The sequence below is a fragment of the Danio aesculapii genome, chromosome 16 (assembly GCF_903798145.1).
Source record: "Danio aesculapii chromosome 16, fDanAes4.1, whole genome shotgun sequence".
Lineage (NCBI taxonomy): Eukaryota > Metazoa > Chordata > Actinopteri > Cypriniformes > Danionidae > Danio > Danio aesculapii.
The window spans coordinates 13,394,434-13,450,861 of record NC_079450.1 but is presented as its reverse complement, the minus strand read 5'-3'; the positions used below and the strand labels follow the sequence as shown (position 1 = coordinate 13,450,861).

General features: G+C 35.8%; 5 protein-coding genes and 1 pseudogene across 5 annotated transcripts; 2 read left to right on the top strand and 4 right to left on the bottom strand.

The window, feature by feature from the left end:
* Window positions 1-3,886: 3,886 nt before the first annotated feature.
* On the bottom strand, window positions 3,887-10,822 carry LOC130242782 (zinc fingers and homeoboxes protein 1-like). Its single transcript, XM_056474692.1, is given in 4 exon segments — window positions 3,887-6,847; window positions 6,849-7,930; window positions 8,518-8,782; window positions 10,538-10,822. Coding segments are annotated over 3 exon segments (2,481 nt in total). The 5' UTR covers window positions 8,678-8,782; window positions 10,538-10,822; the 3' UTR covers window positions 3,887-5,608.
* A 457-nt stretch (window positions 10,823-11,279) lies between these two features.
* Window positions 11,280-30,498, bottom strand: LOC130243052 (ATPase family AAA domain-containing protein 2-like; annotated as a pseudogene).
* A 536-nt stretch (window positions 30,499-31,034) lies between these two features.
* psma2a (proteasome 20S subunit alpha 2a) lies at window positions 31,035-36,809 on the bottom strand. Its single transcript, XM_056474705.1, has 8 exons — window positions 36,745-36,809; window positions 35,915-35,991; window positions 35,490-35,622; window positions 34,986-35,108; window positions 33,587-33,668; window positions 32,934-33,007; window positions 32,788-32,845; window positions 31,035-31,323 (listed from the first exon to the last, which is right to left on the bottom strand). Exons 1-8 carry the CDS (start codon window positions 36,783-36,785, stop codon window positions 31,207-31,209), a joined length of 705 nt encoding a protein of 234 aa, XP_056330680.1. The 5' UTR covers window positions 36,786-36,809; the 3' UTR covers window positions 31,035-31,206.
* A 287-nt stretch (window positions 36,810-37,096) lies between these two features.
* On the top strand, window positions 37,097-39,923 carry mrpl32 (mitochondrial ribosomal protein L32). Its single transcript, XM_056474707.1, has 3 exons — window positions 37,097-37,259; window positions 38,796-38,977; window positions 39,630-39,923. Exons 1-3 carry the CDS (start codon window positions 37,169-37,171, stop codon window positions 39,879-39,881), a joined length of 525 nt encoding a protein of 174 aa, XP_056330682.1. The 5' UTR covers window positions 37,097-37,168; the 3' UTR covers window positions 39,882-39,923.
* Window positions 39,924-42,130: 2,207 nt separating this feature from the next.
* Window positions 42,131-45,858, top strand: ccdc127a (coiled-coil domain containing 127a). The gene is made up of 3 exons (XM_056474704.1): window positions 42,131-42,217; window positions 42,533-42,656; window positions 44,495-45,858. Exons 2-3 carry the CDS (start codon window positions 42,542-42,544, stop codon window positions 45,187-45,189), a joined length of 810 nt encoding a protein of 269 aa, XP_056330679.1. The 5' UTR covers window positions 42,131-42,217; window positions 42,533-42,541; the 3' UTR covers window positions 45,190-45,858.
* Window positions 45,859-51,987, bottom strand: zmp:0000000930 (telethonin). Its single transcript, XM_056474706.1, has 3 exons — window positions 51,466-51,987; window positions 49,676-50,131; window positions 45,859-46,002 (listed from the first exon to the last, which is right to left on the bottom strand). The coding sequence occupies exons 1-2, from the start codon at window positions 51,600-51,602 to the stop codon at window positions 49,729-49,731; spliced, it is 540 nt and encodes a 179-aa protein (XP_056330681.1). The 5' UTR covers window positions 51,603-51,987; the 3' UTR covers window positions 45,859-46,002; window positions 49,676-49,728.
* Window positions 51,988-56,428: the final 4,441 nt, after the last annotated feature.

The window sequence follows — 56,428 nt, the reverse complement described above, 5'->3', positions numbered from 1 at the left end:
TACTTTTAAAGAAATTATTTTTGGTTATTATGAATCTGCATCTACTCAGAGAAAGGCTTGTTTTGTTATAAATTTAATTTATTTTCTTTGTAAATTCCCTATCCACAAATGCAAATTTACTAATACCAAACCATATTTTCCTGTTTTTTTTTTTGCAAGAATTTAGTCATTATTTACATTTAATTTCTGAAAATAAGAAAGCAAACAGAACTATTTCATTTTGTAATGACTTTAATTTATGTACTGTAATTGATTCTTAAATGTCTTACCCCTTAAGTTTATATCATCCTTTTTATTGTTTTGTCGTTCTTTCTTTCTTCTTTTCTTTCTTTCTTTCTTTCTTTCTTTCTTTCTTTCTTTCTTTCTCATTCTTGTATCTTTTTTCATTGACAATGTAATTATGTTTACATATTGTAAACAAACTTGTCAACTGTTTTTTTGTTGTTGTATAAATAAATAAAAGAATAAGAACATAGAATAAGGTCATACATGTGCTTTATAAATACTATTAAGTAGCCAATATCTCACTAACATGCATGCTAATAAGCAACTATAGTATGAATTGGTCCCTAAAGTGTTATCGAATGTATTAATTTTGATCGACTGGGATGATTCTGTAGGTGTGTGAGTCATGCATAACGTAATAAAAAACCACAAGCATGGATAAATGCAACAAAGCAAAAATAATATTGAAATATGCAGTGCATACATTGTAGTTTTGTAATTGTAAATGTAAAAATTACACTGCAAAGTCAACTCATGCGCATACTCGCAATGTGACTTTGCACACATTGCGATATCGATGTTGAAATGATAAATTGTACAGCCCTAATTTAAATATATTTGCATCATAATCTAAGAGTAAATGTATTATGTGATTTTTTTTGTCATAAAATAACAAAAAAGGTGTCCTTTTTAAACAAGTTTATATTTAGACAACATAATTATCAACATTTTAACACTATGAATCAATATTTCATATAAAACCAGTCTTTTATATTAAAATTTTTAAACATCTGTAGTCAAATGTGATACTAATTGATGAATTACTTCATATTTATATACATTATGAAGAAAAAATTTAGCTATTAGTTGCTATTTACAGTATATTAAACATTAATAGTTTAATCCACAAAATACTAAGTTTCTGCATAACAATAATACCAATAACACCAATAACAATAATGTGTGTGTGTGTATAATATATATATATATATATATATATATATATATATATATATATATATATATATATATACACATATACATATACATATATATATATACACACACACACATACACGCACATAAATACAATGAATACATAAGACAATAAAGGAAATAAAATGACTATCCAGTAGACATAAAACATGACTATATAGATTATATAGAGGATAAAATGACTAGCCAGTACTATATAGACATAAACAAAATTACTGTGTAGACTATATAGAGTATAAAATAATTATCCAGTACTACATATACATAAACAAAATTAATATATAGACTATAAAATAATTATTCAGTACTATGTGGACATTAACAAAACGACTATAGAGTATAAAATGACTATCCAGTATATAGACATAAACAAAATTACTATTTAGACTATATAGAGTATAAAATGCTTACTCAGTACTATACAGATATTAACAAAATGACTATATAGAGTATAAAATGACTATCCAGTACTATATAGACTATATAGAGTATAAAATGCTTACTCAGTACTATACAGATATTAACAAAATGACTATATAGAGTATAAAATGACTATCCAGTACTATATAGACTATATAGAGTATAAAATGCTTACTCGGTACTATATAGACACTGACAAAATGATTATTTTACTATATAGAGTATAAAATGATTATCAAGTACTGTATAGACAAACAAAATTACTATATAAACTATATAGAGTATAACATGATTATCCAGTACTTAATACTGTAGACATTAACAAAATTACTATATAGGGCATAAAATGACTATCCGGTACTAGTTAGACATGAACAAAATTACTATTTAGACTATATAGAGTATAAAATGCTTAATCAGTACTATATACACATAAAAAAATGACTATATAGAGTATAAAATGACTATCCAGTACTATATAGAGTATAAAATGATTATCAAGTATAGACATAAACAAAATTAATATATAAACTATATAGAGTATAACATGATTATCCAATACTAAATACTGTAGACATTAACAAAATTACTATATAGGGCATAAAATGACTGACTATCCGGTACTATATAGAGTATAAAATTACTATCCAGTACTATATAGACTATTCAGTACTATATAGACCAGTGGTCACCAAACTTGTTCCTGGAGGGCCGGTGTCCTGCAGATTTTAGCTCCAACCCTAATCAAACACACCTGAACAAGCTAATCAAGGTCTTACTAAGTATACTTGAAACACCCAGGCAGGCGTCTTGAGGCAAGTTGGAGCTAAATCCTGCAGGGACACCGGCCCTCCAGGACCGAGATTGGTGACCCCTGATATAGACTATAGAGTATAAAATGACTGTCTAGTACTATACAGAGTACAAAATGATTATTCAGTATATAGATGATTATTCAGACTATATAGAGTATAAAATGGCTATCCGCTACTATATAGACGTAAACAAAATGACTATATAGAGTATAAAATGACTATCCAGTATATATAGACATAAAATGACTTTTCAGGACTATAAAGACTACAAAGAGTATAAAATATAACTTTATTTAACATCTATAGTCAAATATATATATAAAATAGCAGTAATTAATGGGATTTAAAGTTTAAAAGAACAATGTTGAACAATCATGAAACACAACCTTAAGTGAGGGGGAAAAAAAGCAGCCAACATTTTTTTTTTTCATCCAAATTTATTATTGTCCTCAAACAAGTAGAAAATATATATTTAGTCTAAATCAAGCAAAAGCCTATTAAAAGAGTTCAATTAAATTAACAGCATTGCACAAGGCCTATGGCTCTGGGAAATAAAGCTTTCTGCCACCACAGCAGCTTCTACAGATTTTGAGGATTGTTGTTTCAAATCACAATCCATGATGGTTCCAGATCCACATTATTATTTGTGCATGTAAAAATCAGAGCCTAGAAACAGACAATCTAATATGATAACCATTTTAGAAACACTATTTTATAATGCATGACAGCTGAAGGAAGCACGATATACAACTGTGGTTTAATTCTGAACTAAAATGCATTCAAAGCAAAATCCCAGACAAGGTTTTCATACTCTAAAAGCAAAAAAGGATCAGCGGTTAACAGTGGAGAGGACGTATTTTGCTAAGGTTAAATGTGCTATCTTGTCCAAAACAGTACTTACCATGTTCACAGAGGCCCTCTGACCTCTTATAATACACTACAGTATTCACAGGAAATTGATGGTTGCAAGTCAAATGTTCACCAGAAGAAAAAAACAAAAACAACATTAAAAAAAGCAAAATTTAACTTCTGTCTCATATCACAAAAGAATTATTTAAATGATCACCAAACAAGCACTCGTGTAGAGCTTAAATTCATCATCACTATAAATACAAACATAGAAAATGCCTTAAACTACAGGTAAAGCGGTTTATGTACAAACTTAACACTTTCCCCCATCATTCTACCAAATGTCAAATACATGCGGCTATAATGAAGCTAGCGAATGTCTTACGCAGGGATTTGATTTGAAAAGTACCAATAATAGTGCAGTTTTCATGCACAATTCTACAAAAAAAAATAATTATTTACACACGCGCGGTAACCGTTCATCAACGGTTCATTTAGAAAAACTAGAATTAATGAAAAACAAAACCATGAACTCCTTAAAAATTGATTAGCAATGGAAAACACCGCATTAGAGCATTACATCTTGTAACATGATCACTATAATTGTGTCAAGCAAATCAAAGTCCGCTCAAATCTGAGGGAGATCTTGCTTTAAAAAGATGAAAAACAACAGCCAGAAAACAGGAATATCCCATGTTCCCATTGATATCTAATAAAAATACTTGAAAACAGTCCAGTTAAAGAGCTGTTAAATAGTTTTTCCCCTGTTGATTATGACCACTGACCATTTTCACAAAATAACTTTCCGTAAGATAAGCAAGTAGCTGTAATAGTTTAAAGGTGATCCCTATTAAGAGACTCAGATGGTCTACATCAGGGGTTCTCAATCTCAGTCCTGGAGCTCTGATGTCCTGCAGATTTTAGCTCCAACCTCAATAAGACACCCCTGGGCTGGCTAATCAAAGTCTTACTAGGCTAGGGGTGTCCAAACTTGATCCTGGAGGGCTGGTGTCCTGGAGAGCTTAGCTCCAACCCTAATCAAACACACCTGAAGCAGCTAATCAAGCTCTTATACTAGATATACTAGAACAGGGGTGACCAAAATTATTCCTGGGGGGCCGGTGTCCTGCATAGTTTAAATCCAACTCCAATCAGACACACCTGGAGTAGTTAATCATGCTCTCAGTAGGCTTGCTAGAAATGTCCTGGTAGGTGTGTAGAGGCAAGTTGAAGCTAAACTCTGCAGGACACCGACCCTCCAGGACCAACTTTGGGCACCCTTGTACTAGAAACAGGACACTGTCCCTCCAGGATCGAGTTTGGCTTTCTAGAAACATCCTTGCAGGTGTGTTGAGGCAAGTCAGAGCTAAAATCTGCAGGACAGCGGACCTCCAGGACCGAGTTTGAGAAGCCCTGGTCTATGTGAACACCTGCAAACTCCCTTTGGGATTTACTGTGCTGTATATCAGATATAAAGGCCTGTATGCAGCTGATAAAACACTTACCAATGAATTTGGAAATTTGTTTGGTCTTGCCCTACACAAATAAGGTGGCTGGTTGCATTTTAACAAACCCCATACAACAGGGTGGTTGACAAAGTGCCTCATGCATCCAATTGACACAATGTATTCATTCATATTCCCTCATTGTGTTCATTGTAAAGAGAATAATAACATTCAACACAACACCTTTGGCACTAAGCATTCTCCATGACTCCAAATGAGAAAGGACCATTTAAAAAGACCCGACAAAGAGGCCTAGAATGTCTTTGAATGTTTTGGGGATAAGGTGCATCATCAATTCTGGTAGGCATAAATTCATGTTTAATATATGACATTGTCAAGATTATTTAAGGCGTAGGTCCCAAACTCGATTCCTGGAAGGTCACAGTTCTGCACAGTTTTGCTCAAACCCTAATCAAATACAGCTAATGCAACTAATCAAGGTGTTCAAGACTCTTTTGAACATTTCGATTAGTTGGATCAGCTGTGTTTGATTAGGGGTGGAGCAAAACTGTACAGAGCTGCAGCCCTCCAAGGAATCGAGTTTGAGACCTATGATTTAAGGGCTTTGCAATTCAGAGCTGTAGAGGAAAAACCTATGCTCATGTGCATGATGTCTAGGTTTTTTAAGTTAAAACATTCAAAATCCGTTCTCAACGTTTATGCTAGAAAGAATGTGTCAAATTTTAAGAGAAACTACATTAGAAAATTACAATATTAGCAGAATTGGTGCAGTGGTAGTGGGCATGGGGTCGATACCCAGTACAGTCATGGGCCACCATTCAGAGAGATTCACACAGATCACTGAGCTTCAGACATGGACAATGTTTTTCGAACACTCTGTGGAGGCTCCCAGGTATCGCTGTCATCAGTGTCTTCTTCATCTTCATCTCCCAGGACAGAAGGTCCTTGCTCCTCAGTTGCAGTCTCATTTTCACCCTGTGATTCGTCCTCCTCCTCTTCTTGCTCCTCATTCACAATTTTATCTTCAAATGGGTTTGTTCCCATTTCCTCCTTTCGATGAATCTCTGCAAACCACTCTCTCACCTGCTCGTAGCTCATGTTAGACTTGGCAACAAGCTCATCCAAGTCCTGTTCGTTCAGAAACTTGTGCTTCAAGTAGTACTCCTTCAAAATATCTCGACCAGACTTGAACCTGATCGGTAAACTCTTCTCCGATTCTATCGGTTTCTTCACTTTTCTACTACGGGTTCTCCCCCAACCACGATTTCGAATCCTCCGCTTTCGGTTTTTGCTGCCATTCGTTCCTCCAACATTTCCACTTTGATAGTAAAAATACCATTTCAAGTTGCCATTTTTCCAGGAGTAGCGCGTGTCTCCAAACCAGTTGACGATGTAAGAGCGAGGTAGTCCACTTTCCTCAGCAAGCTGGTCGTATTCCTCCGACGAGGGCCACTGGGTGCGAACAAATGCAGCCTTCAAGACATGCAGCTGCTCCGGGGTTTTCTTTGTCACCTTCTCCTTGCTCAGCCTCTTACCTCCGGGTGGAGTCTGGCTCCCCTTCTTTTGAGATGTTTCACCATCTGCTTTTGACTCAGAGGACTCCAGCACAGGGGCTTTTCTCTTTTCTGTGAACCAGGCGTCAATCTCTCGTCTGGTAAGCTTGGTTTCAGCCCTCAGACGGCTAAGCTCTTCATCAGTCGGTGTGTCACACTTCTGAAAGCTTTCATCCAGGACTACCAACTGCTCTGGTGTCTTTTCTTTGAACTTTTGCAGCGTAAAGTCTGGGAAAGGGTTCCAGGTCTTGGTGCGTGTTTCCTTTTCTTTAATTGGTGATGGCATCGGAGACTGTGGGGTTTCATCACTGGAGTCAATAATAATGGTGGTGCTACTGCTACCCCTGGGATTGTCGTTCGCGAGAAAGGCATGGCTGTTCTTAGAGTTGCGCTGGTTGTATCGGGTGTCACTGAACCACTTTTTAATCTCACCTTTGGTAAGGTTGGTCAGCTTCATTAGCCTAGCTATCTCAGCGTCAGAGGCAAACTGATTCTTCAGATAACTTGCTTTCAATTCAGCTAAGCTGCTCCTTGGATTTCTTAGGTCGCAGGCCAAAGTGATCGGCACTGAGTGCAGAGTTCTCCTGAGGGGTCAGCGACGGGGGTTGAACTGTAGTTGCTCTTTTGGTTTCACTGAGCGCAGGACTTGTTTGATTGGTTGCAATTTTGGGCGTCTGGCTTTGACTGGGCATTCCTGCTACAGTCAGCGTTATTGGGGTGCTCACTGGGAGGCTGTTGGCTGTGCCAACCTGTGTCAAAACCAGACCTGATTGCCCCACGATCTGACAGGTCTGAAGAATTGACTGCAGGCCATTTGTGGCAGAAAGATGGTGGGCTGGGATGACTGTGATGGTCTGGGGAACGGTGTGAACCGTGCCATTAAATTGCTTTCTCCTGGCCTCCTCAACCTCTTCCGGAGTCCAGCTAACACCATGCTTCAAACGCTGAGCTGAAAACCAGATCTTTATCTGCTCCTCACTGAACTTGGTCTGGGCTGCAAGTCCCATGATCTCAGACACTGATGGATAGGGAAACTTTTTATAGGTGTTAATCAGGACTGCGTTGGAGTCCATGGCAGCATTATACGTGGGAATACTGCTAACTGGAATTAGCAGTTGAGCTTGAGCACTCTGCTGTGCCTGCAATGCAGAAAGCACCTGAGCCAAGCCGGCTGGAAGAACCGTTGCAGGGTTCATAATCAACTTCTTCTGATCTGTTATCATAGGGTTTGAAATATTAACAAGAACACTGGGTTTTACAGACTCTGTGAGAATTGGGCTAATAAGTTCTGCACCTACAGCAGTGCCCATTACTGATGCTTCCAGTGGCTCCAATTCCATCTCACTTTCTGCCACTGTTTCGCTTTCACTGTTGCCTTTCAGTGACATTGCTATTCTCTTGGGTTCAGACTTGCTTTTCATTTTCATTATGGGAGTCTTGCTGAGAGGGATTCCAGTAACTGAGGGGTCATCACTATCCTCCATGTCTGGCTGCACAAAACCACCCTCAGTGGTCAAATCAGAGACGGGCTGCTCCTGTGATGTTTGACTTGAGCGTTTTCCTGAAGAACGACAGTCCTCATTTGAGAAATGGCTTCCCTCATATTCTGTAAAGACAGCCAGAGGAAAATTCAGTCAGTATTTGGGGGAAAATGGTTAAATAAACATGTTTAGCAGATAAGTATAAAAGTAGTTGATTTAAATAAGCATTTTGTCCTGACCAAGAGTCAACAAGATAGATCTTTTGTTGCAAATGCTTAACATTTTTAGAAAAAACGTTATCTAAACATAATTTTTTACACTGCTACTTATTTCTTCATATTTGCCAGCGACACAAAAAATTGTGTTTATTCATTTTAGTTATATACAGATTTTTGTTATTTTCACTTGTTTTATTAAACATTATCATGTATTTTTTACTTCTAATTCTAATACTTTTGGACTGGAGTATATTTTATGCTTTTCTCTATGCTTTTACTAAAGTGCTTGATTTGTGCACTTTGTCCACGTCTGCCAAGATCTCGATGAACATCACAATAAACATTGAAAAAGGATCTGAATTTGCAGCATTCATTATGAACAGAGCATTACTTGCCACTAATAACCTGTCGCTCAGGGTGAGGACAGAGAGCTATTCTGACCAGGACAAAATAAATAAATAAACAAATAAATGGCCTTGAGAAGTGAACTTCACCTGTCTCTGTTTCCATGGGAACCACTGCTCCCTCTGTAGGACCGTCTGGCATACTCTCGGCTCCTTCATTTCCTTCCAGGGCCTCCATATCTGGATCTTGCTCTACGACATCTGATGGAAGCACCATGCAGGGTGTCGTGGACTTCCTTCTGCTTGACATTGTGCTTGTGAGTGTGAACAATAAAATATAAGCTGGCCAGAACCTCAGTGAGGTTGAATTTACATGCTAAACATTTGTCCCATTACAAGATCTGAGCTCGACATCCTGAAATAAAAGCACATGCAAGAAAATGATTTTAATATAAACAACACAGCTGATATATAAATATCAATGTTTACAGGCCTATTTAAATACAGAATGGGTAATAATACTGGACAAGTGATGTAATAAAGTAAATTACAAATACTCACATTACTGTATTGAGTAGTTTTTCTCAGAAATTGTAATTTACTAAGTAGTTTTAAAAATGTGTTACTTTCCCTTGAGTACATTTTACTGCAGTATCAGTACTTTTACTCAACTATTTTCCTTCTACCTGCAGTCACTACTTTATTTTGTCTTGTCTATGGGGATTAGAAAAATCAGTCCTGTGATTCCCGTCCAATCTAATCACATATAGAAGGTAAATCGCTTCATAATGAACAACCTCAAGACATGGGCGAATTATAATTGCAGCTAACAGTTTGGAAGCATTAAAAGTGTCCAAGAAGATGTCCAAAATCTTTACATGCATTGATCCAGAGACTGTTTAGATGCATGTCACTGATGAGAAGATGAAAGATGTTTACTGTATTTGTACCCCAATGTCGTGGAGACGTTACAGTTTGTTTGAAAATTAAAATTTGGTTGACATCAGAACCCAACGTCAGGCCGACCTCAATGTCCAACATCCAACCTAAAATCAACAAAATATCAACGTCTAATGATGTTACAGCTTGATGTTGTATGGACGTTACCACGATGATGTCTATCAGACGTTGGATTTTGGCTGCCATACCTGATGAACAAATGTCAATATTTGACGTCAATATGACGTTGGTTTAAGATGTTGGCTTGACGTTGGATTTTGGTGACTTTCCAACAGAACCTAAAATCAACATCATTTGACATCGTTATTAGACATAAAAATAATGTTGTCCTTAGATCCTGGCTAGACACTGAATTTTGATCACAACCTAAATCTAACCTAATAATAACGTCTTATGATGTTGTGTGCCTGCAGGGCAATAACTAAATACAGTACAGAATGTTACATTTACACACATGCACAAATTAGATGTAAATGCATCAGCTTTACAGTGTAACACTCACTACTCTTGAGTACTTTTGAAAGGTAATTTTATAAAATTAATATTTACAAAATATTTGGGCAAGTAATGGTAATTTTACTTCAGTATGAATTTTTAGTCCTTATTCCACCACTGACTGTTCATTTCTCACACTGAATCTTGTTTAATGTATAACACATTTTTAAAGTTAAAAGCTACATGTTAACATTAGCTAAATCATTAAACACTATCATAATGCTAAAAGTGATTTATCAATACATTAAGGACTGTTAATATAATGTATTCAGTCTGTAATGTGTCTTTCCTGAACAGTATTTCAGTTGCAGCCTGAAAAATAATAATAGTTTATACAAGTTTGTTCCCTTACAAATACAACGACTATACAATGGTTATTAAAAAGTTACAGTTGATAATACCATGACAAGAAATTATTACTATATTCAGTACGTTTTTGCATGGCACATGTCAAATTCTAACGGTGCTAGGGTACCATACTGACCAAATCACCTGTGTACCATATTAATGTCATGTTACATAAATTAAAGTACCATGATATGCATCAAAGTATTAAAGAAACATTTTGTTATCATCACTGTAACATAACACATTACATGGTACCCCATGCTTCTAAAATTTTACTATAGTTTAACCATATCACCAAGTACAAAAACAAGGTACTTTCTGGTACTTTTTATAAGTGCGTAAGCTTAAAGGATGCGAAGAAACTCACCGGCCGCGGATTCACAGTAAGGTCGCGGCTCTCAGTACGAAAATCCCCCGATTCAGCAGCAGGAAGAGGGGAGGCGAGACGGACCGAGACCCGCCGCACGTACAGGGGGGAAAACCCTGGATGGACCGGACAGATGCCACGCCGATCGGATGCTCCTCTCCCTGATGTCTCTGCTTGTGTATTAATTGGCCGGGCACACTACACGAGTGTTTTATAGGTCTCTCGATAAACACAATAGTCATCTGCGCTCAATTTTAATGGCAGTTTTTAATGATCATCAGGCGTCACCGCTGTCAGTTTTACGTCGTGACATCATCGCCAGGCGACTCCCCGTCGTCACGTAAAACCGGCGATATAACAATACTTTTGGACGATATGTGGGTCAAAACACTCACATAGGACTTTGTTTAAGTGCGATGAATATACTTAATAACTTTAAACGTGACTTTACACTAGTAAATTAGCGCACGGACTATAAAAACGCAGAACCTGCGAAGTACGAAGCTGCCCAATCAGAGCGAGCGTGCGGTCATGTGACCAACATGCATCTCTTCAGCAGAATCAAGTGGAATTTTCCTAATGTTTCCTACTAGGATAATTTACATTTATCTGAAGCAGAACAGGATAAACCACAAGTGATCTCAGCACCCAACTTCTTGCAGTACTTCATGCACAGCACATTAGATGTTTATTGCAAAAGCAAATCTATTTGTTTAGCATGAAAACCATGAGACAATGAGAATTGTGATAAAGGCTTTAATATGCACTCAGTATGCACAACACTCAAAGACATAACTAAAGAATTGGCAAAATATAATTTATGGACCAGTTTAAGAAATATAATGTATAGTTTATTAAAAAAGGTAAACTAGGAAAACTCTGCGACTTCCTTTGTCATCTCCTGCAAAAGAAATAAATACAAATATACAATTAAAATGCAGAAAATACAAGTAGTCAAATAAAGCAATTCACTAAATGACAGCTACATAGCAATCAGTTAAATCATGGGTCTCAAACTCATTTCCTGGAGGGCCACAGCTCTACAGTTTTGCTCCAGTCCTATATAAACACAGCTGATCTAGTAGTGTCTAGTAGTCTTGAACACCTTGATTATTTGGAGCAAAACTGTGCAGAGCTGCGGCCCTCCAGGGATCGAGTTTGAGATCTATGAGTTAAATGTAAATCAAAACTATGTTGTTTTTTTTTTAACTGGTGTAACAGATCCCAAATCTCACAATTTGGATCGCATGTTTTTATTTATTTATTTTTTAATCACAGATCGGACCATTTTTCGGATCAGCCAAAAAGGCGAGGAGACAAATGTCATTTACAGAAGAAACTTTTGGTTTTAACAAACAACTTAGAAGCTGCAATTTTATTAAAAATAAAATGAAGAATTAATCAGTGGAATAAAAATAAATATTAAAATATACAGTACTGTGAAAAATTCACTGTTCCTACTACTGTTGCTGATGATGTAAGTGTAGAAATCTAACATTATAATTTGTACAATCCGTATTTATTTTTAGTCTCATTTTTAATAAATGATTCAGTTGTTCACTCATGTTTCATTGCTAGATGATCATTTTTGAAGTATTATTCAGTGGGAATAATGTAATTGCTGCCTACGTCTTTCATTTTTGAGTGTCGTTTAATCCATATGATGGGTATTTACCATAAACATCAGTGGTTTTATCTAAACTGTAAACTGTTATCAGTCCAAGGCACTCAAAAAATGTGAAAATGTAAATTTCTATTAAGTGTTTGCTTTTTACATTTTTCGAGTGCCTTGGACTGATTCCTGTTGTTGTTTTGATGAATCCCTTACCTAAAGAGCACCGACCAAATAGGAGTTACCGCTGAGCGCTTTGTTTGTTTGTTTTTCTGGATTGATATAAACTGTTATCTCAGTACTTTATTTGACAGTCAGTATTATTTGACTGTTTGTTACTTCATAATTAACTCAAAAGACTCAAGACTGAATCTCTTTCTAGAATTTTGCGTTTTTCAGACACAGATTTTAATGCAGCGATTCGAAGAATTAATAAACATGCTAATCACCATCATTGATAATTTATGTTGCGTGGGTGTTCAGATTCTGATCTTTTATTGATTATTCGTGCAGCTTAGACTGAATGCATTAATGTAGACTAAACAAGTAGTCACAGAAAACACCTTTTCTAAAACCTAAGAAACCCACTACATCCCGAATAACCTACCACTTCCATCATCATTCTATTTTCATGGTTCCTGCAGGTTTCATCAAGTCAAATTTAAGACCATTATGAATAAGATTTTAGACTTAAACGGGGCTAAACACTAGTTCTTAACCACATATTTTAAAGTGTTAAATGTATATTTATTATGAAGAAAACTTCACGAATAATCATATATATATATAAAAAAAAAATTTAAAAAAATTATATATATATATATATATATATATATATATATATATATATATATATATATATATATATATATATATATATATATATATATATATATATATATATATATATATATATATATATATATACACATATATATTTGTTTGCTTTTGTTCCAAATTAATGGAGTACAAGTCCTATTTAACCTTGTGCATTTCAATTATAAAACCTTAATTTTCATTATAAATATTATGTCCACTCATACTTTCTTCCGTAAATTTTTGTTTAATTGGAAGCTTGTGTAAAGGAATATATTGCTATCATTATCATGAAGAATAGTGTAATTGTTTTTAGTTTTCTTTTCCTGATTTGGGAATTTAATTAAACAAATTTGCTGTAAAATGTCTAACAGCTGTTGTGAAATAATCGTCTCTTTGCGATAAAAATGTAATATATATACACATGTAAATTTAGATAGATTGTTGATGATTGGATAGGTGTCGGCCCGATTAGGTAACATTACTTTGACAAGTTTTAAAATTAAGACCCGTTTAAAACTATTTAACACCTACAACACGATATATTTCTGAAAATTTAAGACTTTTTAAGGCCTAAAAATTTGTTTTTGAAATTTAAGACTTTAAGACCCCTGGTACCCTGATTTTAAGATACCCTGATTTTACAGGAAAGCCTAAATGCTTTCATACATGTGATTTGAATGACGCGAGAGGTGATCTCTCTGTGATCGTTACAAATCTAGGATTAATCTACCAGTAAAAAAAAACTATTAATCCAAAGGTCACGTGTGTTCCGAACCATGGGTTGTGATTAGTACGGCTTAACCGTGATCTGTTACACCCCTAGTGTTTGTGCATTAAACATGCCTGTATAAGTGCAGTCTTGTCGTAATCCTTCCTGTGTCTGTATATACTCTGGCAGAGTAGAGCATAAAGTTTCTCCAACTGATTGACCTCATATCCCTCTGTCATGTCCACAACTTTCTGCAGAAGTTCCTAAATAGAGGACAAAAACAAGAGACTGAAAACACATTCAAACACTACATAAATGAGATGAAAAAACTCATTTATTTTGAACTATTGTTAATGATGTAAAAAAAAATGGTGAGAATTACTTTGAGTTTGTTGTGGTCAACAATAAGAGGCATGTTCTTCTGCTGCAGGATCTTCATGGCAGCATCCACACTAATGAGACTCTGCTGCTCAGCCTGACTCTTAAAACCTCTCGTCAACCGCCTCGGTCTGAACTCAGAAAAACCTATGAAAAAGTTAAGACAGACAAGATAAATCTTTATTTATCCTGAAGGAGGTTTTTTGTTCAGAGGCAACATCATAAGGAAATACAATGGCAAAAAAAACAAATGCACATTAAGCAACAATTGCTAATATTATTAATTATAAATCAAGTGATATTGTAAAAACGAAAAGAATTATTGTCCACACCATCTCAGATCCTTAATTAAAGAATAAGAGTTATAAAGTTTGAAAGCCACAGATATAAATGACTTCCTGTGGTATTCTGTAGTTCATAGGCATTCAATCTGCAACTAAACATGCTCCTATATGACCCAAGTGTAGCATGCAGAGGGAGTGATTCATTTGTCGAGGATACTGAGAAGTTTCTTCAGCAATCCTTTCTCAGACACCTCGACCAAAGACTCAAGCTCTAATCCAAATTACAGAGCCGCTTTTCTCAGGGTTTCTACAGGTTTCATGAAGTCAAATTTTAGACAAGACCTTTTTAGACCAATATGAATAAAATTTCAGACTTCCGCAAGGCTAAACACCAAGGATTTTTTTTAAATAGCCCAGTTAAAACATATAAAACAAACGTTACTGCAAGGAAGATAAATAAACCATATGCTTATAAATAGAAAAATAAATAGAGTTGGTAATAGAGTTAATAAAAGTTAACAAATTTATTTAATAACTTATTTACTAAAATGAAATGATAGTGATTGGATGGGTGTTGGCATAATTGGGTAGCTTTACATGAATATAGGAAAATTACTACCCGTTTAAATGATTTAAGACCTACAACACAATATTGCAGAGAATTTAAGACCTTAAGACCCTAAAATGTTTTTTTTTTTTTTGTTTAAGACAATTTAACACCACATGGATACTCTGTTTTTACCGTTTCATATTCACATAAAGCCTACAACTGCTAGATTAAAAGCAAAATGTTTTAGTTATTACTAACCCATTTCTGTGTCATCCTCTGCACTTGGCTCTGTTCTCTTAGGTTCGTTGTTATCTAATGGTTGGACATCATTTGGCAGATGGGCAGCATTATTCTGGACACTCTCAACATTCATGACCTCGTCCACTGAAGCGGCAGCATTATCTTCCTGTTCCACACTAACGAAGTTGATCTTCTGCACTATAGAAGTGGATGCTGTGGGCTCTTCAACCTCCATTGTCTCGCATTCAACAGCTTTCATCTTTTCCGGATCTTCCTCTTCATCCTCCTCTTCATCCCCTGATTCTGCAATGTTAGAGTTCTCTTTAGAGTTCCCATGTGAGCACTTCTTTTTGCTGATGAAGCCCTTTTTCCAGCGGTTTTTCCTTTTCTTTTTCATCTGTGAAGCTGTGGATAGTATATAAAATGAGCTCAATTATTGTTTATACAAATCGAATGATACAGATAAGAAACACAATTTATATGATCATTATTATAGAACTTTTAATTAAATTGCTTGGCAAGATATGCATTTTTTAATTAATTTTTTTTGGATACACATTTAAAGGATTTTAACTGTTAACACTGACTACATTTACATGGACATCAGTAATCAAATTATTTGTCTTCATCTAAATAAGACAATAATACGATTAAGGTGTTTACATGGGTTGCTTTCTAAATGTTCCTTTCATGATCCCGTTTTACATATTACAGCACATAATTCGATGAACATCATTGCGTCACCACACTATCTACATTTCCTCCTGAGTTTCATGTAATTTGGGTGTGTAATTTTACATTTTTCGGTTTATCTGCAGTTTGGCACTTTCACTTTCATTCAAGAACATTTCATGCATGCCCCGTGACAACTGAGGTATTGAATGAGAGTTTGGAATTAAGGACAGCTGGAAGAGTTGTTGTTTAAATAGAATTGATACCGCACACCGCATAGGAGAAAAAAAAAACCCTCCACATTTCATGATGTAGGTGTCTGTGGATTTTCACTGATTCGATAGGTCCAGAGAATAGTGTCAAACAGCCGTGTGTTTGAAATATCCAGTTATAAAGACCTACATGACAGTAATAGTTTGATGAAGGTGTTTACATTTCTGTACTGCACTTCAATAATGCAACAATTAAACCTTAATCAGATTAAATATATAAATATAAAAATTTGCTGTTTACATGGTAAAATCTTAATCAGAGTATTGTCTTAGTCGTATTCAATCAGATTATTGGTGTCCATGTAAACATACTGATTTATATTTTACTTTAGTATTAATATTTATTGACTATTTATAATAGTAAAAGATAATTTAATATTCAAATATCAAAAATAGCATGTAGTCTAAAAGCATATATTTATTTACAATACTGTTAGGTCCCATGTTAGACCTGGTTTGTTTTGGTTCTATTTGAGATTTTGCAGTCTGGGTGGTTCCTGATTTGTGGGTTGTGTCATCTCACTTGAGACCCATTATATGAGGCCTATAAAGAGTTCAACAATTTTGCCATGAGAGAAGAGCTCGATTAACCGGACACCTCCCTGGCTGTCATTTTGATTTTATACTTCGTTTTGGATCATGAGCCTCAGTTCACTACCATGCACACGCTCGTCACCACTGACTTCCATTTATACTGACTTTGGTTGCTGTAAATATCCTGTTAAAATCATTTCTCTTTATGATTACCTCGTCTGCATTGTCTCTCTTATGTTACAATTTTGAGCTGGTTGTAACAAATACAAAAATAAATAATAAAACATTGGCTAATAAACAACAACAACAACAACAACAACAACAACTATTATAATGTAGTTTCTAAACTGGTATCAACACTCATAAGGTTTAGTTCACCCAAAAATGAAAATGCACTCATTTACTCCTCATTTACTTCTTTGTTCTGTTAAACAAAAGATATTTTTAAAAATGTTAAACTTGTAACCACTGACTTCCATAACAAGAAAATAATACTAGTAAAGTCAATGATTACAGGTTTCCAACATTTTTTCAATCAAAAGAAGAAAGAAATTCAAAACAGGTTTGTGACAAGTGAAGGGTGAGCAAATAATGAAAGAATTTTCACAATAAATAGGGTATATGCAGAAATATCCAGAAGGACCTTTAACTTTCAGGAACCTGTGTTAAACATTTCCGATGAACTGTATGTCATTACAAAATCATTACAAGTGCTTTACGGTCTGTTTTCTTTAAAAATCAACGATCTTCACTGCCTGATTGATATACAATATATAGTGGGTCTCAGAATGTACAAGAAACACCGCATTAAACTCCATTGTTCTGCGCCATGTCTTTAAAATAGGAACATTTATTTTACTCCAGTATTGAAATGGAGTTACTGTGCAAGCCTACTGATCCTGATGGTGCGTGCGCATAAACAGCTTTTTATCTCGTTTACGCTTGACCAACTAAATGAAGGCTTGAGTCTAACTGATTATATCAGAAGTTTATTGGTAAGTGAAGAAACACTAGCTGCGGATATAGCCCATTTACAGATGTCAAAACATCAAATCCTACTACGAGTAAAAGTATGTTTATGGTGCTGATGCCAGCTTTGTCAGTAACCTGTATTCATTCCTGCTTGACGTGGTGAATCACAGCTTGTGCTGACACAGAGTAGTTTCTTTACTGGGTGTCGGATCACTCGTTTTCTGCTCTGTTGTAGCAGACACCTTTGGCAGCACATGGTAGTAGGCAGGAGTTAAAGCGTGATGAGCTAGAGCCTGAATAGGAAAACAAAAAATTTGAGTGTTGGCCACAGTCTTACACTGAACCAAGTACAATCTCATGCAGCGTGAATGAAACCTCGTTTGCTCCGAGACTCTTTATCTCAACGCAGCTCTTCTCAAAGTCCTCATCTAGTTCATCTCGGATTATGGCATGCACCGTGTCCTTGAGAGCACAGGCACGGTGTCTGATGAGCCGATCTGTTACAAAACAAGCATCACAATCAATATCATAATGTGCACATCCGATATGGTCACATCGCAAGATTGCACAATGTTGAGTTGTGATTATAGTTGACCAGGAGCAAACAGTTCAGAACACACCAAATTTGTTGGAGTCACTACAAAATTAACCATAATAGAGTTTTAGTTTATCATTTGCATGTGTTTTTAACGCCTGTTTTACACCACAAGCACGAGCAGCACGTAAGGAGAGCAGAAGCAGCCTGCAGGTGTTTTGCCTTTCCCGCTGTTGCACAGATCAATCTGTCTCTGTCTATTCTATGTAGTCTCTCACGCACGCACGCACAAACCACACACTTGAGCAGTGTAATTTTGTAGGCATGCAAAAAGTTGTGCACGAACAGAGGAAATCGGCGCGCAAGCAGAGATTAGAATGCTCGTATTATATAAATGCGATCTCGACCTGTAATACTGCGCTCACAACATTTGTCATTGAAATAACACTCTAATTAGTTGGTAGATCTGCCGCTGGAAAAAATCCTAGAGGAAACACTGAGATATAGAAATATACACACTATACAGATAGATATACACACTATATATTTATATAGACACACTTCTTTTTTTTTTACTTATCAGCACCGAGGCCCATGGCAACTTCCTCCCTATGCTTTAACCTACAACTCTTTATTTTACAAATTATATAGATCCTAAAGAAACTGTATGATTCTCAAGCTCTATGAGGAGTGTTATTTATGCTTAACAATCTGTGGATATTATCGATGCATTCATTGGGTTTTACTTTTTACTGTCATTCAATGTGTTTTTGGTCTTTATCAATGCACTGAGCGTGATAGACCCAGTGCCGAAACCACTGCTGCTTCAGCGATGCTCACGACTCGCGCTGCTTCCACATGCAGTATGAAAGCTCTAACCTGTTAACATGGACGCTTGAAAAAACACGCTCTGCTCGCGCTTGCGGTGTGAAACAGGCCTAAGACTATGACTATGCAAGCTTTTCATAAGGGTTTAAAGCATTCAGACACACGAAAATGTACTATCTGAAATATATTCATCTTGCGATAGATATTAGATTAAAATAAATATTACAACATCAGATTTTTCTAGTATTTTAATATTTACCTTTTACCTTTTCAAGCTTCACATACCTGAAGGATCTCTGTCTGGATTGTACTCAAGGGCGTTCTGCAAATCAGATCCACATCGTGCAAAAAAGCTGCCACAGTTTCATACTTGTGCAGATCAATTTTGCTGAGAACTGTGGATAAGTCCATAGGCTGCTTGATGACAGTAGTGTAATCGGGAACCTGTCACAATAAAACACACCTTTGTTTCAGCATTAAATCAACAGCTGGAAAAATGTTAGCTGTGAGACTGAAAACTTTGCCTACCTCCTCAGTGTCCACAGGCTTACTAAAGGCTTTAAAGCGCTTGTCTTGAGCCAGTCGGTTAGTGACATCTCGCAGGAAGAGACGGAGCTCCCGGAGCGTGTCCTCTTCCTGCTCTTCCAGCTTCTGCAGCTCCTGCTTAGTGAGCGGGCGGGGAGGAGGCGGAGGAGCCACTGGCAACACCTCTAGCGCCTGGCGGACTGAAAGGGAGAGAGAGAGAGAGAGAATATGTGTTATCACAGGTGTGCATCAAAACGCTCCACTTGAAATGTGAAAAGCATAAAAATCTCACCTGCTTCTCTTTTAGATGCTGGTGCTTTAGCAGCTTGATTTAAAATAAGATCCTCGAAGAATCTGAGCCTCTCGTCCCGTGAAGGAAGTGGAACATCAAACACTTCACCATACTCAACATGGAAGAGATCCTGCACCTTTTAATAATAAAAAAGTACAAGAAATCAAATGAAAAGGCATTTCTTATAGTAAATCAAACAAGCCCCATCACTGTTTCTTCAGATCAAGCATTACCTCAGTATAGAGTGCGTCATGAGGAAAGCTGCATGTAGCGAGGAGGAGCAGGGCAGAATGATGGGATGTCCCTGCAGGAGGCTGATGAATGTAGCCCTTAAAGTGGGGCTCACAGTGTCCACCAGCGCTGGATGTGTGGGATATAACAATGCTGGGTGCGGTTCTCCTCGCCTCACAGAAAACCTGATATACACAATACAGATCGATAGTTATTTCAAGAGTTCACACTTGAACTACTTGTTTGGCATGCTGTCGCGGGAGAGAGCCCTGAGCTTATGAGATCCTTGAGCCCTGGGCTCATTCCCGTTAGCAACGCATAAGAGGAGTTTGAGCTCAGACTACCCTGACTGATGACAGATATGGGATGGCTGAGGAGAGATATATGGCTTGCTAGGAGCTTGACTATGAGGTCAATTTGGTGTGTTCAATTTAATTAGGTTGCGTGTTTTTTGGATTGTGGGTGGAAACCGGGGAACCCAGGGAAAACACATGCAAGCACGGGGAGAAAGAGTAAAGTCCACACAAAAAACAAAAAAAGTCCACTCGTTATTTATAATGAGTGAGGAATCATCTGATTGGTGAATCTATCATAGACTAATGTGGGCCCAGACGTGTACAATCATAGATCAGCTCAAAATTAGTTTATAAATATACTTCACTTAATAACGCAAATTCTTCTGAGCATCTTGAACTCTAATATAAATACATTGTGTTCACCTGAGCACAAGCTTCCTCTGGGGTTGCTGAACTGACTCCATACAACACAGCAACGTCAAGTGTGTAACAGTGAACTTCTCCAGAGTGTGAAGAATAGCGGGCGCCAAGTGAGAGGTCTGAGCAGAGCCTGAAGTCCCACAGAGCAGCAGTCTTGGTCTGAATGAGGTGGGCTGCTGCAGAGCACTTCTGGAATACAAAAATTAAACAAAGTACAGCAATGACTCCAGTTATACCAAGAGCTGAATACTATGTCTCACTATTTTCATTTAGTATAATGAAATCAAAAGTGTTCACTTCTAAGGACCATCTTTTTTAGCCAAACCTAAAATGCTTTACAATTATACAATCTGTACAAATGACTTAACACTACTACTACTGCTTACATTTTATTATTGTTTTTATTCAATCTTTTGGGTAACAGTTCAAATGTCACTCTTTTACCCAATATGAATGCGTATAGGCTAGGGCTGAACTATTGTTTCAGCATCAATATCGCAATGTGTGTATTTGCAATAGTCACATTGCAGGATTGGATTTATTAAAGATTTTTAAAAAATTAAGATGTTATTATTTTAAATGTTTATTAAAAATAATTATTTACTGATGCGTTCGATTAATCGAAAAACTGTGCACATCCCCTAATGCTCAAATGCACTTAACAAATATTGTAGCATGGGTGGCCTTGATTACCCCTTATTAATTCATCCTCATAAACAGCATGGTTGGGATGAGGCTCCAAGCGTACTCGGTCAGTTGTTGAGCGGGTGATAGGGCACCCGCCTGTTGGTCCACACTTTGACAGTGCACCGCTGTTCTCCTCTTAACCTGCACCTTTACATGGGACCATTTCTTTTTTAAATTGTTCACAGTGCAATGTTCAGGACCCCCACTGCATTAACCGCGTCAGCTAAACTCTCCCACTCTTTTTTTCTTTTGTTATTATTAACTCCGGAGGACAAACTTTTCTGCAGTCTACCTCCGATAGGAGCACCTCCAATTCACATTCTGTGAAGTTCTCTTTTTGCTTGCTTTTGCTATTGCTTTTTTGTTTGGTTTTGCCAAAGTAGAGTCATTACCATATTTATCAGGGGGAGGAGGCAGGGAGGGGTTTTGTGCTCGTGCACGTGCGCTCAGTTTCACGTTAATTCGGATTTACAAAGAGAATATCCATGGGATTCCACGTATGCTGTGATTCATACATCTGAATTTTTTTACTCCGTACGCATATTTACAGCTTTGTCCGTATGCAATGTTTTAGTATGAATTCAACGCAAGTCTTTGTACATGAGGCCCCCTGGTAATATTGTATTCATTATCACGGCAAAATAAAATACTGCAATGTTCCGATTTTTCCAATACAATATACGAGCCCTAGTATAGGCATAATAAAAACTATTACAGAGGGTATTTAGAGGAGTTCCATACTTCCTTCAAACAAATCTTTGTTGTGCTACATTGAATCACACAACAAAGCTTCCTGTGAACACCAACCAGTATACAGTGAGTGAAATCAGATATAAACAGGAGTATTTCTAACCTGTTCAGATGAAGAGCAGACACAGCCGGTCCAGTGTTCTTCTGGCCTTTATTAGTAGTGCACGTGGAGGATCCCCTCATCCTCACTCTGTAGCAGATCATCCAAGATCCCAGACACATTCTCTAGAATAGAACAAATGTATTTGCATGGTTAATAATATTCAAACAGTTGATTTTTACTTAAACTGGGAGTAGTGTTAAACTAAAACTTTCAGAAAAACTCAAAACATGGTTGATTGCTAAAATGTTCAGATTGCTTATTACATACGTTATATATGAAAGAGTAATAAAATAGGTTGTCTTTACCAGTGTCTCTTTTCTTCTTGAGTCCCCTGCTCTACATGAGGAAAGAGTCTCTGCAGCATCTTCATGGCGTTGTTGAGGGAGAACTCAAAAGGGGTTTAATAACAGGTGAGAGTGCTTTTGCTGGAGAGACCACCGCCCTCTGAGAAGCTGGAACGATCTTCCCCATGGTGAGAGGAAGTCCCGGCCACTCACAAGATGGACTCCACATACCAGAAGAAGCTTCTGGAGGAAGCATAGATCTGGGATGGTGGCGTACGTCTGCGGAGGGCGCACAGAGCTGCTTCGCACACACAGCTTGATATCTGCACCACAATAACCTGGAAGCACAGAAAGTCAGGATGTTAACTATGGGCATATGATCTAGTATAACAATGCAGTTCATTCTGGATAAGAACCACCCGACTGTGAACAGAATGAGACTGTCTGAAGGCCCACTAAAAAAGTCAAATTTGAGAGTACTAAAGATGTGAGAGTACTAGAACAGCAGAATGTTACATAACATGCTACCTAAAACCCAAATACGACAGTACAAAGTCCTGGAGGTAGCTGGAAAGCACTAGCGTCTGTTTTGGCACTGAGAAAGCAGAGACATAGGTAAGCTGCTATGCACAGAGGGTACTTAACAGGTGATTCACATAGTGGAACAGGAGAGGCAGACACACTTACCGACACACTTATCTGCCAACTCTTCAAGAAATGCATCAGAGAAGCTGCGGGTCCCAGTGCCTGGTATGGATCTTCAAAATATCTCTGCGAGCCTACAAAACAGCAACAATATTTAAAAAAAATCTTTAAACAAAATTAATACAGATTTGCAGTCTGTAATAACACTGAATGAGGCTCAAAATTTCACCTCTCTGTCCGGTAGGTTAAAGAGAAACTCCCTGTCAAATCGTCCAGGCCGTCTGAGTGCAGGATCAATGGAGTCCAGGCGATTAGTGGCACCAATAACTACCACTTCACCACGGCTGTCCAGCCCGTCCATGAGAGCCAGCAAAGTGGACACGATGGAGCTTTACACAACAATGAAACAATTAAAGAGTATTATAATAGGACAAAAGAGAAGACCATTAGGGGGGAAAAAAACAACAACAGAAATTAACACACCTGTGTATCTGGTCTTGCCGGCTGGACCGAACAGGTGCAATTACCATCAATCTCATCAAAGAAAATAATTGATGGACGCATCTGGTATGCCTTCAAAATAAAAGATAAAAGTTCTTCTTAATCTTGTAAAACCAAATTAAGCATCAGTTAATTACCTATTATTTTCCAAATAAAACATTGATACCTGGTCAAACAAGAGACGGAGCTGTCTCTCAGACTCGCCCACCCATTTGCTCAGACAGTCTGCCCCTTTCCTCATGAAGAAAGCACCTTTCTCTCACCCTGACTGCACTCGTTGCTAGGGCTCGAGCAACAAGAGTCTTTCCTGTGCCAGGAGGGCCATAGAACAGACATCCCCTGAAAACACATAACATTCGATCAATAAAGGGAATATTTCTGTCAAGGGGAATATTCAGGATTCAAATAGACGTTTAGACGTAAACCCTTACTAATACTGCTTTGCATACCTTGGAGGCTGAATCTTAAATTTCTCAAAAACTTCTGGGTAGAGTAAAGGAAACACAACCATTTCCTTCAGTGCAGAGATGTGTTTTCCCAAACCCCCAATGCTGTCGAAGCGCACCTGTACACAAGAGTCACAACAGTAAATGAAAAGGTTTTTACCATTCTTGCAACTCAAATGGCAAATACGTACTGTTTGGTCAATCTGCATTGGATCAACATCTGCAAGACTTGCTCCGATTTTAATCCTGTCCTTGTGGATTCCCAACAGATCGTCCATTCGTAAATTCATAGGGAGGCATCTACAAAAGGTAATGTGATTACAGTTCATTTCAGGAAAAAGAAAAGGTTTCCAGGTATTGCCCTCAACAAGGCTTCTAATATCTAAAGATAATGAAACTTACAACTTGCACAGCTCCTATAGATATAGGTAAAAACTTCCAGTGAGAACTAATTACCTGTTTATTGACCTATTACGACTCTTAGTTCTCCGTCTCTCAAATTTCTCTTCATCAGAAGAAGAGGATGAGGTAGAGTCACTACTGTGAATTGCATGTCTTCTCCTGAGATGATGATGACAAAACCAAAAAGCTCTTTTAAACAACTGTAATGACATTTCGAGAAAGAGAAGTAAAAACTTCCATAAAATGCTCCACCAGCCCTTTCAGCCCAACACCACTTTTTGAAACATCTATGCAATGTGCAAAAAAAAAAAATAAATAAATAAATAAATAAATATATATATATATATAGGTGTGGTTATTTTCGAATTTTTCCACCTGTGCTGTTGTAAGGCCATATGAAAACTTGATCTTACCCATCACCCTCACTCCATCTTGAACTACAGCACGAGAAACATAAACAACTATTTACTTACTTGTCAGTCTAGCAATATACATGACAGCATCATGACTGGGTGTTAATCACGGCACACTTTCAAACACGAATCAAGACTCAAAATGATGATCAGGATTATAAAGATTCCCAATTTTCTTAATCTCATTTTCAAAAATGGCCAAAGTCTATGACAATTATATTTTCTAAAATCTACAATCATATGGAGAGAAACATTAGTACTGACCTTGTACTCCTCCTGTTGTTGTATGGTCTCCTGGGACTTGAGGAACTGAATGGATAACTTCGTCGTAGTGGGGTGGAGTGACGCTTAAAAATATGCTCTGCTTTTTTGGCTCTGTAATATAAAATAAAAATAAATTCAAAAATGAAATGCTGAAACAAATGCATGGAACACACAGAAAAAGATGATCTAAATGCATCTGAATCAGGGATATGTGCATTTAATCTGAATATTCAGAACATGATCTTTTTAATCGACTGCAACACTAACCCTTAAGAGGTGCCTGGTAACGCACAACAGCTTTTCTTTGTCTGAACTCATAGCGCTTTCCATTGTCCTCTTCATCTTCATCCTCATCCTCATCTGCATCTCCCTCATCATTCTCCTCTTCCTCACCTTCACCTTCCTCCTCCTCCTCCTCTTGATCACTGTATTCTGGGAAATAAATTCAAGTTCATGACAACCAACACCTCAAACATTAACCAATGAATCCAAAATCTAACAACGGCGCTTCAGCTGTATTTAATGTGTGGTGCTTTTTGGATAAGGGATTCATAAAGATAAACAACAAAATCATAAGTCCAAGGCACTAGAAAAGTGAAATGTTTTTTAAAGCCTTTATTAACAGGGATATTCTTTAAAAACAGCACCTTCGTGTTCTGGCAACACTTGCCTTTATCAGGGTTAGGCAGATTTATACTTCTGCATCAAGTGATCAATGTGACCACGGCGCATACCTGGCTTAAACATTTTCCTATGCGTTTCTTCTCAGGTGTTTTTTATGCTACCTTAAATGTACAAGTAGCTAAACTCGCTCATTCAGAGGCAGGAGCCAGCGGGTGTACAGCAACTTTAATCATAAGGTAAAGATAAAACAAAGGTTTCCATATGGTGCTCCTTCACGGGACTCGACACTTGTAAACACTTGCTCCAACCGGCTTGCTGCTCTCTGCACTGCAGACTCATCAAGGTTACCAAGCAAACCAATTTAGAGTCAGCGTCAGGTACGGTGAGGCGTGTGTGACCGCTGCAGCAGACCATACGTGTGCGCTTGATGCAGAAGTACAAATCAGCCTTTACCCTGATTGACCCATTGCTTGTGCTTTTTGTGCTGTATACAAATTTTACTTATTATCTTACTAAATTTCTTGAAGTAAACAAATAGATTTTGGTGCTAAAAATACACTTTACTTTAAAATAATGGGGGGGTATATTTAGCAGTAATGCAGAATCACTATTAGATATTGAGGCAGAAAAACTTTAGGTTCAGCAATGAGCAGTATTTTGTTCCCGGTTCAGAATTATTACCATTCTCCTGGTTGTCTGAACTCTCCTCTTGTGCTCTTACTGAAGGTTTTGTTATCCTCGTTCTCTTTGTTCCAGAGTAAATTCTCAAATTCTAAAAAGAAAATAAAAAGTTAAAGTCCTGGCTGATCAAAGCTGTACAGCAGGAGTCAGTGATGAAGATCATGACACACCTCTTCCTCACTGTCTCTGCTCCTCAGCCTACGACGCATCTTCTGCATGTCATCCATCTCTGAAGAACAGCCTCTGCAGTACTAAAATAGATAAAAACAGCAACTGAGCACCAGGAACCATCCGAATATAAATATAAAGGTCCAAAGTGAATCTACGATATGGATTTCATCAAAGGGAAAAGATTGTAAAATGACAAACAAACACAGAAATACAACACAGTGTTTTCTATATCAGTGCATACTTTGTGATAAGTCTGTCATAGAGGACCCGACTTGCTTCCTGGTGTCAAGCTTATATCTTGTTATTCTGGAACTACGCCTCACAGCACTGTCGTCTTCTTCTCGCCTTTGAATCCGAGCACGCAGATTTCGAGATGTGGGAGTTGAGTCCACCTCATCTGAAGAATTAATTCATTTTAGTAAGCATAAAACTAACATAACTGCAATTATCAGATACTCTTGACAATCCCACCTGTGTGCTCATCTGCCGATCTCTCCCCATCTGCCTGAAGTCTTGGAGACTTCCTATGAAAGAATGATTGAATAACCAATAAAACTGACAGCCCAAAAAATAAAACATCCAGTAAATACAGAACAACAGATTTATTATTTTACACTTATTCAATAACAGTCATTAAACTAGGACTCCCACCTTAAATGCTTCCCACTTTTCTCATCTTTTGGAGGGGATTTGCTAGTTTGTCCATTCATATCAGCAAAAGCAACATGTCTTCCTCTTCGAGCTCTGCTCCGCACACTGTTTTCCTCCTTTACAGACAAAACCCAACAAATATTTCACATTCACAATTTTACAGGCAGCGTCAAGCCATTTGACATGCTATATCTTTATCCAACTATCTAAACCAAAGTTTTAAATCAACTATACCAAGCAAGAATTAAAAGGACACAAAATAAAAGTATGTGTCACGTAGGGCGGGCCGAATAATAACAATATTATATCGAATTGTGATCAAATTTATGTCAATAACAATGATAAGCTCTGGACATTTTTTACTCTATATTGATCTAAGAGCCAATCACACAGCAGAAATGTGCAACAATGGGAATCTAAAAGTGTGTTGATATTAGAGATGTACTGAATTTTTAGCCACCGAATATTTATCATCCGAAAATGTTATGTCATTTAATAGACCCTCTAATTTTTGTGGCTTTAGTCATTGTTGCGATACTCTTTTAAATTTGGAAGCATAAACTTGTATCGAAATATATATTGTTATCATTCAATATGGAAAATAATTATGGAGATTGCATTTTTGCCATGTCGCCCAGCTAACCATTTGAAGATTATTGTTAAACGGTATATACTGTTGACTTTGTAATGTTAAGCAATTTATATTTCAAAACATAAAGATAGAGTAAATCTAACTAAAAGATTAAAGTTGTTAGATGATATTGCATTAGGTAAGGCAAGGCAAAGTTTATTTATATAGCACATTTCATACACAGTGGCAATTCAAGTGCTTTACATAAACAGAAATAAAGAAACAAGTATAAGAGAAATAAAAACAATAATAAAAATGGTTAAAAATAAAATAAAATAATAAAAGCTGATAGAATGTGTTATAAAAGAATTAAAGTAAAGTAAACATTAGTAAACAATAAAACATATAGCAAGAAGAATACTGTGTTGATTATGATCATGACATTCTAAAATGCTTAACATGAAAAAAGCTTAACGTAGCTTAATGTGCCTAAACATCAACCACAGAAACTCTGTCAAACTTTTCCCGTAATTAACCCTAACTACTGTAAGGATGAATCTCAATTCCATAGATTAAGTAAAAAAACATCACGTTGAGCGTTTTCTCCCCATTAAAGTCTATTACTAGGAAAAAGCTTAATGTGGCTTGATGTAACTTAACAACTTTTATTTTAGTGTATTAAGTGAACAATATCACTTTAAGCATTCTCCCCATAGAAGTCTATTATATGGAAACAGCTTAATGTACTTTAACCCAGATCAGGGAAACCCAAATTTCTATCAAATGTTACTTGTGATTAACACTGACTACTAGCAAAAGAACGAGCCCCATTTTGACAGCTGAAGTGAACAATATTTTGCCAAGCCTTTTCCCCTATGCAGCTGTAAGGATGTCAAAGACATGCATTCTTTTGACAGCAAGGGTTAATCTATCATGAATACAATTAGATTTTATGAACTTCCTAACATTTGACTTCCCTCAGTTATTGTAAAGTTACATTAAGCCTTTCCTTATTAGTGACTTCAATGGAGGAGAAAATGCTTAACATGATTGTTCACTTATCTATGGAATTAGGGCCCGTTCTTTTGATAACAGTTTAGTGTTAATAACAAGTAAAGTTTGACAGGCATTTGGGTTTCCCTGGTCTGGGGTAAAGTATGTTAAGCTGTTTCCTTATAATGGGGTTCTATGGGGAGAATGGTTAAAGTGACATTGTTCACTTGATACACTAAAATAAAAGTTTGTCCTTTTAACAGCAGTAAGGATTTATGAGTATATTTTTATAGAAATGTGATTGTCTCCAGACATTAAGCAGTTATAAACCACATTAAGCTCTTATAATGGATTTAAATGAGGGATTTATAAACGCTTAATGTGACATTGTTCTCTTCATCTACAGAATCAGGGGTTGATCTTTTGATAGTTAGTGATGATCAGAAGTCAAATTTGATAGATTTTTGGTGTGCCCCACTTGTTGAGGTACATTAAGCCACGTTAAGAGTTCTCCTTCTGACTTTAATGGGAAAAATGTATAACGTTATAATTTTCACTCACTAAAATTAGAGCTCATTCTTTTGACATCAGAAAGTGTTTGTCACGAGTAAAATTTGACAGAAATGTGGTTTCCCCCGCCTGTTAAGCTTTTTTCTTATAATGGACTTCAATGGGACAGAAAGGTTTAACGTGGTATTTTTCACTTCATCTATGGAATTGGGAATCGCTTTTTTTACAGTGGCTATGGTTAATTACAAGTACAGCTTGACAGAAATTTGGATTTCTCTGGTTGAGGTTTAGGTAGATTAAGTTTTTTTCATATTAAGCGTTTTAGAATATCCTGATCATAATCCACACAATGTGCTCTTGCTGTATGCTTTTATTGTTTAGTAATGCGATATCATCTAACCAACGTTAGTATCACCTAATAATCGATGTATATCGTTTGTTTTACTTTTTGAAGCAGTTTAAAGCGTAGTTATTCGCCACTGTTTTGAAAAGTGAAAATTAAACTGTGGAAGGTAAACAAACCTAACTTACTTACATTTAGTAGGTTACCACATAAACAGATAATAGAGTGCTAAGTTAGCATAATAACGTTACACTCAAGCGTATATCGCTTGTTTTAATGGCCAACGTTGTCTTCCTGAACGTTGTGCTACAAATAAAAACGTATTGACACTTAGTATTACATGAGTAAATATGTAGCGCGTTTGTTGAAGTTCAGTCAAGCGTCTTCGCGCTCTTTTAGTTCGACCATTTAGTTGAACTAACGTGCGCCTTTCACACAGTTTCTAAACAATAAATTGCCTGACACATTAGTAGTGTAAAGAATAGTTATTAACTCACATTTGCTGGACTGTCCTCGGCGCTAGTTAAACTGTCATCATTGGCCTTTTTCAGCCGCGCGGACTTTCGCTTAGGCGGGTTCAGGGACAGAAACTCCGAGCTCGAGTCCATATCACCGTTACTGCGCAACATCACCATCTTTAATGAGCCTTAAAAGACCTTAAAAGCATTCGCTGTCAAATTCAGTTTTAAAAACAGTTTGTTAAGATTTTAATACGGTAAGTACGTTGAATAATAACGCATCGTTTTGAAAACCCACTCCGCTCCTCCTGATTTCTGGCGCCACAAACGTCACTTACACTCGAATGACACGACACAAACAGGGGATGTGCAGGCGAGAGAGAGAAACTAGATCCGTTACACTGAATGACCGAAATAACAAATCTATTATTTTGATTACAAATGTGTTATTCAAATTGGAGACATTAATATAAACATTAAAAGCAAAATGTCTTGACGTATCACTGACAAAAAGCTGTGAGGCTTTTATCTGTGCCAAAATACGTTTTTTTTGCGTAGGAATACTAATGGAAAGGTGTACCGGCTTATTTTTTGGCGCTCCAGCAGTGACGCTGCGCTCTTGATTCTGAATTGGCTGACTCAAGCCAAACCTCCTCGTGAGCTTGTTTATGAACACCAGACACTGAAATAGGGTATTTGGCGCCATATATATTGTAGCCTTTATTTCCGATGAGAATGATTCAGCTAAAATAAGAATTAGCTACACATTTAGTTATTTTATGTAATTTGATCACACATAACCAACTCCAACAGATAAAACAGTCAACAGCATTTCAAAAGACATTCTTTTATTTTTTCCTTGGGTAAGAAAGAAAAGCAAAATATAAACAATACAACTTTCACTTGTCTCCATATGTTAACATTGCTCAAACTCATACTAATGAAGTTGTACTAATGAAGACAATAGATAGTCAGTGCCCGGTAACTTGTCAGGAAGTTGACTTTAAGCTATGGCAGATAGATAATCTTTCACTTCTGCCGGGGTCAGTCGTCTAAACCCCGCTTCATTGCAGATTCCCACCTCGATGTTGTCCTCAGTCATCTGACCTTCAAAGCTTTCCTGTAACAAAAGTAATCATAGATAATGTTTGGCGCTGTGATCATATGCAAACATGCTCTAAAATACATTTACGAGGCATTAGCAAGTAAACAAAACATCATGCTTTGTATTATGTACATGGAGAGGTCGACTCTAGCTGTTATGAGATGTTATGAGTGACACTACAACAACCTGCCACTGTTTTAAAGGTAATTACAGGTATTCAACTGTGTATTGTATAATTAAATTGAAAGATCACTCAAATATTAACAATTTGCTGTCAAACACCTTTAGGCTTTATCCTAAGTAATCCCATGTGATTCATAAAATGTCAACAGTTACTGGGACATACTTTCAGTTGAGACCAAATCTAAAAAGTGTTTAATCCACAGCCTTGACAAACTATCGTGAGAGAGTTCACAACAGTTTGGAGTGTGAACTTCTTGTTTTTAACCAATGTGTGTGTTGTACAGTTCATCAAAATGGGGCTTATCCTGGATGCTGCAACCTGTATATAAAATTTTGCTTGAATGTTTTTTGATTTTCAGAGTGTCAGTAGCCATTGACTTGCATTTTATGAAAGTCAGTTTTGGTAAAAAAAATAGTTTTGAATAAATATGAAAAAATGAACAGCAAGTTTTTGTGATAAACAATACCTTTACTTGCTAAAAATGCAAAATGTTTCACAATACAAATTACATTTCGGATATTGTACGCAACTACTGACTACGTTTACATGGACATCTGTAATCGAATTATTTGCCTTAATCTGAATAAGACAATAATATGATTAAGGTGTTTACATGAGTTGCTTTTTGAATGTTCAGTTCATGATCCCGTTTTACATGTTACAGCACATAATTCGATAACATCATTGCGTCACCACGCTATCCACATTTCCTTCGGAGATTCATGTGTTTCATTTTTAATTTGTCGACTTTAACTGCAGTTTGGCACGTTCACTTTCCTTCAGGAAGATTTCATGCATGCCCCCCATGACAAACGAGATATGGGATGCAAGTTTGAACTTCTGGAAAAGTGTTGTTTTAATGGAATTTGTACACTGACCCTGTATGTGCAGAGAATAGTGTCACACAGCCATGTGTGTTTAGACTATTCCGTCGCAAAATGCAGCAAAATCCTACACGACGGTAAGTTTGATTGCGGTGTTTACATGTCTGTACAGTACTTCAATAATGCAATAAAATCGGCATACTCCACATGTCTTAATACAATTTATGTTTAGTTCGATTATAACCTTAATCGAATACAAAAAAAAAATAATTATATATATATATATATATATATATATATATATATATATATATATATATATATATATATATATATATATATATATATATATATATATATCGCACCGTTTACATGGTAGACTTAATAGTATTAAAATCAGATTATTGGTGTCCATGTAAACATACTCACTGATAGCATTTAATACATGATCACCAGAGTTGACACTATTACCTTAAGGGTCAGAATAGCAGTGTGAATTGCATCTTCCAGTTCCAGATCCTCATTGTATCTGAAACAGAAAAAAAAAAAGCAAATGAGAAGTTGTGTTTAAAAAAAAAGTCTAAACAGATCTTGGATGTAGCATTTACATATAATACCTTTTTTCAAGGAATGTTTTCCCATTCACATAGTTCTTGCCCATCGCTGTGGCTTTCCATGCAAAGTACGCTCCCTTAAACAGATCAAACTTCATGTTATTTTGCTTTATTTTGTTTTAAATTAGTTATTTCAGTTCAAACGAACATGAAATCTTAATTGATTTTAAAATATTGCAAGTGCTGCTTAATGAAGAGAATATTTTTGTCAACATATTTTTAAACACAAGTTTTTATAACTAATTTCTAACAACTATTTGTTTTTGTCTTTGTTTGATGACAGTACATAATATTTTTCTAGTAATTAGCAAGATACTATTATTCAGCTTAAAGTACAACTTAAAGGCTTAACTAGGTTATTATGTTAACTAGGAAAGTTAAGTTAATAAGGTAAGTTATTGAAAAGCAATGGTTTGTACTGTAGCCAATTGAAAAAATATAATTTTTAATAACATTGACCTTAAAAATAGCTTTAAAAATGTTTTTAAAAAATGATTTTATTTCATGCAAACTAAAAGGAATAAGACTTTCACCGAAATAAAAAAATTTATAGGAAATACTGTGAAAGATTCCTTGGGAATCACTTAAACATCACTTAGGAAATAATTTTGCCTTCACTTTTCTTGTGTGTGTGTGTGTGCCAAATCTTAGCATACCGAGGGGTCAGACTGGAAAAGGTACGGGCGATCTTCATCCCAGCCAGCAATCAGGAGTGACACCCCAAATGGCCGAACTCCTCTGTCAAAACACAAACAATACACAGAACATGTTATGTCATTTTCACATTGGTATATGCACATCAAGCCCTTTTTTGAAATCTTGCAGTTAGGTCTCTCACAATAATCAACATATTGACTTATCGCACAACACATGGACATGACCTCAAGCCTTTTGCAATATATATCACCCATACATAAAAACCAATTCTAGCAGCATTTTAGCTGATTGTGCAACATTTCTATCTCTATTGGAGGTTTCAGAGTTAGTATGGTTAAAAGAACACTATAGTATTTACTATAAATTACTTTTTATATTTTCATGGGGGTGTCTGACAACTAAAAATAGAACAGGTAGCAGATATCACAGTCTCTCTTTTACTCTTTTTGTTTAGGATATGCATTCTCACTAAAAACTAAATTATTAAAAACCTATCTTTTTAGTAAAGCATACACTCAATGCAACACATAACGGTATGATACATGAATGTGCTCCATGCATCTTGTTTAAATAGACTATGAACAGCAGCTATGCTAATTATTCTCTTTATTTTCTATTTCCACCTGGGGATACTGATCCTGAGGCCCCCCAGAGACTATGCAGCGCCACTGATGCGATCCAAAACCAGCTACGAGATGATCCCAAGGTTTCCATAATCCTGGACCAGGCCGTATCCTGAGCAGCTGCTGTGGTGGTCATGGAGAAGTCAAGAGCATGAGACTGATTCCTGTGATGCTCCAGGGACAGACGAGTCTCGCTGACTTCCAGCCAGAGGAGAAATCGTCGTGCCCAACTGAGCCAGGTTTTTTAATCTTCACTTTCACCAATTGGTGAAGTTTTTTCCTCGCCGCTGTCGCCACTGGCTTGCATGGTTCACGACCTGTAGAGCTGCGTATCGATGGATTTGCTCTTCAGTGTTTGGACTCTCAGTAGTGAATATTAAACCACACTGAACTGAGCTAAACAGAACTGAACTTAAACTCTAAAAACTGAACTACACTGTTCCAATTTACTATAATCTTCTATGTGAAGCTGCTTTGACACAATCTACATTGTATAATCGCTATACAAATAAAGGTGAATTGAATTGATTTCAAATGCCTGATTTTTTAAATAGTTTAAATGACTATAATTAAATATTCTTAAGGATAAAATATTATATGTTCTTTGGAAGAGTGTACTTGCATTGTGATGATATTATATAGTCATTCTGGCATTATATAATGAGTGGCATAAAATGACATTAATATCGTTTATCGCAATATATTTTGGTGTAATACATCATACAACAAAACTTGCAGCAATAACATTGGTCTGATGGAAACAAATCAAGCATACCCTGATTGTGTGTACTCCTGCATGACAGAGGCCACCCTCTGAACAAGCTGGCCTGTAGGAATTGGCTCCTGATAGACCAAGAAGTACTGCTGAGCTAGCTTTCGTGCCCTTCGCACAAGCACCCTGCAGACATAATTAAACACTTTTACAACAAAAGGACATATCCAACGTCTGTAGTTTACATATAAGAATATGCACAATCCAGTTGAAGATGGTAAAGGGTTAGTTCACTCAAAAATAAAATCGAACATGTTTACTAAAGAATGATGGAAAAAAACAGCTATTAACTTCCATAATACTTGTTTTGTTCCTACTATGAATGTCAAAAGCTGTTTTCCCCCAACAACTTGTTTTATATTCAACAGAAAAAAATTATAAAAGAGCAAACAAAGTGTGAGTACATTTTATTTTTTAGAGAACTGTCCATTTAATACAATCTGAATATACGCTTTACATTAATTATTTTTAAAATGGTGTTTGGTCATGCAGGCTCCAAACCCATACCTGTAGTCTGGACCCATGCCGCTGTAGACCATACCGATGTGTTTGGTTATGGGCTCTACTTTGTGCACACTCTGCTCATCATACAGTACAGATTTCTGCTTCTTTTCTGTGGCCAGAACAACACCATTTGAAGCTGTGAAAGAGAAAACAGGATGAAATGAAAGTGAACGGAGCAGTGACTAACTGTAAGTTACTCACGGAAATGAAATTCAGAATAAGTACATGGTAAAACCTTAAATAAACTACAGGTTTCAGCTATAAAGAAATAATTTTAAAAAAATAATTAAGAAATAAAGTCACATACATCTTGCCTGGGCGGTGGACAAGTATTTATTTTTCTTTTTATTATAGTATTATTTATAGTATTCAAGTTTTATAAACCATGAAAAATTAATATAATAAATAAGAACATATATTGTTTTAACCTTTAATTCCAACTGAAGGAGCACCAGCCGCTACAGCCGCCAGAGCATATTCAATCTGGACCAACTTTCCAGAAGGGCTGGAAATGGAAAACACACACAATATTTACAAACCCTATGCAAAGAAGAATACTGTGATAATTTAAGCCAATAAATATTAGTTTATTGCTTAAAACAAGTTTGACAAAGAAAAAAAAGTCTACTAATACTACTACTTTAACCTTTTTCCTTTGCTATGACATGCACAACGCATTTGTAAAAGCTAAAATATGCAAATAATCCTATTAAATTGGATAAATTAAAACATTAGTGTACTTTTACACAAATATCACATACTGTTGTCCATAAATAAGACAAACTGTTGTTTTAGTTGTATTCTATTATTTGTACTTTATATATAAATAGACATTAAATGGTCTTCAGAAACTAAGTTTATTCGTGTACATGCATAAGTTATATAAATGCACCTACAGGAACAGGTTTCCATTATACAGTGAAAGTGAAAGTAAAGCCAATACGTTATTTTGTTCAATTAATCAATAATAAAAAGCTTAAGTGAGCCAAGTGAGTGCTTTGATTAGAAAATTGTTTAATTTGTCGCTCTGTAAAGCATTAAGCGATTAATTCAATGTATTTATTATGTTTAATGCACGTGAATGAAAGCAGCACTGCATCACAAACAACAGTGACTCTGCATCTGCGCTTAGATAAGAATAAACACGTTTATATGCCTAACGCTCTCCTCAAGAATCAGTTTTAGATATTCGCTAAAATATACATTCGTTTCATTATCATAAATATGTTGAATATAATCAAATCATTAGATTTATTACCTGAAAGTGGTGAGGGAGAAACTGTACCCTCTTTCTGCCATGGCTGTGTCTGACTGTTGGGGAAGTGACGCAAGGCGGTTAATTGATCTGATTGGTTCAAAGAGTTACTGCTATTGCCTAACGAATTGTGGGTATTGTAGTTTAAGATAATTAAATATGTCACATTTTGTTTTTTGTTTTTACTATGCACTGATTGGACTAATATAGTAGTAAAATACTTATTTGTTATTCATTTATTTAACTATTGAACACATTTCGCTCTCACCCGCCCGAAATTATTTCTTTTTTAATCGTTGTACTACAAATCCCAGAATGTAATGGTGAAAAATAATCACGCGCAGGCGCAGTGGATCTTTTTACGTTTGACCGTGAGGATGTTTGAACTGTACATGCTGCATTGAACTGAAATAAAATACCGAACACAATGACAGTATTGGGTTTGCTCCAGTTTCTCGGGCGTTCGTTGCATCGTCTGGAACTCCGTTTAGCACAAGCGGCTGGATTTGACAGCTTAGGTGAGTGAAAATATTTATAATAAATGTGTCGTGTTACACTGCCCTGCACTCATATCACCGATATTTTAAACACTACTAATATACTTAAGATGAAGTTAGGATCTATTTATTTTTCTGATTAACCAGTTCGTTTGTTCGTTTGTGTGTGTGTATAATATAGCTTACACACACACACACACACACACACACACACACACGCACACACACGCACACGTTCAATGTTGTAGATGTCAAATATGAAAATTCCTGTGTGAGACAAGTCATCCCAAAATGATGGTTGTAATAACAATCCATGTAGTAAAAAGAACCAATAAATGCTGTGCTTAATTACACAAATAATATTCTTCTAATTATGATATTGTATTTTATTCATACTTTAATCTTAGTTATATTTATTTGTCCTATTTATTTTTTAATTGTTTTTGTATTTACTTAAGAAAGAAATACATTTTTAATAACTAACCATCTTCTCCCACAACTCAAACTTACATAATTATAACTCAAACTTAACTCAAAACAAACTTAACTTAACTTAAACAAACTTAACTATAACTCAAATTATAACTCATTATAACTCAAACTTATATAATTTATAAAAGCAGTTAATACATTTTCAAGGTTTGAATCTAAACAATTAAATACATACATGATGATGATAATAATTGTATCATTTTGACAATGTATATGTAAGAGAAAAGATAAAAAATAAAATCAGCCAATCTGCAACGAGACAAGCTACACTGAAAACAAAACTCCAAATACAGCTCACAAAGGGGATAAACTGAGTAAAATGTCAAAATATACTATTATTATTATTATTGCTATTTATTTTAATTCATTAATTTATTAATTTTCTTTTCAGCTTAGTTCCTTTATTAATCAGGGGTCGCCACAGTGGAATGAACCGCCAAATTATCCAGCATATGTTTTACGCAGCAGATGCCCTTCCAGCCACAGCCCATCTTGCATTCACACACATACACTACAGCCAATATAGTTTCTTCAATTCACCTGTAGCGCATGTCTTCAGACTGTGGGGGAAACTGGAGCACCCAGGAAACCCAAGCGAACACGGGGAGAACATGCAAACTCCACACAGAAATGCCTACTGACCCACCCGGGACTCGAACCAGCGACCTTCTTGCTGTGAACCAATCGTGCTACCCACTGCGCCACCGTGACATCCTATTTATCTAAATATTTATTTTTAAATTATTGTTTTCTACGTCTTATTTTTTACTTTTTATTTATTTATTAATTATCCTATAATTATTTATTCATTTATTTAATTACTGCTACAAACATTTTAACAGACATGTAAATGGAAATAAAATGACAAAAGTAACTAACTATTTACATGATAGTAAAAAAGCAACTAATATTTCAATCAATTAAATGTTTCTGTTTGTATTTTAATATGGGTCTGTTATTCTTTAACAAGTCAAAACCCTTTACCCAGTTAAAAAAATATAATGATAATCATTTCTTTAGGTCAAAACTGACTGAATCATATATCATAAACCTTTGTTTTTTTAGGTCCAGCTCTTGCAGTAAATGGTCCCAGCGTTCTTCCTCAGCCCCATCACAGCAGCAATGAAGAAAACTCTCAGCCCAGTTTTATGGACAGTATCTTTTGGATGGCAGCACCTAAAAAGAGAAGAACCATTGAAGTGAACCGCTGTAGAAGACGAAACCCAAATAAAATGATAAAAGTCAAGGTAGAATCTCATTGTTTTGTCTCTAACTAGAGCAGAAAACAGCTTTCATTACAGTTGAAGTCAGAATTAATAGCCCCCATTGAATTTGTTTTCTTTTTTAATATTTCCCAAATGATGTTTAACAGAGCAAGGAAATTTTCACAGTATGTCTGATAATATTTTTTCTTGTTGAGAAAGTCTTATTTGTATTATTTTCGGCTAGAATAAAAGCAGTTTTTTATTTTTAATGGTCATTTTGAGGTCAAAATTATTAGCCCCTTTAAGCTGTTTATTTTTTCGATAGTCTACAGAACAAACCATCGTTATACAATAACTTGCCTTATTACCCTAACCTGCCTAGTTAACTTAATTAACCTAGTTAAGCCTTTAAATGTCACTTTAAGCTGTATAGAAGTGTCTTGAAAAATATCTAGTCAAATATTATTTACTGTCATCATGGCAAAGGTAAAAGAAATCAGTTATTAGAAATGAGTTATTATTTATGTTTAGAAATGTGTTGAAAAAATCTTCTCTCCATTAAACAGAAATTGGGGGAAAAAATAAACACGGGGGCTAATAATTCAGGGGGGCTAATAATTCTGATTGCAACTGTATGATATACTCTGATGTAGTAAACTGCTAAACTGCATTTTTATGTTCTTCTCTCTTCCAGTACAACATTGAGCCATGTGTAGAGTGTGGAAACATGAAACTGAAGCACACTCTTTGTGGATTCTGTTATGAAAAGATCAGCAAGGAGACAACCAACATAAGGAGGCAAATATCTGTGATGGAAGGTGGACCTCTGAAAGCTCCCGCTGTCGAGTCTGTGGTGTTGTATGACAGTGAAAAGCCATCTGATGCAGATCAGGGCAAGCGGATAGTCGAACGCAACAGAAAACGTCCATATTGGTTTAGCTTGTGATTGCAGTGAAATAAAAAAACCTTTGTTTTGTTAAATAAGAAATCTGTTTCCGTTTCATTAACTGAAGATTTTCTCTGAAGATTTTTATTAGAGTAGATAACTGTTTTTTAGATCATTGCTTTGCTCCTTGAAACACTCTATATATCATCTTAGCTAAGGTTAAATTTAGATGAATGTGTTTAAAAGCCACACAGTTTAAAGCTTCAAATCAAGTCATGGCATTAAATTTGACATGTTATATATGCGAGTGTGTATGTGACATGCATGCATATAATAGAATGCCTTTTGATGTCACTGTACACATATACAATGCACATTATATACATGTGCGATGAGATTAGTGCATCTCACTACTCAGTGCAAGCGTGTAAAATATCCTTACAATACAAATGACGCTAAACAAGTTACAGTAGAAATAACTAGATGATAAACAGTGGTGCAAATTAGGGGATAGGGAGAGGTGAAGTAAACCGTTCTGAGGTAGAACGAGAGGCATATACAATATGTAAATGTAAGATGAGAAATAAATAGTAGTGCAAAATACAGGATGGGGGGACGGGGCAGGGTGAGTAAACAATTCTGAGGTAGAACAAGGGACACAATATGTAATATGAAGATGTAAGATGCAGGGGCGTAGCGGACATTTTAAAAGTGGCGGGGACAGCTGAATAAGATCCAACAGTTTACATTCATGTAATTATTAATCACCTGTTTCTAAATGGTCTGGCTCTAAAAGTGAGGGGGACATGTCCCCCCGGTTGCTACGCCCCTGTTAAGATGACAAATAGCAGTGCAAAAACGGGATGAGAGGGGGTAGGGTGAGGTGGAGTAAACAGTTCTGAGGCTGAACGAGAGATATATCCAAGATGTATATAATTAGATGTGTTTTGCATAAAGTCCAATGAAAATTAAGCAGTTTTTTTTTTTTTTGCATGTTATTCTGCGTGAGTGTGTGTGTGTTTATATTTAAAACAAAAACAAACGGCTGTCCATGGGGTATGAAAATTACTTACATTTTCTCAGAGAATTAGAAGATATTTTCTATTTTATTAAAACAGCTTATTTTCGATCTTTCACAGAAAACTAGACAATCTTTAGACATTTGCACTAGATAAAGACAAAAATAAAATACATTTCTTTCTTTGTAGTGTGATCGTAAGTGTGTTACATTCATCTTATAGTGTTTGTGAGCAGGCGATGCAGTGGGTAGCACATTCGCCTCATAGCAAGAAGGTCACTGGTTCGAGCCTCGGCTGGGTCAGTTGACGTTTCTGTGTGGAGTTTGCATGTTCTCCCCGTGTTCGCGTGGGTTTCCTCCAAGTGCTCCAGTTTCCCCCACAAATCCAAAAGACGTGGTACAGGTGAATTGTTTATATTTAATATTAAATAAATTATATTTGACTGTTTTATATTTAATATTCATTTACACACATTGATCGTGTATGTGTGTGAATGAGAGTGTATGGGTGTTTCCCAGTGATTGATTGCGGCTGGAAGAGCATCTACTGTGTAGAACATATGCTGGATAAGTTGGCAGTTCATTCCGCTGTGGCGACCCCAGATTAATAAAGAGACTAAGCCGAAATGAAAATGAATGTGAGCAGTATTTCGAAACTAGTGTACAAATAAGAGTTATGAGGATCTCAAATCGTTAAGTGCTGCTAATTTATATCATGATCTGCTTGTTTAGACAACATGCCTTTCTATAAAAAGTTTGAATTTCATTTCATAACGCCTGGAGAAATCCCGAATAAGCACTTTGCTATTTAATAACTACATATTTGATTGAAAATAGCGTGACCAATACAAACACAACTGTTCTTACTAGTCATTTGTATAATTTCATCATTGCATTAATCTACAGAAATGTGATTTTAACATGGCATATGTCAGTTGCACATGGTTAATAACCCACAGAAAACAACAACGTAACAGTTTTTAAACACGAACAAATTTAGTTTTCAAGTTCTGACAAGTACGAGATCCGAATCCTCTGCGTTTCTCCTACGCAAGTGCGACGATCTAGAATCTCTCCACCGGGCCCGTCTCCGGACTGTACCAAAACGTTAAAGATAAGGGAGATAAAGAGTCAACACGGTTGTGTTTAATGTAGTTTGTGTAATAAAGATGTCTTGGAAGCCAACAATATAAAAACATTTTATGTCAATTCATGTAAAGACTAATTATAGTTGCACACAAAGCATTTAATATGAATCATATAATAATAAATCGATTGGACTCCCCTATAAAAAGATAAATGGATGTCGGATGTTTTTAATGGAATTGTATAATCGTCCAGCCTGTCGGGAAGGATCTCATGCAAAAGACTGTTCAAGGTAAGCAAAGCGAGCACGTTTCAAAAGTGAAATGTGAACTGGTCTGTATAATAGCTGTTAAATGCATGGCTTGCAGCTTAAGCAGGTCGAAAGTTTCAGGTCATAAATGTCATGACTATATTCTGTCATTGATGTCATACATTGATATGTACAGTATGTTTCTCTATGTACTTGCACACAGACAGTAACGTTATATTATTATTGTTTACTGCTTGCGAGGTGATTGTTGTTGTTTCGGGTTACACATTAGCACATTACTGAAATTGAGACTCATTCTTCCAACCAATTGTGTGCATACTTTCATTTTCTTACCAGGGTTTCTCCATGAACAACCTGAATGATCCTCCAAGATGGAATATTAGACCGGAGCCTGCAGGAGATGACGGAGGGAGATGGAACTATGCCCTGCTGGTGCCCATGATCGGGCTGGCAGCATTTCGTGAGTGTTTATATACTGTTAAACTCAGAATTATTAGCCCTCATGAATTATTAATCTCTGTATATTTTCTGTTGAACAAAAAGGAGATTTTTCGTAGAACACATTTCTAAACAATAGTTTTAATGACTCATTTCTAATAACTGATTTATTTTGTCTTTACCATGATGACAGTAACTAATATTTTACTAGATATTTTTTAAGACACCAGTATTCAGCTTAAAGTAACATTTAAAAGCTTAACTGGGTTATTTAGGCAAGGTAGGGTAATTAAGCAAGTCATTGTTTAATAGTGGTTTGTTCTGTAGACAGTCGGAAAAAATATTGCTGGCTAATAATATTGACCTTAAAATGGCTTAAAAAATTAAAACCTGTTTTTATTCTAGCCGAAATAAAACAAATAAGACTTTTTCCAGAAGAAAAAATATTATAGGAAATACAGAAAAAAAAAAATCCTCGCTGTGTTAAACATCATTTGGGAAATATTTAAAAAAGAAAATCACAGGAGGGCTAATAATTTTGTATTTATACAAATGTATATATAAAGAATAAAAAGCCATAACAGTCAAGATATAAGCAACGGTAAAGAGTTTAATTGAGTGGAAATTGGGGAAATTAAAATAAATAAATAAATAACACTGTTCATTTTAGGAGTAGTATACAGAGTGACCATGTTTATGATTTTTAGTCATTTAGATTAAAATAATCTTAACGTCCTTGGCAACTAATTTTTCCAAATTGGATTGATTTTAATATTTTAGTAGATGTTTTGCAAGATACTAGTGTTCAGCTAAAACACACAATTTGTCTTAAGTTTAATATGTTAACTAGGCGAATTAGGTTAATTAGGTCATTAGTCATTGGACAACAGTGGTTTGTTCTGTAGCCAATCAAAAAACATAAGTTATTAGGAGGGCTAATAATATTGACCCTAAGAATTATTATTATTATTATTATTATTTTTAAAACTGAAAAACTAAAACAGCAAAACTAAAATAAACAAGAGTTTCTCCAAAAATAATCAATTATATATTTACATCCTTGCTTTGTCAAAGTGATTGTTCACCTAAAAATTTAAATTTACTCACTATTTACTCTCTATTTACTCTCCTTGAAGTAGTTTAAAACAATTGACTTTCTTTTTCCTGTTGAACACAAAATAAGATATTTTGAATAATGTGAGGTTTGTCAAAAGTGAGTAAACGATTACAGAATTTTCAGTTTTTGCTGAACAATCCCTCTCAACATCACTTATAATGGTTTTAATAATTAATTTAGCTATAAGGGCACTGTAAAATACTATTGACTTGATGGCTATTTCAAAATACATTTTTCATAACATCTGATGGCATATAGAGTTAAAGTCAGAATTATTATTCCTCCTGAATTATTATCCTCCTGTATATCTTTTTCCCCAATTTCTTTTTAATGAAAAAAAAGAGATTTATCAAATTTCTAAACCTAATCGTTTAAATAACTCATTTCTTTTTTCTTTACTATGATGACAGTAAATAATATTTTACTAGATATTTTCAAGATACTAGTATTCAGCTTACATTTAAAAGCTTTACTAGGTTAATCAGGCAAGTCATTAGGCAAGGGTAATTAGGCAAGTCATTGTATATCTGTGGTTTGTTCTGTAGACAATTGAAAAGAAATTATGCATACGGGGGCTAATACTATTGGTTAATATTGGTTATAATTTCTTTTTTTTAAAGATTATAAGCCACTTTTTTATTCTAGCCAAAATAAAACAAATGAGAAAAAACACTATATGAAATACTATGAAAAAATCCTTGCTAATAATTTTGACTTCAACCGTATATATTTTTTTCAACCAGGCTGGATATGGACTCGAGAATCCCAAAGCCAGATTCAAGATGTGAAGAAGAAGTACGACAGCGACGTGGCAGAGATTACCAGAGACCTGGAGCTGAAATACAGGGAGACGCTGACGGAAAACCAGCGAACGGCAGCACACCTGGAGCTCGAGCTCGAGAAGGAGCGCCAGCGGGTACAAGGCTACAGGAAAACCCTGATCTCTCACAGCCAGCAGCTGATGGAGGAACGCAAGCACCTCCAGCAGGAGCAACAGGACTTGAAGCAGGAGAAGAGCCGCTTGCTGCAGTCTGGAGTAGCCGGGACGGCGCTGCGGGATGCCCTGCGGAGGGAGCAGCAGTGGCAGCAGCGGGCTCAGGATCTGCTGCAGGAGCTGGAGGTGCAGCTGGTGGAGAGACAGGAGGCTTTCTGCAGCATCCTCTTCCCACGAGAGCAGCGTCTGGAGATGGAGAAGAACCTGCTGCTGAAGGTGGCTAAACACCCACTGGGCGCCGAGCTCCACCTAGAGGAAGATCTCAGGGATATTTTTAAGAATGACAAACACTGTGCGGATTTGCTGAACATGGATAAGCGTAGGAATGGGAATCTGATGTGGCTGTATCTCAGGTACTGGCAGCTGCAGGTCACGCTGCAGAAACACAAGAGGGCAGAAGAGACGCTCAAAAAAGCATCGCCAAACTCTGGTGGGATCTCTTAAAGGGATAGTTCACACATAACTGAAAATTCATTTACTCACCCTTCATGTGTCACACACCTCACTTAAGAAAATATTTTTGCTGCTCAAAACTACTTATTTAAAATGAGCTGACAAATGTTTTTACATATTTAAATGGATTGAACATAAAACATTTAAGTTAATGTAATTGATTTGTGTTGGGAAAAATGAATTGTGTCACAAGAAGATATTTTGAAAAATGTTAGAAACCTGTAACCACTGACTTCCATAGTATTTGTTTTTCCTATTGTGGAAGTCAATGACTACTGGTTTCAAACATTCCTCAAAATATCTTCTTTTGTGTTCAACAGAAAAACAAATCTACTTGAAGGTAAGTAAATTTATCAGATTTGGGTGAACTATGCCCTTAACTTTCCCTAAATGTTTTCCTTTGGTCATCCTGATCGTCCTCGTGATTCATTTATCAGCTACTTATGATGCCAAACCTTTTTTGGGAAACAAGTTGAGCCTTGACAATCATATCACAACAAAAAATGTTTGGTTTGTTTTTGTTTCTTACATGTGGAAGCAAATTAATCAAATGCTTTCACATCTATTGCATTACTGGTAAAGCTTATTAGAGGATTATTTCATTTTCAATCTAAAATGAGTTACTGAAATGTGCAATAAAGAAGAAACCATATATTAGGATTTTAATTCTTTTTTTTTATTGTGTGCTGTAATTTCAAAAATACATGAGTGAGATTCACAGTCAAAAAAGCATTAATTCATACTTATTTCCAAGAACTGTCAGTTTTGAATAGATGTTGATGATCTAGCAGAGATGTCACAAACCTGCCGAGAAAGAGCAACAGGTCATTTATAAATCAATACTAAATGACACTTCATGCAGAATATTCAGCATCAAGTTCATTTTCCAGTATGTCATGTTTTGCAAGACTATTTAGCATTAAGGATTCAATTACAAATTTGGACACTTATTAAAAAAAACACTAGAATTTAGGGCTGCACGATATTGGAAAAATCTGATATTGTGATGTTTTATTTTTCAGCGATTAAATATTGCGATGAATACAGTTTCACAAGATAGTTTGAATAGCACTATTTGATGGTTTTCTAGGGAGTCTAACAGTATTCAGGTACAGAAACTGAATAATCACAATAAAAATGCTTTTCTTACTTTGTCTCGTTTCCAGTCCAAATATTAAAAGATTCTTAGAGCAAGTAAAAATATTGTTTTGTTTTCACCGTCAAAAAATATGTCATAGTTAAGTGATTTTCCTTAAAACAAGCCAAATTATCTGCCAGTGGAGTAAGTGAAATAATCTGGTTTTCACTTTGAAATGTAGATATTTGGACAAGAAACAAGACAAAAATTCTAAATAAGATTTTTTTTGCACATTGAAGTTCAAGTAACTCAAAGCACTTGAGGAAACCAATTGCAACAAACCATTTAAGTTTAAAAACTAACCTTAATGAGTACTGGGAACTTAATCCATTTGAGTAAATGAAGCAATTTGAGCACAGTAAAACTCAATAAATGAAGAGAACTCAAACCAACTGAGTACTGAGTAAGGCGGGTCAAACAGTTTGAGGAAACCAATTGCTACAAAACATTTTAGTTAAAAAATTAATCTATATGAGTACTGTGAACTTACTCCATTTAAGTTGAAGTCATGAGGTATTTAATTAACTCATTATCTTCAACACTGAGTTCAAAACTCTTTTCAAATGAGTAGAATTAACTTTCATTTGATAAAGCTGGGTTTTACAGTGCTTAAATCATATAAATTCCATGTAATTAAATACAATTCTGTAGCTCCTGCTCAAATATAATTTAGACTTAACATTGCACATCTTTGCGATGTGACATGAGACTTTTGCGAATGTGCACATTGCGTTATCGATGGTGAAACAATATATTGTGCAGCCCTACTAGAATTGTTTAAGGTCGGTCTAAACCAGGAGTGTCCAAACTCAGTCCTGGAGGGCCGGTATCCTGCATAGTTTAGCTTCAACTTCCTTCAACACACTTAGCCTGGAAGTTTTAGCATACCTAGAAAGAGCTTGATTAGCTGGTTCGGGGTTGTAACTAAAAAAATGCAGGACACCGGCCCTCCAGGACAGTTTGGGCAACCCTGGTCTAAACGAAGACTAAGTAAAATAATGGGATTATCCTGCTTCAGGTTTCATATTGCCTATAATATCCATGGCTTAAATGACACAGGTCATGGGATTTCTGGAATATCACTGACAGGGCTCAACAATAAGGACTGCCCGATGGCCCGGGCACAGTGTGAGAGACGGTTGGGACAGTAGATGAGATCGTTACTGGCCCAATCAGGCAAGTGCTGCCTTGTCACTAAATAATTAGCCTGTGACTATTTCTCAATCGGTGCAAATATCTTAGAATCGAGAATCAGTTTGTGCTTTTAAGCCTTTAAATGCTACCTTCTCTGTGATGTCATAAACACCATATTGCTTTTCAGTTCCCCTTATCTGATTGGATATTTTAAGCATGTTATTTTTTTCTGTAACCTGGTAAAAACCAGTACAGCTAAGAGACAGCAAAGTCGCGGCAACATCACATTATGAGGCTAAAGGAAAACATCTTTTTCTGATGTCTTGGAACCAGACAATAACGTGGGAACACAACGAAAAAATAATGAAAGGATTTTCAGTTTTGCAGTTTGCTGTCAGTTTGGCAAGTCAGCCACCAAAAATACCTGCACATTTTCTATACTTGCTCTTTTTTGTTTGCGCAACACTTTTAAAAAATATATTTAAATTCTAGATTTACAGCCGTTTTTTTGTTTTGACAAAGTATTTTAAAAATGTGGTCAAGAAATAGTCATTAACTTATTTTATTTTGGTAGGGACAGTGAAAATTTTGGCAGGGCAAGTAATAATCTCAACCATGGGCCAAATCATGCCAGTAGCAAAAATCCTTAGTGTTGAACCCTGACTGAATTTTAAAAGTTCTATTCCCAACATTGAAAGTCATGACATTTTAATAAAAATGTATCCAAGTTGTGGAATATAATTTGTTTCTAGCTAGTTTCCATTAAAATGTAATTTTCTAGACTGTATTTTTTAGATCATCGTTTCATGCCTATTGTTATGGTTGGGGTATTTTTCAGCTCCATGTTATTTATTTTACCCTCATCACTAGACAATCAGTCTAGTGAGAGGAAAAAAGGTGAATACATTTATTTCAGCTTTTGATGGGAAAACTGGCATAGAGTGAAAATGTTTCATTCTTAAATTTAAGACAACTCAGCAAATCAGATTAAAAAAACCCTGATACAGGGTGTCCGAGGGGTCTTAAAAGTATTAAAAGTTGATAAATCAATTATGAATAAATTAAGGCCCTTAAAAGTTATTAAAAAGTCTTAAATCGCGTTTTTGCGAGGTCTTAAATTTTGTTCAAGCGTTGTCCAAAGTGTTTGACTCCAAAAAAGAAAAAAAAAATTATTTTTCTCCTAATATTAACAACGACACGCTCAATCCATGCGTTTGGTTCAGGCCGGGGCACGTTTGACCAAGCTGCTCCGTCCGGGTTATGACACGTAATTTGCAACAAACACGGGAAGATGATGTGACACTCTCCACATGTATCAAAACCACAGAGCAAAACAGACGGCAACAATGGGAAAATGTAAGTTTGCATACTCCTGGTTGGAGAAAGACGAATTTAATCAGTGGCTGAAGCCTGCTGAAAACAACCGCATAATATTCACAACTGTTTATTAATGTAAAGGTTTGATACTTATTAGAACTTGAAGTGGCGATGAGGTCTAAAAATTCTGAGAAGGTCTTTAAAAAGTCTTTAAAAAGGTATTGAAATTACCTTTAGGATTCCTGCGTATACCCTGGAATCCTATTGATGGACACTTGGCAAATGATGATAACTGATATGCTAATTCTCTGTGAAATAATGTTTGAAATATGAAGGTAAATAGTCCTTATGTGTTTAATCATGGAATGAAAATGAGAGTGGCCGTCTAACTAATGACGCAGTGTAATGGTCTGTGGGATAAAAGGGTGGAGTGAGAGGATTGTACCACACACTGAGAAATGTGTGTTTTTAAATCACCCGAACAATATAAAAAGGAAAAAAGAAAAACAGTACGAAGCAATTACTTGATGAGTGCGAATCATTACCTGTTTAAATCAAGTGTGATTATAAATAATATAATTAATAAATGTTTTCCATTAGAAGCTGGTTATATTCACACACTGTTGCCACACAACTGTGTTTAAACCCCTTATAAAAGTGATTTTTGCATAATAATTGAATCTAATAATTACATAATAATATTAATAAAAACAATAACAACATCATAATAATAATAATATAACAACATAGTGATTTTTAATCTAAATTAACTGAAATCCTTAATCCTTTTGTGGCATTCTCATTCACTAGGTTTCTTGAGTAGTACTAAAACTGTGAGCATATGTTGTTTTGCGGCTTTGTGTTTCGAGTATGAGTGAGATCACCCACCATACTCGTCTGTGTATCCATGTCCATGATGGCAGTCAGCTTTCACCAGCTCATCACTCTCGTCTCTGGAAGTGCAGTGTGTCCCGCGGTGGAGAGATGAGGCTGGACGCTCTGAAGTCTGGACTCCTGGGTTGGATTACCATTGGCTTGTGTTCCGTGATGGACGAGATCTCTCTCTTATGAAGACACACTCCGCTTAAACTAGCCTCGGTGTCTGTGCTGGATTTGACTGTAGAGGGTGAGGGCGAGCGGGTCACGTCAGGCTGAGTCACGTCTCTGGGCACAAATATTGGTATTGGGAGAATGTTTTTGTATGGTAAACGATACTCCTGCATTGGCTCCCTGTCTCTGCCCATCTGAATGGTCTGGTTTGGGAATCTGCGCACTGTGAAGTGAACCACCTGCTTGCTTTCGTAGCTCTCCTTTTTCATGGAGTCCTTCTCAACAAGAGTCATCCTGTGAAGCAGAGGTGGTCAAAGTTAGTAAGTAGCATGCACAAAATTAATTAAAACATATGTATTTTTAATTGTATTTTTAGTTACAATTTTACCAAAATTGAAAATATAAAAGGCATATTTTTCATCATTTACTTATCCCCATTTATTTATTCTTTTTATTTATTCTTTTTCATTTATTTAACTTTTTGTATTAATAAAATGACTGTGCATGCACAAATATGACAGTAAAGGCACTTATAACGTCGCAAAAAATTACATTCATTCATTTTCCTTCAACTTAGTCCCTGATTATCAGGAGTCGCCACAGCTGAATGAACCATCAACTATTCCAGCATACGTTTTAAGCAGCAGATGCCCTTCCAGCCACAACCCAGTTCTGGGAGACACCCATACACACTTGCATTCACACACATTCATATACTATAGCTAATTTAGTTTGCCCACTTCACTTATACCTTATGTCTTTGCCTGAGGATATTCACGTGAACATGGGGAGAACATGCTGTGAGGTGACAGTGCTAACCACTGAGCCACCGAACCGCCAGCAAAAGAAATGCTAATCATCTGTACTTCCTATTGATCAAGAGTCTCACAAAATTGTTGGGACTAAATCAAATCTTGAAGCCCAAATGATGAATGAAATGTAGTATACTAGAATCATTTCTCAATAAGACTGTCATTTTATTAAATCAAGCTATAAGAGAATTTTAATTTAACAAATGTAAAATATTTACTGACCCTAAACTTTTAAAATACACAATATAAGTAAATCTAAAGTAATATTATTTGATTATTTTTATTTATTCTCAATTTTACCAGAGAATTTTACCAAAAAATGTAATTTCTGTCATTACTTATCCTCAATTAAAATTACCATTGTTTCTTTATTTGACATTTATATATAAAGCATCATAATGGTCTATAAGCGGCGTATACTATGTCTTCTGAGGTTCAGATGAAAGTTAGCATGAACAGATATCCAACCAAAATAAAAATCCAGCTTCTGGAGCTCTTAAATATTGCAATCTGGGAGAATATTTAACTACATTTCAGCCGATATACCTTCAGAAGGCTTTTAATAATTTGAGAAGTAAAAATTAGGAACAATCCTTAAGCTTGACAATCATGGTCACCGTTAACAGCCTTTGATTCTTAAGATGTGTGCTAACATGCTTAGAACAACATAATAGCATATAAATATAACCAGATTTTTCATATTATAATAATTAATTATCATTATTATTAATTATTATTATTAATTATATTTAGGTAAAGTATTTAATTAAACTCTCTTTAAATTAGCAGGTAAACACAGGAAACAGAAAAGCTTACTTGTATTCTGGCCTGGTTTCCATCAGCAGGTCTAACCAGGTGGCTTCATAAGATTCTCTGGAAAGCTCATCAGCCTCCTGTAAATCACTGTAGGAGTTCAGCAGATACGACCTGGGCGTCCTGCTCAGGCAATGCATCTCAAAACACAATACAAATAATTCTAAAAAAAAAATGGATAAGAAAGTTATCGGTCAGATCTTCTGATAAAAGCTGCTGCTTCCCTCCTGAGTGTTTGGGAGTCTTATAAATAGGGTTTGTTTCTATTTATAGAGCCTGTCATCATGCATGCAGGGGTCTCTTCAGATTGGTGTGGTTTGACGAGGTGGGAAAATGACTAATCCTGCGACCATTTCACTGATACTCATGTCTCCACCAAGAGGTCAACAGTGCCAAACTACCCACGTGATCTCATATTTCCTGTTGTATGTGCGTCAAAACATGGTTATTGCTGATGGCAACGAAACTACACGCTGACTGCAGCTGTGTGGTACATCATGTTTTTTAGGTAACTGTCTCAGATGTTTAGGCTGTATTAACAAACTTGCTCAATGTCAAAATGAATGATAGCCAATTAAATCAAAGAAGGTAAAGCTTTACAAGTGTACACTGAAAAAAAGTTATTGGATTTACTAAATTTTTTAAGGTAAGTGGTTGCAAACAATTTATGTTGGCTGAATTTAAACAATCAAATTATATTTAGTACCTTCAACTTAATTTATTTGTTTAAATTCTGCCCATATAAATAGCTTGCAACCAGTTACTGTACAAAAAAGTTTAGTAAATCCAAAAACTCCAGTGTATTTCCAGGAGTGTGAAGTTAGGCGGTAAAGGAACACTTTTTAAAAAAATGTTAAGTTGATTTTTACCATTTTTGAATCCAATCTCTGGGTCTGGCATGACACACTTCATCTGCTTTTCTTTGTTGTTGAATGGAAAAGATTTTATTCAGAGTGAAAAAACTAATAAAATAATAATATCAATATTAACCCAAGATCAATTTCCAGTACAAGCTAGTAGAAATAATGCTTTTCTTTTCCCAAGAGCTCTATTATTGAATTAAGAACTATGTTTCTTTCTTTCCCCATACCTCCCACAGCTAAAGAACACTTTAAAATATTCAGTGATATTTACCCATCTTCAGAGTTTCTTAAACATAGATCTAATTTTGATCACAATAATTGTAGATTTTGTGAGGTTGACATTGAAATGGCTTTACATTTATTTTTTGACTGTTTATATAGCAGAACCATCTGGTGTGATTTATTTGAGTGGCTAAAGGTTTTTCTCCCCAGTTGTCTTCCCAATTTTCTAAAAATGATATTTTAGTTGGTTTATTAGGGGAAGATGATAATATTCAATTTGCATTGGAGAAATGTTATATTCATAAATGCAAGTGGCTTAAAACAAAACCAGTTTTTGGATTTTCAAAAGGAATTTTTGGCTCTACTGTAAATCTTTAAAGCTGGTAAAATCAAAATAAGGAAGAAGAGTGCTTAGTTTATTGAAAAAAATTAATGAATAGAAGACCCTGTAGTGTAATTATTATTATTATTATTATGTCTGTGTTTCTGTGTGTTTTCTATGTTTTAAATTTTATTTATTTGTATTATTATCATCTTTTTTTTATTATAATCTTATATTGATTTGATTATTATTTGTGCTCTAATCAGTAAATGTAGGTGAAAGTTGTTAGTCGAATTTTGCCTTATTGTATTTGTGTTATAATGCAAAAACTAATGTCTGGCAGGAGCTCTTTTAGCTTAGATCATTGAACTAAATCAGATCATTAGCATCATTATCTCACTCAAAACAAAAGGGTTTGATCATTTTCCTACTTAAAGCTTGACTCTTCTGTAGTTATAATGTGTACTAAGACTGACGGAAAATGAATAAAAAAAAACTAAAAACTATTTTCTAGGTTGATATGGCTAGGAACTATACTCTCCTTCCAATGTAATATTTAAGAAACCTTGTAGCTTTACCATGGTTTACTCAGATTCTAACTGGTGCTGCAAGTGTAGGGCTTTGCTGGGGACTATTTTCAACCATATGGTACAGCAGCAAAGTACCTTGATTATTATGCTGAAATGAAAGTAGCCTATAGTTCCTAGCCATACCGGCCTAAATAGCATCTTTTCCTTTTTCCATTTGTTTTAATACATGATTTAACTACAGAAGAGTCAAGCTTTAAAATAGTAAAATGATCAAAACTCTTTTTTTTTTTAATTTGAGAGTGATGCTAATGGTCTAATCCAACTCAATGATCTATGCTAAGCTAAGCTAAACGTGCTCCTGCCAGACACAGAGATTGGCTGAATGGATTCAAAAATGGCAAAACTCAACTGCTTAACTCTATGGTGACTTGTAAAATTTCAGAGTTTCTGTAACTAAAAATACTATTAGACAAGACATACAGTACTATTAAAAGACAAGAATGTTCTATTTTAATGTCGTTGCTTAAATCTGTGACAAAGTACCACAGAAAGTAACCTTTAAAAGTCGATACAAAGCATCCCTGATATTCAGAAAAAAAAAAAAATAGCAGCAGATCCGTGACACTGGCCTTATGCTGGAGGGTCCTTGTCTTCTGTCTCAGTTGACAGCAGCTGTGCAGAGGCTTTATTATCTCATACTGAGGCATTCAGAGCCGCATGTCGTCCTCACACAGTCCTGAACTGTAGGTGAGATGCACATCCATCACTCAGCACATCAACAATCCTTTCTCCAGTAACTGTTGAAACGTCTCTCCCTCTGTCTGCATGAGGATTCCTGCGGGACCACTCTTATATTTGTCTTCAGCATCCATCAGCCTGTTATGAAAGTGTTAAAGCTTGATTAATCAAAAACAAAAGAATCAGAATCAGAAAGAGCTTTATTGCCAGGTATGTTCACACATACTAGGAATTTGTTTTCGTGACAGAGCTTCTACAGTGCAACAGGATTACAGAGACAGGACAAAAAACAGATAATTAATATATTTAAAAAATAGAAGTAGTGAATGCAAATATACAGATTGACAAGTGTATGTACGTGTTTATTACTATATACAACGTTATATGTGCAGCTGTTATGTGCAAATTGGCATGTAAAGAGTGTTGTTAAATAAGTGTATATGTGTATAAAAGTGTATAGCAAGTGGTGATGTTGGTTTCGCAATTATTATCATCAAGTGTTCATGAGATGGATTGCCTGAGGGAAGAAACTGTTTCTGTGTCGGGTTGTTCTGGTGCGCAGTGCTCTGTAGCGTCGACCAGAAGGTAAAAGTTCAAAGAGGCAGTGTGCTGGGTGTGAGGGGTCCAGAGTGATTTTGGCAGCCCTTCTGCTCGCTCTGGATAAGTACAGTTCTTGGGGAGTAGGAAGGGTTGTACCAGTGATTCGCTCAGCAGTTATTGATGTGCAGATGACTGATTCAATGATGGAGGTGTAGAACTGTTTCAGCAGCTCCTTTGGGAGGTTAAACTTCCTCACATCTTACGATAATAATGCAAAACATAATGAAAAAAAATCAAAAGATGAAAACAAGAACTTATATTTTGCTGAAGAATGCATTTTAGTTTAGACCATTCAGATTTTCTAGGGGTGTCACTAAATTTAACTGAATTGGTTTCTCTAATAAATTTCTCTAAACATTAAACTTTCTAATAATAAATATATTTTTACATTTAATTTAATATGCAAACAAAGTATTTTACGTTAAATATGTGTAATATATTTGTGATTTATGGAATTATATTATTTTAGAGACAAACAATAGGTAAGACAACTGTTTTATGGTGTGTTTGTCACAGTCAGACACCAAGATCACTGTCACTCAAATAGCAATTAACTACACACTTGAACAACATCACCGTCATCATCCCCTGCATTATAAAGTCCCCTCACACAGTTCACTCGGCGTCTATAACCCTCTAGTACACTGTCAGTGTTGATACTCTAAGCTAAATTAGTCCTACTTGCCTTCCTTGTCTCTTGTGATCTCCGGTGTTTCCCCGTCTCTGTTCCTTCTGTTCCATTTTGTCATCGGTTCCTGTATCCATTGTCATCCTGCAAAGATAGTCACTTGGTTTCTGTCATAGATATCATACTCTCAGAACATTTACTTCACCTGCATTACTCACCTGCTGTAAACGGCCATCCTTGACAATAAACTATATTGTCATCTACTTACCTGAGTCCTGTCCCTTCTGTGTATAATGTAAACATTTTATTTAAATACATACAGTTATGCATTCTGATAGTATTACTCTTATATTAAAACTATTTTTTTTGTAATACAATAAAATGACTATATATATATATATATATATATATATATATATATATATATATATATATATATATATATATATATATACACACACACATACATACATACATACACACACCTTACTAGTACTGGGTTGGACCCCCTTTTGCTTTCAGAACTGCCTTAACCCTTCGTGGCATAGATTCAACAAGGTACTGCAAATATTCCTCAGAGATTTAGATCCATACTGACATTATAGCATCATGCAGTTGTTGCAGATTTGTTGGCTGCACATCCATGATGTAAATCTACCATTCCACCATATCTTAAAGGTGCTCTACTGGATTGAGTTCTGGTGACTGTGGAGGCCATTTGAGTACAGTGAACTCATTATCATGTTCAAGAAACCAGTCTGAGATGATTGCAGCAGAAAGCGAGACTCATCAGACCAGGCAACGTTTTCCCAATCTTCTATTGTCCAATTTTGTTGAGCCTGTGCTATTGTAGCCTCAGTTTCCTGTTCTTAGCTGACAGGAGTGGCACCCCGTGTGGGTCCACTTTTGTCCTATGCTCACTATAGTTTTGTGTCTGAGTAAAAAGTAATTCTTGATTTATTCTGTTAATGCTTTCTATTTAATGACTCTACTGTGATAATGATTACTAAAGCATGCAGCGCATTCAATCACAGAGAGACGTGAGACCACAGTTTATCTGGTT

What these genes read in the sequence shown, in the direction of transcription:
- psma2a (XM_056474705.1), bottom strand. Translation starts at nt 36,785, where the DNA reads ATGGCAGAAAGAGGGTACAGTTTCTCCCTCACCACTTTCAG. An exon ending in TCCTTCAGTTGGAATTAAAG is followed by an intron (nt 35,623 to 35,914) that starts GTTAAAACAATA and finishes TCTCTTTCACAG; the next exon opens with CTTCAAATGGTGTTGTTCTG. An exon ending in GGCATGGGTCCAGACTACAG is followed by an intron (nt 35,109 to 35,489) that starts GTATGGGTTTGG and finishes TTATGTCTGCAG; the next exon opens with GGTGCTTGTGCGAAGGGCAC.
- mrpl32 (XM_056474707.1), top strand. Translation starts at nt 37,169, where the DNA reads ATGACAGTATTGGGTTTGCTCCAGTTTCTCGGGCGTTCGTTGCATCGT. An exon ending in GGCTGGATTTGACAGCTTAG is followed by an intron (nt 37,260 to 38,795) that starts GTGAGTGAAAAT and finishes TTGTTTTTTTAG; the next exon opens with GTCCAGCTCTTGCAGTAAAT. An exon ending in ATAAAATGATAAAAGTCAAG is followed by an intron (nt 38,978 to 39,629) that starts GTAGAATCTCAT and finishes TCTCTCTTCCAG; the next exon opens with TACAACATTGAGCCATGTGT.
- ccdc127a (XM_056474704.1), top strand. Translation starts at nt 42,542, where the DNA reads ATGAACAACCTGAATGATCCTCCAAGATGGAATATTAGACCGGAGCCT. An exon ending in GATCGGGCTGGCAGCATTTC is followed by an intron (nt 42,657 to 44,494) that starts GTGAGTGTTTAT and finishes TTTTTCAACCAG; the next exon opens with GCTGGATATGGACTCGAGAA.
- zmp:0000000930 (XM_056474706.1), bottom strand. Translation starts at nt 51,602, where the DNA reads ATGCATTGCCTGAGCAGGACGCCCAGGTCGTATCTGCTGAACTCCTAC. An exon ending in GAAACCAGGCCAGAATACAA is followed by an intron (nt 50,132 to 51,465) that starts GTAAGCTTTTCT and finishes TCTGCTTCACAG; the next exon opens with GATGACTCTTGTTGAGAAGG.